The sequence below is a fragment of the Macadamia integrifolia genome, unplaced genomic scaffold (assembly GCF_013358625.1).
Source record: "Macadamia integrifolia cultivar HAES 741 unplaced genomic scaffold, SCU_Mint_v3 scaffold213, whole genome shotgun sequence".
Classification (NCBI taxonomy): Eukaryota; Viridiplantae; Streptophyta; class Magnoliopsida; order Proteales; family Proteaceae; genus Macadamia; species Macadamia integrifolia.
In genome coordinates this window covers 205,715-277,803 of record NW_024868531.1, presented here as the reverse complement: position 1 = coordinate 277,803, position 72,089 = coordinate 205,715, and the positions used below count along the sequence as shown (strand labels likewise).

Here is a 72,089-nt window from a genome sequence, read left to right as displayed (position 1 = left end):
GGATGCGCAGCAGCAGCAAAGGCTGAAGAGGAAAGAGAAGAAGGGGCCCTCCTCCTCCGAAGCTCCCCCATTGAAGAAAAGGTCCAGGGCCGAAGGACCTAGTACCGAAGCGGTCCAGATCCTCGTTGCTCCGGGCCATAGGTTGTCTACCAGAGACTCTTCCCCAGTGGCAGACTTCAGAACCCCGAGGGTTGGGAATGTGAGGGCCGAGGTTGGCTTTGTCCCTCGGTGGTCGGTCAAAGAAGACAACACTTTGTCTGTCGGGCGTGTCGCTCATGATCTGGTACTGAAGGGTAGTCTCCCCCGAGATGTTGTCGAAGCACAACGAAAAGGGACGGCGGCCATGATAACTAGCGTCTGCATCTTCATGGCAGGGGTAAGCTTCAGTCCTCCAAACCTTGATTTATTATCATTGTAACATTCTGACCATTGGTGTCTTATTCAGGCCTAAAACCAAGTGGGTCAGCTGGCGATCCAAGCCGAAGCCATGGCCCAAGACCTCGAGGCTTCCGAATGTGAGAAGTCAGCCCTGGAGAATGAGCGTTTGGTTCTCCTCGAGAAGGTGGAGCTCCTGGAAGTGGACCTTCTTCGTACTTGTCAGAAATGCGATAGGAAGCTTACGGAGCTGAAGGCGCAGATAATGGCAAGGGTTCAAGAGGCCGAGGCCCGAGGGGCCGAGAAGTATAGGCCCTCTGAGGGCTTTCAGGAGGAGATCAAGCATGCCATCGCCCCTGGGTTCACAATGGGTGCTACTGAGGTCCGAGACTGGGTCCTCAAGCATTACCAAGAGGTCTCTTTCGAGGACAGTGGGCTCATCTTTGAAGAGGAGTGTGTTGAGGCAGCCCCAACAGCCACCAAGGTTACCAAAGCCGACGCCGACGTCGATGCCAAAGGATGTAGACAGGAAGGTGAGGTTCAACTACAAAGTGAGGTGCCTTTGACTCCTGGTCACGAAGGCTCCGATCAGGAGACCCTCCACCATGCCGAGGACGAGGTCGTGAACCCGATGGATGCCCCCTGAAGCCACCCTGCATCTTACCTCAGCCTTCGAGCTCTCTCTTTTTTTGTGATATGATCCTTTGGGCCTTTTCATATAATCTCGGCCTTCGGGCCTTTTCAATGAATGAATATTTTCGTTTCTTCGGATACCTTAGCCTTTTGTTTTTTCGTGTTTTCTTTCTGATAAGGGATCTTTAGCCCGTAAGTAGGTGCAAGAAGGTCGAAACCCCTTGTTGGCAGCCCAAATATTAATACGCCTCTACTCTAGTACGAGGCTTGGTTCTGCTCCATTGGCTTATCCGAGAGGTTTCCCAAGTCTGAGGGCCGTGGACTTTAAGGGATCCTGAACAAGTAGGACTTTCACCAAGTGTTGTGTTTCCCCTCAGCTCCAGCCGAGGGGTCTTTTAACCTCTGGTCCTAGGCCGAACATCTAGCCGAGAGTAGTTCCCTCGGCCATCGTCACATAGGTGAGGACCTTCGGCTGTATCCCTTCGGCAAATTTCCTTCCGCTCTGCCTTGATCAACAATCGAGGTAATGACCTTTGGCAGTATCCCTTTGGCAAAGCTAAAGCCACCAAACAGGAGAATTCCTATCAATTGCCGTAAACCAGCTTACATATTTTTCATAAATAAAATCCTCCGGAGAGCTTAGGATGAGGAGTTACAACTTGAAAGTGCTTAGGAGCAAAAAATTACAAAATGTGTGTGCTTGCTACTTCACTACTGGTAGAATTTTCTACTACACTACTGGTAAAATTTTCTTAAGTTCTTCGAGTTCCACGATTGGGGTACCTTTTCTCCCCCCATAGTCTCCAGGTGATAGGACCCTGGTTGTATTACCCTTGAGACTCTGTAAGGACCTTCCCAATTTGGCGCTAGTTTTCCTTGATGCCTCGGGTCTGATACTTCTGCCCTTCTGAGGACAAGGTCACCCATTTTGAACTCTTTCTTTTGGACTTTGGAGTTGTAGTGCCTCGCAACCCTCTGCTGGTAGGCGGTGATCCTTTCTTGCGAGGTGTCCCTGACTTTGGTCAAGAGGTCTAAATTCGCTCGGAGTCCTTTATTGTTTTCTTCTTCATTGTAGTACTGAATCCAGTGGGTTACGGCCCCTACCTCCACCGAAAGTATAGCTTCGATGCCGTAAGTTAAAATGAAGGGTGTTTCTCCGATGGCCGATCTCTCAGTTGTGCGGTAAGCACAGAGGATGTTGTACAACTCATCTACCCATAACCCTTTGGCATCATCCAGACTCTTCTTTATTCCTTGGAGCAGGGTATGGTTGGTTACCTCTGTCAGCCCATTGGTCGATGGATAACTGACAGATGTTTTCCTGTGGTCAATACCGAGGGCATCACAAAACAAGCCGAAAGTTGGGTTGGCGAACTGAGTTCCATTGTCCGTTACCACCACCCGAGGGATTCCAAATCGATAGACTACCACCCTCTGGAAGAAGTTCCTTGCATTCTTTTTAGATATCGTCACCAGTGCTTCGGCCTCTGCCCATTTCGTGAAGTAGTCTACCACCACCACTACAAACTTCCTTTGTCTCGTGGCCAGGGGGAATGGGCCCAGGATGTCCATTCCCCACATGGCGAATGGTATTGGGATTGATAGGGATGAGAGCTCAGTAGAGTTCTACTTGGCAACGGCGGCGAACATCTGACACTTGACGCACTTCCTGACTAACGATTCTACGTCCTTCCTCATTGTCAGCCAGAACAGGCCTTGCCTCAGCACTTTATGTGCCAAAGCCCGGGCTCCCAGGTGTTGGCCGCATATCCCTTCATGCACTTCTCGGAGTGCGTACTCACCATCAATGGGATTCAGGCACTTAAGGTATGGCACGGTGAACCCTATTTTGTACAGTGTCTCATCCTTCAGAAGGAAGCGTGCTGACCTCATTCGTACCTTCTTGCCTTGTCCCTATTCTCAGGGAGTGTTCCTTCTTTCAGATATTCGGTTATGGTATCCATCCAGCTATGGCCGTGTTCACCTACAGGTAATACCTCTTGGGGTCTTTCGGTACTTGGTTGTGGTAGCATTTCAAAATATATCGATCGTCCAAGGTCTGTGAAGTCAGAGGTGGCCAACTGCGACAGTGCGTCTGCACTAGAATTCTCTTCTCGTGGCACCTGCCTTACCTCGAACTCCTTGAATGCTTTTATTCTTTCTTGCACTATCTTCAAGTACTCAGCCATCCTTTGTTCTTTGGCTTCATAGTCTCCATTCACCTGTCGTACCACGAGCTGTGAATCACTATGCACCACCAGCTCCTGTACCATCAAAGCCCACGCCAGATTAATTCTGGCTATTAACACTTCGTACTCTGCTTCATTATTGGAGGCATCGAAGTCGAACCGTATGGCATACTTAATCTTAAAACCTCCAGGGCTGACCAATATGATCCCTGCACCGCTCCCCACACTGTTGGAAGCACCATCCATGTACAATGTCCAAGCCTTTTCTCCTCGGTCCTCAAAAAACTCCTGGGGATCATCAGGGAGCATTGTCTCTACTATGAAGTCTGCGAAGGCCTGTGCTTTTATTACGATTCTCGATTTATACTGGATGTCGAATTCTCCCAACTCTATGGCCCAGTTTACCAGGCGATCGGACATATCCGACCGTTGCAGTATCTTCTTCAGGGGCTGGTCTATGAGTATGCATATCGTATATGATTGAAAATAGGGCCTCAGCTTTTTTTCCGCTGTTACCAGGGCGTACGCCACTTTCTCCATCTTTTTGTATCTTGTTTCGGCATCTAGCAGTGTTTGACTGACGTAGTATATTGGCCGTTGTTGCCTTCCTTCTTCCTTCGTCAGTACTGCGCTTACCGCCACTGCTGATACAGTAAGGTACAACTGCAAGGTATCCCCGACGTCTGGCTTCATCAGCAGTGGGGGTGTGGCTAGGTACTCCTTCAGTTGTTCATAGGACTTTTCACATTCCTCCGTCCATTCGAGCTTTTTGGATCCCTTCAAGGCTTTGAAGAAGGGGAGGCACCTGTCAGCTGACCGAGACATGAATCGCCCTAAGGCGGTGAATCTACCTGTTAGCTCCTAGACTTGCTTCACATTCTGGGGTGACCTCATATCTCGAATGGCTTGTATTTTCGCCGGATTGGCTTCAATTCCGCTCTCCGAGACAATAAAGCCAAGGAACTTTCCCGATGCTACTCTGAATGTGCACTTTGTTGGGTTCAGCTTCATGCCATACTGCCTCAGTACCTGGAACACCTTTTCTAAGTCTCGAATGTGTTGTTCTGCCTTCAGGCTTTTTACAAGCATATCGTCCACGTATACCTCCATGGTTTTGCCGATCATCCCCTTAAAGATTTTATTCACCAACCTTTGATAGGTGCCCCCTGCATTTTTTAGCCCAAAGGGCATGACTTCATAGCAGTACAATCCCCCCTTGGTCACAAAGGATGTCTTCGGGACATCACCCTCAGACATCTTGATCTGATTGTACCCTAAGTACGCATCCATGAAGCTCAGTGCCTCGTGTCCTGTCGTGGCATCGATGAGGAGGTCTATTTTTGACAGGGGGTATCCATCCTTTAGGCAGGACTTATTCAGATCGGTGAATTTGATGCAGATCCTCCACTTTCCATTTGCCTTCGGGACCATCACCACGTTGGATATCCACTCCGGGTATTGGATCTCACGGATGAACTGGGCCTTCAGTAACTTCTCTACTTCTTCATCTATCTTCTGCTACCTTTCGGGGGTGAAGGTCCTCTTCTTCTACTGTACTGGCTTCTTTGCCCGGTTAACACTCAGATGATGCTCTATTACCTCTCGATCTATTCAAGGCATGTCTAAGGCCGACCAGGCGAAGACGTCAGAGTTGTTTCAGAGGAATGATATGAGTTTTTTTCGTTGTTGCCCCGACCTGGAATTGACGAGTGTTATCCCCCTCTTCGGCCTCAACTTGTATCAGATCCTCAGCCGGTTCCCCCCTTTGATAACTGGTGTCGTCGCATAGATCTTCTATCGGAAGCGGCTCACCCGCCCTTTCTCTTCCCCATAAGGTAGTGGCGTAGCACCTCCGGGATGCCTCCTGATCTCCTCGGCATTCACCGACACCGTTCTTGGTTGGGAATTTCATCTTGAGATGTGGTGTGGAGATGACAGCCTTTAGCTGGTTCAAACCAACTCTCCCTAGTATGGCGTTGTATGCCGAAGTAATGCCTACTACCAGGAAGTTGATCATGACTGTTACTTGGCGATCTCTAGTGCCGGCTCTTACGGGTAACTCAATCGATCCCTCCCTTTTACTGGGATGCCAGAGAATCCCTGCAATTGGTGTTCGACTTTCTTCATCTTTTCCTCATCCAGGCCCATCTTCTGGAAAGCTTCAAGGAACAGGATATCAGCTGAACTGCCGTTATCCACCAAGATCCTCTTCACTCTGCATTCGGCTATGGTTATGGTGATTACCAAGGCATCATCGTGCGGAGTGTGCACCCCTTCTAGATCATCATCTAAGAAGGAAATAATTGTCCCTGTCCTCGCCTCTTTGTTCGACCATTCAGCCACATGTATGCTTCTCGCATAGGCTTTTGCTTTCCTAGCTGAAACTGGACTTTCTCCAGTGGCTAGGCCTCCATAGATTGTCACTATAACCCTAGTTGGGCTTTTATTCTCGTCCCGGAGGTGATGGTCAGCTTCCTTGGGTGTCCCGTCCCTTTGTCATTCCTGATTACCTCTGCAGGCTGGCCCCCTTCTTTCATGGCAGCCTTTGCCATCTCTACGACGGTTGTTCCTGTGGTCATTACTGTCTTGGGTATCCTCCTTTTTGCTGTCCATGAATTGACCTAGATATCCTCTTCGGGTCATTCCTACTATTTCCCCCTTGAGGTGCCAACAATCTTCGATGTCGTGGTCGTGGTCTCTGTGGAAGTGGTAATATTTGTCCATATTGCGTCTCTCGGGGTGTCGTCCCATCTTGCCTGGCCACTTCATGGCTCTGGCATCCTGGGAGTCCTTTATCTGCATCAGCACATCTGTTCGTTTCTAGTTCAGGGGCATGTATTTCTTGAACTTCCTTGGTGGACTGGGTGCCCGACCACACTCGAACTTTCATCTTTTGCTTTCTTTGGAAGGTTTGTCGTCGCCTCTTGAGATCCTTTTCCTTCCTGTCTTCTCTTCAGCTTCTTCATCGGCTTGAAGGGTTTCTTCCATCTGGATGTACTGATCGCATCGAGCTCTCAACTCGGCTAGGTTCCTCAGTGTATGCTTTGCCAAAGACTTTTTTAACTCCTTATCCTTGACGCCTCCCAACAGGGCTGTGAACTCTTCTTTCGGGTCCAGACCTCTGATCGTGATCTTCTCTTGTTGGAAACGCTTCATGTAGTTTCGCAGTGATTCTCCTTCTTGTTGTTTGACGTTGTCAAGTTCAATGTGGTCTTCTGAAGGGGTTGGCTATTGGAGAATCCCTTCATGAAGAAGTAACTTAAATCGTTGAAACTGTGGATTGACTTCGTCGGCAAACGGTTGTACCATAGCCTTGCCGCTCCTCTAACATCAATGGCAAGGCATGACACATGATGTTTTTCAAGACTTGATGGAACTGCATAGCAACCTTGAAGCCTTCCGGATGATCGACGGGGTCCCCTGACCTGCCGTAGGTGTTATACTTTGGCAAGCAAAATCCGACCGAGAGCGAGTCCCTCATGACCTCATCAGCCAGAGCCGTGTCATTAGTGAGGTCTGGCTTGTGAGCTCCCATTTGGTTTTCTGCCACCTTCCTGATCTCATCTTTTAGGTCCAGGATCATCTGCTTCAACCCCGAGTCCTCATGTCTCTATTCGTCTCCTTGGAGTGGTTCCCCATACCTGGCCCTGGTGGCACGCCACTTCCTTTTCCTGGGTGCAGGACTTTCCCTCATTGCTTGATTTTGAGGATTATGACCGGACCTTATCAATCCTGTACTGCTCCGGTCCTCATCTCTAGCTCACTCAGGCAGGATATGGGGGCCTCACGGTGCTCTGCCAGTCTTCTGAGAGACATCTTTGGAGACCTCCTTCATTGCCTCGGTCATTCGGTCATATTTCTCCTGGAGGGCTTCAAATTGCTCCCTTATCTCATATTCCTGCGCTCTAGGAGGGGGTGGAGGATTACTATCTCTGCGCACCGAATATCTGGCCAAACGTTGGTCCCTCGTGGAACCTTCCCGATCATCGTTTTCCCGTTCTTCTTCGATTTTCATCGAGGGAGGGAGCCCTCCTGAAGGTTCCTCCTCCCCCATGTTTATGTTCGATGCTACTCTAGTCTTCTTACTATTGTAGGTTCTCCCCACCATTACTGTCGTTCCCACAGACTGCGCCAATCTATTGCTGCCAAAAATCCGTATGAACTGATCTTGCACAAGCACAGAAGGCAGAGGCCCGAAGGTTTATCCGGGATTAGTCCTCTAACACCTAAGCAAAAAAAGACCCACACCATTACCCTTGTGAAAAACTATGCGGCCAATATCTAACTTGGGCATCGGAGGACTAATCTCAGATAAACCTCTGGGCCTCTGCCTTCTGTGCTTGTGCAGGATCAGCTCATACGGATTTTTGGTAGCAACACCTATGTTACTCAGAAATCTATCAAGGGGCAAGCCATAGCCGATCATTTGGCTGTTCACCCCACAAAAGATGGAAGATCCTTGGATGATGCCTTTCCCGATGAACAAATCACCGTAAAAGAGGAAGAAGATATAGATAATGAATGGCAGTTATTCTTTGATGGAGCAGCCAATCAGAAGGGATGTGGTGCGGAGTATTGCTTGTCACTCTTGGTGGCCTTTATTTTCCTTCATCATTTCGCCCCGACTTCCTATGTAACAACAACATTGCTGAGTATGAAGTTTGTGCTTTAAGACTCAAAACTGATTTAACCATTGGGGTGAAAAGGATCAAGGTTTATGGAGATTCATCCATTGTCATCTGTCAGATACAGGGGAAAGTTGAGGACTAGAGATGAGAAGTTGAAGCCATATCAAGAGCATCTGGAGGAGGTGATTAAACACTTTGAAAAAATTTCATTTGAATACTTCCAGAGGGATAATAACAGGTTTGCCGATGCCCTTGCAACCTTGGCTTCTATGGTAGAGTGCAACCCTATGGCTAGAGTCCGACCCTTCTTGGTAGAACAAAGAAGCAGGCCCGTTTATCAGAATTCGGTGAACTCTCTCACTGTAGATGGTCGGTCTTGGTTCGCTCATATAGTGGATTTCATCAAGGAAAAGAAGTATCTAGTTGAAGTAACTGAGAGAGAGAAGAAGATTCTAAGAAGATATACCACCCAGTTTATTCTCCAAAAGGAGCTGTTATACAAACGGTCCTATGACGGAATATAGTTGTTGTGTGTAGATGAGGAACAAGCTACAACCATCATGGAAGAAATTCATCAAGGTCTTTGTCGACCCCATATGAATGCCAAGATGTTATCTAAGAAGATCCTCAAGCTGGGATATTACTGAAACACAATAGAAGCAGATTGCGTGGACATTATCAAGAAATACCACAAGTGTCAGATATTTACTAACATCATACATATCCTGCCAACAGAGTTGCATTCGCTCAGTTCACCTTGGCCATTCTCCACTTGGGGCATTGATATCATTGGAAAGGTCAACCCTAAAGCATCCAATGGCCACAAATTCATCTTGGTAGCCATTGATTATTTCACCAAGTGGATAGAAGCTCAATCCTATACAGTCCTCACAACTGCTAAGGTGGCCAAGTTCATCCAGGAAAACATCATTTCCTGATATAGAGTACCTCAAGAATTGATATCAGATCAGGGATTCCATCTTTGGGGCTAGACCAACAAAATCTGCACTAAATTTGGTATTAGAAGGCATTACTCTACCACTTATAGGCCACAAACCTATGGGGCAGTAGAAGTAGCTAATAAGAATATCAAAGTCATTCCGTAAAAAATGACGAAAACACATAAGGATTGGGCTGATAAGTTACCCCTTTCTCTTTGGTATAGGGGGTTGAGGCTGTTCTACCCGTGAAAATCCTAGTACCATCCCTAAGTGTACTCCTTGATAGTCAGCTACCTGAAGGAGAGTGGGTGAAGGCCAAACATGACGAGCTCAACTTTCTTGATGAAAGGCACATGAAAGCCATGGATAATCTGAAGAAATATCAATTGAGAATGGCTAGGGCCTTTAACAAGAAAGTAAAGCCCCGTCACATAGATGAAGATGAACTTGTTCTTCGAAAACAAAGAGCCCTAATTCATGACTGAAGAGGAAAATTCAGACCCAATTGGAGTAGTCCATTCACTGTCAAAGAAATTCTACCAAGAAAAGCTGTGAAACTCGTAGACCACAATGGCGAAGAAATACCCGAACTGGTTAACATAGATCAACTCAATAAATATTATGTCTGAAAGGGTGAATAGCCTGAACTATGTCAGACCTAATTCCTTTTGAGGGACACATAGGCAACTTAACATGTGCAAGTGTGGTCTCAACCATCTAGAGACAATAAATCGGTTCCTTGATTAATAATCAAATTACCTTAAAAAGATCATCATAGTTTGTGTCCCCCAAGAATCGTCATTTGGCATGAAAGGCCATTAGGTATCTATCATCCACCCATTGATCTATCACTTCTTACCTAGGATTCTATCCCCTAAGAATTACCATTTAGCATGAAAGGCCATTAGGTATCTGTTATTCACCTATGGTCCATCCATTCTTATCCAGGATTCTTGCTCCTAAAAGAAAATCACCACTTGGCACTAGTCTATCAAGGCCAGTTTATTCTCCACCGTTGATCAGTCAAAGTCAAAAGAAAAAAAGAAGAGCTTGATGCAACAGTGGCAAAGGCTTGTTTGAATCATTAGCCAATGAGTAATGCTTTGATAAGTTATCATATCTCGTTGTTTGTATTGGTTTTAGAAAAATTCATGGGCTTGTGGATAAGACATAGAGGAAATGGACCTTAGACATAAATGTGAGGGCATCAGGATTGCTGGAATCCATGAATGTGTCATTTCTTGGCCAAGTTGGATATATGAAGCTACATCACTAATTACTCCGACAAGTGCCTCAACACTGGGATGCTGACCTGTATGTATTTTGGTTTGGATTAATGGAGATTTTCCCAACTCTTGAAGAATTTTGGGTTTGTATGCTATCTCCACCCAAAGGCAGTTTGTTCCAACCCTCTTTGAAGAAGGATTGCTTAGAGGAAATTCAGGATTTCTTTAGATGGAAAGAAGAAGAAGTAAAGCAATTTGTCAGGTATGGGAAGATTGACATTTTGAAGGTGGCTCAGATATTCATCCAATATCTACCAATGGGAGGAATCCATTAGTAGCGATTCCTAGATGCTTATTTACTTTGTATGATAGCTCATTATGTTCTCCGCACTCTCGGGCATGGTGCACTATCTATTCTGATTAAGGTAGTAAAATGGTTGAAGAAGGGAGGTGACATCGTCCCTACTGTTCTTGTAGAAACATTCAAGGGATTTGATGAAATAAGCTATGGCCATAGATTCAGACTAGACCATTATCAAGGGAGTCTTACTACAGATTTGGCTCCTCGAGAAACTGAAGCTCACCATACCATTAAGGGGAAGCCCACTCGGAGTTTTTTTATTACCGGGATAAGAGAGAAGTTCTAGAATTTGACCTTATCACCAATTGGAAGTACTTGCAGGAAAGGACTGTGCAAGATATCGCATGGAGGTGCCCAGAGAAGCCACAAGAAGATTTTCTGATGAAAACCTCGGGCCACAATTATGTCAAACTGATGGGATTGACACACAAGTCCTTTTATTTTCCTATGTACATCAGCCAACAATACGGGCTCGAGGAGACAGACCCAGAAGAGTTAGTGAACTTTCACCCACCTCAAGAATTGTCTCCCCACCTTGTTATTCACTTATCCCATTTGTGGTAGGAAAGTGGCCCCCTTTTTCATATAATTCACTTGGTAATGGAATGAGGAAGTGTGTGGATTTTCGTGTTATCCCGATTATTCTAATTATGACTTGAGTTATGAAATTGATTGTGCCTAAGCAAAAAAAACAGAAAAAAAAAAGGAAGAAAGATTTTCTTTTGTGCCAAAAGTAAGTTTTCATAAAGATACTGAAATAAAATAATGAACAAACAAGGGGAGGGAAAAAGAAAAAAGAAAGAAAATATCCATATGTTTATGTTTTGCAGAAACAATAGAAACAGATCTCTAGGGATCACTATCCTCATCTGTGTCATATTCGGACCCACTTATGGAAGTCATCAAGTTACTAGACGTAACAGTATCATGTGCTGACCACGAACTTGCAAGTTGTGCTGTGAGGTCCTCAATCTGGGTGGCTTGGTCAGCATTCTGTTCCCTCAGAGAAGCAACCTACCCATCCTAGAAGGCACAAAAGATGGTCAAAGCAAGGAGTAATAATAAAAGGAAATCAAAGAAAAAAAAATCTATTAAAATCCCCACCCACATTACAAAATTCAAAAAAATAAATGAAATCAAAATTCAAAAAAATAAAAAAATAAAATGAATTTTTTTTTTTAATCAAGAATCAAAATCCAAAATTCAAATCAAGATGCAAAAATCAAAATCCAAAATCAAACTTCAAAGTTCAAAATCAAAACTCAAAATCCAAAAAAAAAATATTAATATTCCAGATCAAGCATCAAGAATCAAAAGATTCCAAATCAAGATGCAAAAATCCAAATCCAAAATCAAACTTCAAAGTTCAAAATCAAAACCCAAAATCCAAAAAAAAAAAAAATTAGATTCCAGATCAAGCATCAAGAATCAAAAGATTCCAAATCAACATCAAGATTCAAAATCAAAAATCAAAAGAATCAAGGAAAAATCAAGAAAATACATGATTGACCCGGCCCTAGGCGGCCCAATTACATTGACTAGGTCCCAAAAAGCCTAGCCCGGTTTGAAAGAACCTGCCTAGAAGACCAGATAGCCTAACCCAGTTCGAAAGAACCCACCTGGAAGACGAGATAGCCTAGCCCGGTTCGAAAGAACCAGCCCTGGAAGACCAGATAGCCCGGCCCGATTCGAAAGAACTTACCTAAAAGACCAGATAGCCCAGCCCAATTAGAAAGAACCCACCTAGAAGACTAGATAGACCAGCCCAGTTTGAAAGAACCCACCTAAAAGACCAAATTCCCTGACATGGCACATGTGAAGCCCAGCTAAGGAAAATCAAAAAAATCAAATGTTTTTTATTTATTGCAAGATTGGAAGAACAGAGAATTTCTCTCTTGTAACCATCGATCCCAGATAGTCCAAATTGGCTCGAAAGACCCAGCCTGGAGACCATATTTCCTTAAACTGGCACATGTGAAGCCCAGCTAAGGAAGAATTAGGATCAAAGTACTACCCTTTTTGCAGAATTGGAAGAGTAGTGAATTCCTTTCCACAATTGGCAGCCCCAAGTAATTCCTCAACTTCAAAGTAGGTAGGAGATATTATCTGTTGCATTTTTTAACTCCATCATAATAGAGCAAGATGACGGTTGTACATGCTCTGGGTGACAAAATGTGGTCGTTCTTTTCCTTACCCTTCGGCCATTGGCACAGGCCTCGGCCAAAGAGGGGCATTCTGAAAACACCCAGTTTTGTCACCCTCCTCTGGCTATGATGAAATATGGTTCTTGGATGCAACTTCTGACTTTCGATCAATAGAGATGCTGATGAAAACATTCCCCTACCCAAAACCCTGTAAATCCCCACATGAGAGAGAGGAAGTTCTAATTTTGACTTTTTATATATGAAGGAATCTGGTCAAGATGACCATATAGATGATAGTGCTTGAAAATATGATTCTGACGATATATGATAAGCCAAAATCGGACCGACTGATCTTCAACAATCATTCCTGGAAAATCACATTTTTCTGCTCGCATGTCGCGCCTTCCCTCCCATATGCTGCACGCACAGACAGTCCCGCTGGAAACCTAGAAAAATCCCTCACCTGACCCAAACACCCTAAAATTCATCCCCTACCTACCCAAATAACCCCAAAACACTCCCGGGCCTGAAACCCTAGAAATCCCCACGCGGGAGGGAAGGGGTCAAATTTTGACTTTTCATATATAAAGAAATCTAGTTAAGATGACCGTATAGATGGATAGTGCTCAAAAATACAATTCTGACGATATATGATACACCAAAATCAGACCAACAGATCTCCAACAATCATTCTTGAAAAATCACATTTTTCTCCAAGCATGTCGTGCACACCGGCCTAGCCTGGCCACCCAATCGGCCCGCCCAACCACGCCAACCAGCCCAGCCAAGCCCAGCATGGCCACACACTTGTGTACGGGCCTACCGCACACTATACGTGGCCCTGCCTCACGCTATGCACGGGTCTACTACACGCTGTGCACGAGCCTGCTCCACACTATGCATGGGCACGCTGTGCTCTGGCCCACTGGACCCTGTGCAGGCCCCAACTGCACACCGTTCACACCGTGCCCGCACACCATGCACACCGTGCACATGGCCCACACACCATGCACACTGTGCCCACACACCATACACACATGGCCCTCACACCATGCACACTATGCCCGCACACCGTGCACATTGCCCACACACTAATGCATTCGTGCACCCATGACATCACCTGCACCCCTAGTAAAATTTTCTCTCTCCTCTCACTTTTTCAAAAACTACATTTTCTAGAAATAATTTCTCTCTCCTCTCGCTTTTTCAAAAATTGCCTTTTTTGATAAAATTTTCTCTCTCCTCTCGCTTTCCCAAAAATTACCTTTCTTGGCAAAATTTTCTCTCTCTTCTTACTTTTTTAAAAATTTCCTTTTCTGACAAAATCGTCTCTCTCCTCTCGCTTTTTCAAAAATTACCTTTTCTGGCAAAACTTTCTCTCTCCTCTCGCTTTTCAAAAAACTACCATTTTTAGACTTTCTCTCTCCTCTCACTTTTCTGAAAATCACCTTTTTCCAAGCTAAAATTTCTCTCTCCTCCCATTTTTTTTTGAAAACCCCCTTTTACCCACTGGACAAAAGCCCACCCCACCCATTTTGCATTCAACCCCCCTTTTTACCCATTAGACAAAAATCCTATTTCTTCACTTTAGGCAAGAGCCCCCTTTTCGTCCACTGGATAAAGGGATTCCCCCTCTCCTACTTGGTTGAAAAAAAACTATAAATACCCCCCACTCCCTTAGAAAAAAGACACCAACAAACACCTGAATCCCCTTTCAGAGTGAAATTTTCCTCCCCTACCCCCTCTTGATTTTCTTCTGATCTTCGGAGCGATCATCGTCAAGATCCGAAAACTCATTCGGATCTTTAAAGTGATCTTTGGGATCTTGAAGATATTCAATCCAAATTCCTAGTTAGATCCAGTTTTTAGCCAAAAATAGTATGTTTTTCAGCCACCTCCCATGAGTGTTCTTGAGCATTCTTGAGATAGAAACCCCCCCTTTTTTTGAGGGTCTTCGGGTCTATGAAGAGATCTTTGTTAAGATCTGAAACTCTGTTCGAATCTTCAAAGTGTTCTTTGGGACTTTGGAGTTCTTCAATCCATTTTTAGGTCAGCCCGTTTCATTTTCAAAAATAGTCTTTCCTAGTCAAACCTCTATCTGAGTGTCCCTGGAATCTTTTCAGGATTAGCCATTCCTAGCGGAAGCTCTGCTGAAGTGCCACCTCAGCCTAGCCCTCTCTTAGCCTATTCCCAGCAGAAGCTCTGTCGGAGTGCCACCTTATCCCAAGCCTAGAAATAGTCATTCCCAACGGAAGCTCTGCCAAAGTGCCACCTCATCCCAAGTCCAAAAATAGCCTTTCCTAGCCAAACCTCTATCCGAGTGTCCCTAGAATCTTTTCAGAAATAGCCATTCCCAGTGGAAGCTCTGTTAAAGTGCCACCTTAGCCTAGCCCTCCCTTAGCCTATCCCCAGTGGAAGCTCTGCTAGAGTGCCACCTCATCCCAAGCCTAGAAATAGATTTTTCTAGCCGAAGCTCTGTCTGAATCCAAATCCAAAAGCTATCGTTCCTAGCCAAAACTCTGTCCAGATACCATCATAATCAGTATCTCTTGAGAAAGGAAGTTGGAGATCAAGACCATCTTCCCCTGAGCCAGGAGAATCCAAAAAATAGTCCGAGCCGATACCAATCAAGGGCCCAACCCTCTTGACCCGAAATAGGGGTCAAATTCAGGTATAATCTCTCTCCTCATTCAAGCATAATGTAGACATCTAATAAGCCTTGTTTTAGTGTATATAATAGTTTGAATTCAATTAATGTATATATGTGTGATAACTTAGCCATACATATGGAATAGTAATAATTATGGAAAATGTTCGTTCTCAAGCATCTAGTAAGAAGACCGATTAAATCGGGCAAATTGGGTGTTTAACACCTTCCAACTCTATAACCTGACACTTACCCCAAATCTCTAGACCATACCAAATTTCGGGCCCTTTTCTCAGGAATTCATCCCACCCCCAGGTCCTAGGCCCATAACCCTAGGTGGTGACTCCAAACCCCATTTGCATGATCCTGATCCCCGAATTGGACTATCATCAAAACCCCCGTCTCAAATGATGAATTTCACACCCTTACAAAATAGGCCTCCATGTATCTCCGAGCGGCGATACGGTGGTGTGGGGTCCGTAAGCGAAGCACACACGACTAGAGCCACCTTCCCCCTCACCACGAAGGTGAAGGGAGAGAGAGGAGAGAGGATAGGGATCCATCTTCGGCCGCTACCCTCACACCCAAACCGTAAGGAACCCCTCTTTTGATCCTACGAACTACAATGAGAGCTTGTTCCATAGTACTGAGGCAGCTGTTGCCTGGTCTACATTTTCAAAGCTACCGGTTATGATGGAAAAGGCCATAGTGGTAGACGACTTTAGTGCCTATCAGATGGTGGAGAGGTTTACACAGCCTTGGATTGGGAACCCATGCTCCACCCTGACAGCCCATGCCACGAGAACCTTGTCCAATACTTCTATTGTAAGCTGGAAGCTTCCTTTAGCGATGGGTAGTACTCTCTTACCAGTCTGGTGAAGGGAGTAGATATTGTTCTAATGGTGGATTTATTGGCAGCTATCTTAGGTATATCAACTGAAGGTGCCCATTTTTATAATCCTCCAAGGATCAAGGCTATGGGTCTGAGTTTGAGCGTTAAGATGCAGGAAGTCATCTTTGAGACCATATATGGACATAAGGAGCGTCCATTGTCTGAGACTGCCTATAATACAGTCGCCCAAGTTTTTGTACGCCTGGCCCATTTCAATCTGCTTCCTAAAGCAAGTCACAGGAACCAGGTAAGCTTCATGATAGCTTACCTTGCATATTGCATCTCTATGGCCTTAGAAGAGGGTGCTTCCCACCAGTTCCTCCCCTATATCATGATAAAGACGATGGAGTACCATATGGCTCATCCTAATGACTCCAGTTTTCCCTATAGGAGGTCACTCATTGAGATCTTTGAGTACTTTTAAGTGGATTTGGTGGGAGAAGATGGGAAGTAACCTGGGGATAAGTTTACTAGAGAGAATTTGAAGAGGATGGGCATGCCAATGCCAATGGGGGCACCACAGGAGACTGATAAGCATGGGTCATAAGACATGAAGGGAGAGTACGTGAGTGAAGAGGATGAGGATTATTTTCCTCATCCAGACGAGGAGGAGATAGATGAGGATGAGATCCTCGAGGAGGAGCCCTTAGAGTCTAGGGCTGCTGATCCACATTTTATAGCTCCACCACCTTCAGGTGGGGCTTTTGATTTTCAAAAGTTGATGGCCAATATTGGTGCCCTGAAGGAAGGGTAGGATAGGATTTTTGAGCAGGTAAAGGAGTGTGTCACCCCAGAGTTGGCTATATAGCATAGACTAGGGAGAATGGAGACTGATTTCTAGAACCTCACAAAGGATTTGGATAAAGTTTCCAAGGGCATCACTGCAAAGGGAGGTGGTCTTAATAAACAACTGATTAGACTTTTTCGACTACCAATTCCATTGCAAGTCACGGCCTAAGTGAGGAAGTTCATCAACCACGACCAAGATTAATGAAGTGGCAAATCCTCCTTTACATTTCTTCCTTCTAGTTGATGATGGTGGTTTTGATACCTTGGTAGCTATGTATATTCTAATACACTTTTATGGTTTGGAACTTGGATAGTATCTATGTGTTGGTTTATGAATTTTGGATTGTTTTACTTGTTTTATTTATTCTGTTGTGGTTCGATGGTGACAATGGTTGTCACCCTAGCTTGTAATTATGTTTAAGTATGTGACTATTAGGTGCACTTTGTAAAAATTTTGGGAATTTAATATGGCACCATTATGCTGCCAAAAGTTTTATTAAATTTAACCTAATGGTTTATAGAATAGACCCATTGGTCCTCTATTAATCTATCTAAGTTCTACTCCCATGCATGCCATAGAATACAAGTATTTAGACTTTTTCATCTTATTACCGATTTTATTCCTTTAAAACTTTTATGTTTATCTAACCCCGGGTCCTATTATAAGACTCTATGGAATCTAACTTGTATGTTGTGTGGTGGTAGAGTATCGTGCTCTGATACCACCGATTGTCACACCCCTTTCCATACAAAACCGAACCAGTGACCGAGTTAACACCTGTTAACCCAAAATCCACTAGGATCATCTCATACAGTAACCATAGTACAACATACACACACACTAAATCAAGTGAATCCTATATTACAGCGAAAGTCTTACATGTACATACCTGTAAATACCCCAATACTCTTGATGTATTACATAATACATTTACATATGGGCCTATAGGTATGATATATACGCTAGAAATACAATTTACACATCCAAAGCACAAAAGGGGTAACATTTCAAAATATAATCAAAAGAATCCAGTGTAGGTTTCAGTGTTGTTGTCTCGTAACATAACTCTCACAGAGACCCACCAGTCCTCGACTAGAAACTCCACGATGGGTCTTGGCTCTAGCTCTTTGACTGGATAACCTGCAAGATCATCTAAAAAAATGGTGTGCATGTGGGATGAGCTCACTAGCCCAGTAAGTGAAAAAAAAGACCAAACAAGTATGCGCAGTACAAATGAACCTATATGCGTGCAATTCACCTTAATATCTTAGTCCACCTAGGCAACAATTCTAAGTCATAGGTCATATGTTACTCGCAACCGCAATGCACGTATGCTCCAGGTATGAGCCGCAAACCCCATCCCACAATACGCCTATAGGGTTACTGGAGAAGGCCAGTCGTAGGTACCAGAAAAGTAAAATGCCAACCCACAGCGACATTATAGTAAAATGCTGACCCACAACCACATTAAAGTAAATTTTTGACCCACAGTGACATTAAAGTAAAATGGACCTTGCCCTGTATTAAATTAAAAGCAGTACGGTTGGCCTTCTTGATATATCACCAAAGTTACCGACAGTCCTAATAATCAGTTGGGCGTTCTTCTAACAGCCACAGTTGGTTAACAACCTTGGGCTTCCCCCCATTGATATACCCAACACCTAAACCCTTACTGGGAAGGGTCGTAGCACAAGGATACATCATTCTTAACCGCATGCTTCTATATGAGATAGTACAACTGCATAGTACCACCACGTCCCATTCCACAGGCCACCAATGCATTCGTGTCCAAGCCGACTATGGTATCTAGTCTAGTAAAGCATCATATTCAATAATTTAAAATCATCCATCTCATATCACAAAGCAAGAATAAGCATTTAACAATTACAGATATCAGCATGTCAAGTCATAAGTGAATTTCATAATGCACACATCAATGCATACAAATGGCACATGTGGATGACTAGTCTACAAAAATAATGAAATGATACCATGGTTAGTGTACAACTAAAATGACATGATGCAATGTTCTCTTCCCACTTACTTAGTTGTGTACAAAGATCACCCTTGGTACGAGGAAGATCTGGCGCACGATGACGTAAGTTTTGAGTATAACCTATCATAAATGAAGTTAAGTATAACTCTATTTTAGGCTCATAACCAATGAGGTATGATGATCCCAATGTGTTTAGAATCACCAGAGAAGGTTACTCGACAAATTTGGGCCCAATTAGGACCCAAGAAGTCGGATTGGTGGGTCAACCGGGGGCAAGGAACCCACCAGTTCTTGCTCACTGCTTGACCCAAGGACTCTGCCTGGATCGGTGGGCCAGGAGCGGTAGGCTAGGTCACCCACTAGTCTTGCTCACTTATTGATCCAGTAGCTTTGATTAGAGCGGCAGGCCAGGTCACACATCGATCTTACTCACCGATCAAGCCCGCAGTCTACCTAAGATAGGTAGGCATTGGATTGGTGGGTCCGATCATTCCCAGGCACCCACCAATCAAAATTGGGATTTTTTATGCTCTCTTTCATTCTTTATCCCACCTTGGGGAAATCACCACAGATCGATTTGACCACATTTTTCACAAATCTAAGGCTCTAAATCATGATTCCAACCTAGATTTAAGGTCGATCCAAAGTCTTAAGTGTGAATCTTACCTCTTTGCTCAAGAATCATCTCAAAACACCAAATCTTTCCTTTAGCTCAAGAGATCAAAAAATTCTTCACAAATCTTGCAAGTCTTCCTCTAAATCTTTCATAAACAACATGTAGAACCTTTATTAAACCTTAGATTCACATTCTCAAGAGATCATAACAAGATCCAAAGGATTGCTACCCAAATCGAAGGGTTTCACTTAGGGTTTCATAAGGGTTTAAGGAATATGGACTTTACTCACCTCAAATCATAGATCTTGAGATGAGGGTCACTAATCCAATGTCGGATTCAAGAGATCTAACCGCGACGACGCACAATGATCATCTTCTTCCCCATTTTCTTCCTCCTTCCTCTCTCCTCTTTCTTCTTTTTCTCTCTTCTTTACTTTTCTCACCTATCGTGTAAAACAATAAATGAGGTAAAAAAAATTAATTAATGCTATTTATAGTGGGGTCAAAATATCTAATGACCAGAGTGGTAGGTCATAGTGGTGGGTCCGACCCACCTATGACCACCCACTAGTTGGCCAATACTTAGCCCAAACATTGGGATTTTTGACATATACGTATTTCACTCAGTAATCGATCAACACATGTACTTGACATAAAATATGGTTACGTACCTTATTATGCGTACATGGCCCCGTGATATATGCAAGTGCACAGCTTAGGTACATAGACTTCACTAGGCACTGACTCCAACACATCTAGCCAATCCGAGTTCAGAGTCACTCTTGCATCATATTCCATAAGGCACTCGAATTGGCTCGCTCGGTTTTAGGTCCTGCAAGACCAAACTGAACCAACCAAAAAATTAGATCGGGTTTAGAAAGTAGGGTATCACAAGAGCCCTACCCCTGCATCCTCTGGTCATTTCATCAGAGGATGCACTAATCCCCAGTGAGCCGCAAGTATAACCTTTGAGTGTCACTTTGCCCCTAACATATGGGATCGAGGTTGGAGACGTCTAAGAGAAATCTAGCTTGCAAAGAGGGGAACCTGTGGAGGAGCTGATACAAGTATCACTATTCGAGGAGGAACATAGTCGAACTATGTAGCTTAGAGTCCAATTGAATGAAGGACAAGTCTAGGAAATTCTTCACTTCCTTCGAAATAACGCAGATGTTTTCACTTGGTCAGCATAGGACATGCCTGACATCCTCAGAGCCATCGCCGAACATGCCCTTAATGCCAAACCAGGGTGAAGGCCAGGCAGGCAAAAGAGAATAAATTTCTCTCCCGAACGAAAAAAAATTTCAATGAAGAGGTAGAGAAATTGAAAGCCTCACACTTGATCAGGGAAGTACAATTCCCCATATGGCTTTCCATAATTGTAATGTCCCAAATTCAAAATAGAAGTGACGAATTTGATTCGATTACACTGACCTGAACAAAGCTTTCCCAAACAATTGCTATCTGCTTCTAAAGATCGTCCAATTGATTAATGCGACGGCAGACCATGAGGTGTTGACTTTCATGGATGACTTTTTGGGATATAATCAAATCAAGATGAAGGAGGAAGGTAAAGAGAAGGCAAAGTTTCTAATTGAATGAGACAACTACTGTTACAAGCTAATGCCGTTTGACTTAAAGAACATTGGGGCTACATATCAGAGGATGGTGAACGTCATGTTTGCAAAACACATCAGAATGAATAACATGGAGGTACCTCATTCTACTTGCCCAGTAGAATTATACATCAATACCATCTCATGTAACTCATGCCTTAGGATTTGAAGGAGCTTCACCTTCGTAAAATCGTGCAATGGGGTCTCATATAGCAAGGCTTGGCACAACCATGGGCTGCTAACTGATGGTGAGTTCATATATGTTATCTATACCATTGATGAGCACATTTATGTGTGAAATCTATGATAGTAGAACATGTATTTTACATATTTAAAATGGAGCTACCTTGGGTTTTACTCTCTTTTTGCAGATTTTATATTTTCAAGGCCTTAAGGACTATCAGGCACTATATCTCCAATATTACACATAAAGAGGTCCTGTTTCTTTTCATGGTTGTGAAGAGGATGAAATTCTGAGTAAGATGAATTTATTCAATTAAAAGTACACATCTGTTTGGTCACCCGTACAAGTGATTATTCTTTTTGGCCAGAGAAAGAATAATGGATCAGAACTAAATCGAGATGTAGAACTAGCCCGTCTGTAGTTGTTCTAGGGGTATAAGGAATATTCTAAATGCCAACAAGGATCGATGGACCACACCCTTAAGTGATTGAAGATTCGTTTTTGGTAACAACAACTACCTAGCATAGTTCGTGATTTGTGGTGTGCAAAATCCCTTCCTTCTTAGGAGGTCTCAAGTTTGAACCTCTTGGCTACCATTTTATTGGAGATTTTTTTTGAAAGATTTTCTCTCTCCTACTCATCACTTAAAGCAAGGAGGTCGGCCAAGAGGTTTCTTGTGCAAGAAGAGAGAAAAATAGAAAAATAGAAAAAAAATGGAGAAAAAATAGGAAATTATAAAAAGAAAAAAAATAAAAGAAGGAAAAATCATTCAAGAGGTTGCCCACGTTTTGAAGAAAAGAGAGAAAAAAAAATAGGAAAGAAAATAAAATAAAAAAAGAAGAAAAATCATTGGAGATTCCCTACTTCTAACTTGGACATCCTCCTCTACTCTCTCTCCTATTCCCTATAAAAGGGAGTCCACAAAACCCTAAAGGGTGGTCCCTCTTTTCTTCTCTACTTCATTCTTCTTCTAGGTTTTTTTTTAGTTGCTCTCTCTCCCTCTCTCACTCTCTTTAGTTTTAGTTCTTCATTGTTTGCGTTTTAATCACTTTTGTAATAGCTTTTTTATTTCAATTAATGCAAGCACTCTTTTATTTTTATTCAGCCTTTTATGTTTATGATATATGCAATTGAGTTGTAATTTTTAAGTTACAGTTCTAGGCTTAGATCTAGGTGACAAGATCACAAGACGTGGAGCATCTCTTTTTCAAGTTTAGTTTTTTTTTAAAGATTTGTTTTCTCCAGGCCTAGAAATTTCATATTTGGTTCATTCCAGATCTGGTTTTTAGGGTTGGCAGTATCTCAAATCACCCAAGCTTCCAAGTTCAAGCATTGATTCAGGTAGGGAGGCTTCTTCAATAGTCTTCTCTCCCCCCCCCCTCTTATTCCCTCTTCTGATTACCCTTTCTTTCTCAATTTAAGATTTTAATTTCAGTCGTTACATTATTGCTTTCCCTTTCCCCCAAGGTTCATGGCTAGTTTATGTGTTGGTTATGCCCCTCCTAGCCATAGAACTATCATTTTATTATTTTTATTTTAATTGCCTTCCTTTCCCTAAAGCCAAGTAGAGTAACCCTTGTAAGAGTAACTCTCTGGTCAAGTAGGGAAGCTCATATTATGATGCATCCCTTGATCTAAGTAGAGAAACCTACTTGTGAGTCTCTCTCAAGCTTTATCCGCTTTCTTTTACTTTATTTTTATTTCAGCATTTTTTCCTTCATTGCTTTTTAATTGCGTGGGTTTTTTATTTTCAGTTATTTATTTATTTAATTTTAATTGCATGGCTTACGTATTTAAATTTTTATATGACGAATGGTTAGGACATTATTTTAGATACATATATTTAGGACAGTAGTTAGAATTAGATCATAACCATTAATCGGTTCACTTTCGCATTATTAAAAGAAGCCAAAAATAAAGTGGCTGCTCTCCCTGTGTTTGACCCGTAGCTACACTGATCCGTACACTTGCGATTACATTTTAAATCCTAACAACCATCATGAGTGTCCAGAGTGGTTCCTCGCTTATAAAAGATCATACGTGGAGATGCCTCACCCAATGGACACTACATAGAATGGGAAGAGCATTTAGAAGAGAAGGTCGGATGGAGAACCTAATTCTAAAAAGCAAAAGAGTGACGAAGATGAGGTGGATGACAATGTAAACAAGAGTAGGGAAGCTGATGAGGCTGAGCTAAAGTATCTTTGAGAGCGTATTGAGAAGTTGCAAGAACGCCTTGGGAAGGCCGAGTAGGAGTTGGATAAGACCATAATATTTCCTTTTTTATTACTTTAGACTTTAGAGACTTTAAATGCATTGATGTTGCTTTTTGTTTTTTAATAAAGGTATGGACCATAACTTTGGTAACTTTGTTGTTCCTTGATTATTATGGTACCATGGTTTTTTCCTTTTACCGAACCTTATTTCCATTCTCAGAATGTCTACATAGCCCTCTCTGTTCAAGGAGATCAAGTTGAACGCAATTATTATCTTTTATTGTTTCTTTAGACATAGTATTTCTTTAGTTGATCCATGTTTTTGAGATGTGGGAGTTCTACTCTATCTCTATCGACTAGTCTCACTGCTTTACCAAGAAGAATCTTGACAATAGTGTAGGGACCATACCAGTTTAGTTTAAACTTCTCTTTTGAATTGCACTAAGTCACCTATTTGTATTTATGGGGGGCTACCTTCTTGTTGAAGTCTCTAGCCATGCGTTGTCAATACGTTTTCATATTGTATATAGATGTAGCATCGTTTCATCAATCAAGTTGAATCCTTCGTATCTTGACTTTGTCTATTCTGCTTCAGGGAGTCATGAAAACTCTTAGGGAGGGGATTTCCAGTTCCACTAAAAGAATGAGCTCCATACCAAAGACTAATGAGTACAGGGTTCCCTGGTACATATTCGAATAGAAGTCCTATAAGCCTATAATGCATATGGTATCTTGTCTGCCCAATCACTGTTTTTCGTGGCCATATTTTATATGATTCTCTTGAGGTTCTTATTATCGTTAGTTTAGTCCATAACGTGAGGGTCTGTGCCTTTGGATCTTTTGATGGTCATATAAATTTTGGCTTCTCCTCAGAAGTAGTTTCCTTGGTCAAAGATTATCTTTTGTGGTAATCCATGCTTGCAAATGTTTCTGTAATGAACTTGGCTATTTTACTTGCCGTGAATTTAGAATATGATTGTGCCTCTACCCATTTGATGAATTAGTCTATTAAAATGAGAATGTACTTGTGTCCATTAGAAGACTTAGGGATGACCGGACTAACGTCAATGCCCCAGGTTATGAATTGTCACAGCGAACTTAGTGTGTGTAACTATGATGGTGGTTTGTGAATGAGATTTGAGTATATCTAACACTTGTGACATTTCTTCACGTACTCGCACAATTGTCCTCTATGGTGTTCCAATACTAACCCAATATTAGGATCTTCTTAGCCAACTTCTTGGGTTTCATGTGGGCTCTGCATATGTCTTGTTGGATGTAGTTTATGATTTCTTGTGCTTTTTCTTCATCTATGCACACAAATTGAACTTCATCGTATGATATTTTGTTTAGGATGCCTTTGTGGAGTGTGAATTGGGTGGCATATCTCCTTAGGAATCGTTTTTCCTTGTTAGCTGCATCTTCAGAGTATTTTTTGTCTCTGATAAAATCAATGATCTTAGCATACCATGGTCGTCCATCAGTGGTTAGTATACAAAGCATATCATAGGCTGGCACTTCCTTTTCTCGCATTGTAAAGGGTTGGGTTTTCACCTCTTTTTGGACATTAATCATGGATGCTAGAGTAACCAAGGCATCAGCAAACTGGTTGTTACCTCTTTGAAGGTAGTCAAATGATAATTTCTTAAGTGGTGTCAACCTTTCAATATATTCTTGATATCGTATGAGCTTCTCATCTTTAGTTCTCCATTTTCCCAGCATTTGACATATTACTTGCAAAGAGTCACTGAAAACTCTGAGCTTTCTTATGCCTATGGCTATGGAGATTTCCAAGCCCATTGCACATGCTTCATATTCCTTCATGTTGTTGGTTCATTCGAATTTTAGCTTGAATGTGAATGGGACGTGTGACCCATTAGGGGATATTAGTAATATTCCTTCACCATATCCTTTAGAGTTGGTTTCTCCGTCGAAGAAGGGTCGGCATGGTGCATTTTTTGCAGTGCAACTCATCACGACCTCATTGGGAAATATATCTTCGAGAGGCATTGCTTCGACCATAGGATGGGCTGATAAATGAATTGCAATTGCCCTTCCTTTTTATAGACTTTTGTGCTATATATTTGTTTGAATTTTAAAAAAAAAAAAACCACAAGTGTACGGATCAGTGTAGCTAATAGGTCGAACTCAAGGAGAGTATCCACTTTATCTTTAGCTTCTTTTAGTAATGCGAAAGGGTAATGATTGATTGTATTGATCTACTTCTAACTACCATCCTAACATAAATGCATCTAAAAACATCTTAACCAACACATCTAAGGAAATTAGAATTAAAATTTGGAATTAAATGACCTAACAATTCACATCTAACCCTCACCATTCATCATCTAGGAATTTAAATACTCAAACCACACAATTAAAAAGCAAATAACTGAGATAAAAAATGCTAAAAGTAAATAAATAAAATAAAAAGGCGAATAAAGCTAGAGAGAGGCACACAAGTAAGTATCTCTGCTTAGCCTGAGGGATGCATCATAAATAATATGAGCTTCCCTACTTGACCAGAGAGTACTCTTACAAGGGTTTTTCTACTTGGCTTTAGGGAAAGGATGCAATTTAAATAAGAAAGTAAAATGATGGTTCCACAGCTAGAAAGGGGCAAAGCCAACACATAATCTAGCAATGAACCTTGGGGGAAAAAGAGAGCAATAATGTAAAACTAAAATTTAAAACCTAATTTAAGAATGAAAGGGTAGTAAGAAGAGGGAATGAGAGGGGGTGAGAAGACTACTGTAGAAGCCTACTTACTTGAACTTTAATACTTGAACTTGAAAACTTGATTGAGATTTGAAATACTACCAGTACCAAAAACCAGATCTAGAATAAATCGAATCTAAAATTGCTAGTACTAGAGAAAACAAATCTGAAAGAAAAACTTGAACTTGAACAGAGATGCTTCAAAGTTTGGATCTTGTCACCTAGATCTAAAGCTTGAACTAGAGAATTAAAATTACAATACCATAAACCATAAACATGAAAGAAAACTTGCATTCATTAATTAAAACTCTATTAGCAAAATGTTTAACCAAAAAGTAAGAAGAACTAAAAAGAGCCTAAACCTAGAGAAGAGAACTAGAGAAAGAGCTAAAACCCTAAAATAGAATTGTGCCTAAGGAGAGAGAAAAATAGAGCATAAAAAATAATAACTAGCCATCCTCTCCCCTTGGATGTTTTTTATTTATAGAGAAATAGGGAGAGAGACCAACGATTAGGGTTTGGGGGGCCCACAATTGTGAGGTGGAGGAGAGAGTGTAGCCCACAATTTTCCTATATTTTTTTCTATTTTTTCTCTTTACTTCCTATTTTTTCTCTCTTATTTCCTTCTTTTTCTCTCTCTCTTCAAACTTGCACACAAACCTTGGATTTTGCACACCACAACTCACCAACTACCCTAGGTAGTTGTTGTTACCAAAAATGAATCTTCAATCATTAAGGGTGTGGTCCATCAATCATTGTTGATATTTAGAATATTCCTTATACCCCTGGGATAACTGCAGATGGGTTGATTCTGCATCTCGGTCCTGAAAAGAGTAATCACTTGTACGGGTGATCAAACAGATGAGTACTTTAAATTGAACATGTCGATCTTGCTTAGAATTTCATCATCTTGGAAAATATAAAAAGAAATAAGACCTCTTTATATGTGAAATTGGAGATATGGCGTCTGATAACCCTTAAGGCCTTAAAAATATAAAACCGGCAAAAAGAGAGTAAAACCTAAGGTAGCTCCATTCTAAATATGTAAAATGCATGTTTTAATACCCTAGATTTCACAAATAAATGTGCTCATCGGAATTCCTCCACACATAAACTTTGCTAGTCCTTGAGCAAAACAAAAAGAAAAAAAAAAAAAAAAAAACCTAACTCACTTTCGTAGGAATCACGATTGCACTTAGCATGTGCAACAAGCCTTTAAACTCCTAGGTTATCCTAGTGGACGAGTTGTGTCTCGTAGATGTTTGTAGTGAATATACACCCAAAATTTAGAAAAGAAAAGTAAATCCAACCTTGGCTAAAGGTAAAGGCCATACCGATCTGGAGCAAAGATAATTCTTCTTACACTTGATCTAGGGACCCCACACTTGAATTTTTATTACCCCATATCAATTTCAGACACAAGCACATTTCTTATTTTGGAACTCACCTTGCCTCTTCCAAAACATCTTTATCTTAAGGCAAGACCACTTGTGAAGTAATAGGGAACCTAGGACTAAGGCGTTGAGTGTTTTTTACCAAACATATTACCAAGGCATTTATGACATTTACACATACTTTCCTTCTGTGCGGTTTTCTTTCTTTTTTTTCTTTTTTTTTTATTTATAATAACTCTATCGTACTCCACTACTGTTGGCCTGAATGACATGGTGGAGCAAACACCAGACACCCAAGTTACTATATAGCTTTGCTTTTTTGCATATGCCCACATAGACAGTGATGCTAAAGTTCTTTCAGAAGTTTCTTCCCTAGGAATTTCGATCAAGACACCACGCTTCCTGAGGCGCAATGCCCTGTCTAATTCTAAGGAAATCAACTCTTACTTTTCATTTATACATTTTTCCACACGTCATTTAAAATTGTATAATTGTCAACACATACCAAATTAAAAAGAATGTCTCAACTCCAAATCAAGAATACAGGGAACCCACACACTTACATATGGTCGAACATCATAAAACAAGGGTTTCTTATTTTTTAAAAGAGAGTCTCATCTCAAGACACAAGCTTATTTCTTTTTCTCAATAGGTTTTTTTTTGTGTTCAAGATGGGTACCTTAATAAAAAATTCTTACATTCATATATCAAGCAACCGAATAGTATGATCATTAACCAAAAGATAAAGTAGGATTTCATCCTTAGCAAGCTCAAAAATAAAAGAAAACCAAACAAAGAAAAAAAAACAAAAAAAAAAAAAAAAGAAATTGAACCCCTCCCCCACACATAAGTCATGCAACGTCCTCAATGCATGGAAAGAATTAAAAGCAAAGACAATACAAGGGGGTCATACCTGGTTAAAAGTTAGTCATTAGTGTAAGAGGTTTATAGAGATCCATGACCTCTTCACTAGTAGCAGTAGGAAACTCGAGGAATAGTTTTAAATATTGACCATTAACCTTTGAAATTATCCCTATTCTTGGATTCAGAATCTCTATAGCCCCATGGGGATATACATTATGGACAATAAACAGGCCATCCCATCGGGATTTAAGCTTACTAGGGAAAAGATGCAATTGAGAGTTGTACAATAAGACCTTATCACCAATTGCAAAAGATTTACGCAGAATGTGCTTATCATGAAAAGCTTTGGTCTTTTCTTTGTAAATCCTAGAACTTTCATAGGCACCAGTCCTAAGTTCCTCCAACTCAGATAGTTGAAGACTACGATGAATACCAGCATCAGACAAATCAAAGTTGAGCTTCTTAATGGCTCAAAAGGCCTTATGCTCCAACTCAACTGGTAAGTGACATGCTTTCCCATATACCAGATGGTAGGGAGACTGACCAAGGTCGATCTTGAATGCAGTTTGATGGGCCCACAAGGCATCAATAAGCCTAAGGAACCAATCCTTACGGTTGGGATTAACAGTTTTCTCTAAGATTTGTTTGATCTACCTATTAGACACCTCCATTAAGCCACTAGTTTGGGGTGATAAGGGGTAGATAACTTATGTATGATCCCATAATTTTTCATCAAGGCCTTACAAGGTCGACTACAAAAATGGGTACCCCCTATCACTAATTATAGCACATGGTGTACCAAAGCGGGAAAAACTGTTTTCTTTGAGAAACTAAACCACCACTTTGTGATCATTAGATTTACAAGGCATCTCCTCTATCTATTTCGGAACATAATCAATGTCCAAAAGTATGCATAAGTTTTCAAAGGAATTAGGGAATGGTCCCATGAAATCAATGCCCCACACATAAAAAATCTCAACTACCAAAATATGGTTGAGGGGCATCATGTTCCTCTTATTGATAAGGCCAAAAGACTGATAGACAGAACAAGCCTTGTAAAAATCAAAAGCATTTCTAAAAAGAGTGGGCTAAAAAAATCTACATTGGAGAACATTTATGGTAGTCTTCTTAAGTCCAAAGTGTCCACCACGTGCATGATCATGGAAAAAAGATAAAATTGAGTGTTGCTCATGAACAGGAACACAACGTCTGATAATTTGGTCAGGAAAAACTTTAAAAAGATAAGGGTCATCCCAACAGAAATGCTTAACTTGGAAAAGGAATCGATACATATCTTGGGTGGACCAATGATCCAGAGTCACACCTGAAACTAAGAAGTTGACAATGTCAGCAAACCATGGTTCACTAGACACTGTAAATAATTGTTCATCTGGAAAGTTCTCGTTGACTAGAGAATCGACAGTTAAGAAATTGGGAAGCCGTGATAACTGGTCTACAACAAGGTTTTCAATGCCTTTCTTATCTCTAATTTTCAAATCAAACTCTTACAAAAGTAAAACCCACCTAATGAGACGGCTTTGGCATCCTTCTTCTAAACTAGGTATCTAAAAGCGGAATGATCAGTGTACACCACCACATGTGACCCAACTAAATAAGACTGAAACTTTTATACTGCAAACACAATAGCTAAAAATTCTTTTTCAGTGGTTGTATAATTGAGTTGTGCATCATTTAGGGTCCTACTAGCAACTTATTAATCCTTTGACTCAATACCGCTCCTATGGCAAAATCATAAGCATCACACATCAGTTCAAAAGGTTCAGTCCAAATAGGTGGTTGAACAATGGGTGCATTAGTTAACTCCTTCTTAAGTTACTCAAAGGATTCTAAGCATTCTGTAGAAAACTCAAAGGTTTGATCTTTAGCAAGTAGTGAGGTGAGAGGCCAAGCTAACTGACTAAAGTTCTTAAGAAACCTTTTGTAGAAGCCAGCATGACCAAGAAAAGACCGAACATCCTTAACAGATTGGGGAGGTGGTAAATTAACAATTAAATCCACTTTGGCTCTATCTACCTTAATTCCCTCCTTGGATACTACATGGCCTAAAACAATACCTGATTTAACCATAAAATTGCATTTCTCCAAATTCAAAATCAAATTCTTAGATATGCACATTTTCAAAACTATGCAAAGATGGTGAAGACACTCAGAATAAGAATTCCCATGAATTGAAAAGTCATCCATAAATATTTCTAACAATTTTTCAACTATTTCAAAAAATATGCTCAACATGCATCGTTGGAACATAGCAGGGGCATTGCAAAGCCCAAAGGGCATACGCCTGTAAGCAAATGTTCCATATGGCTATGTAAAAGTGATCTTATATTGGTCCTCCAAAGCAATTGGAATTTGGTTATAGCCAGAATATCCATCAAGAAAATAATAGTATTCATGTCCAGCTAACCTCTCTAATATCTAGTCAATGAATAGCAATGGGAAGTGGTCCTCCTAGGTTTTCGCATTAAGTTTCATGTAGTCTATGCACACTCTCCACCTTGATTGGACACAGGTTGGAATCAATTCGTTATTGGCATTGAGTGTCACACCCCACTCCCAGTAGACCCTATATACCATTAAGAATACCGACAGTGTGAGTAAGACACTTACCTGTCTTACAACCTACCAGGATCTCTGATAACAGTAATTTAACATTTTCATAATCTCACATCACAAACCAATATAAGCAACGGAATCAGAGTAAAGGAGCGGAATTATAAGAAAAATGGTAAAACATCTAATGGTAATATAATAGCAATAACCAAGTTATTCTGTTACATTCATCCATGACATAATATAATCTCAAGAAAATATACAATTCACAACTATATCCAAAAGTACAAAGCATGATGTACAATCTCACGGTGCTGCGTAAGCACAATGATCACAAGCATAGTCCTGATCGTGCTCCTCCACTTCTGGCATCCACCAGTCGCTCACACCATACTCCGACCTAGAAGATAATGGGTCACCCGCCATTGGCACCACGATATCTGCATCATCATCTAAAAAGGGATGTATACATGGGGTGAGCTTTCCAACTCGCTCAGTGAGGGGTGAGGTCAAACACATCTAAACAAGATGATAGCAGTAATAATTTATGATGCATGATTGTAAAAATTAAACACATAGTCCATGATGCTCATGATGCAGTTCATTTATTTATTATCTACTTAACAATACAAACTAAGTCTGGTAAATGCTACTATGGTGCATTAGGTTGTATCCCTCGTCTCGAAAATGACATCGACTACATAGCGATACAAACCCTAGCCATGATTAGAAGCCTACCGATCCCTGTATGCATCCATGGGTCACCCAGCAGACCCCTGATAACCTCCTCCTGGCAGTCACGGTATAGGTAACACATTGGCCACATCGGCCAGGTTCCTGCCTCTGATAACAATCACATCGTACCACAGGAGTGGCACTTCGGAAAGACACATCAAACATACCATAATGGGTTATCCAACGCCTCAACCCCTGTTGGCAAGGGTGCATAGCATAGGGAGTGATACCTAACCATATGTATACGATATACCTTTATAATGATACAGTTAGTATGGATTACACGATACCGAAGAGACCTCGGCCACAAAGTGTAATCCATCTCCAAATATAGTTTCGGATACACGATACCAGAGAGATCTTAGCCACAAAGTGTAACCTGAGACCGTTTACCTAATCTAGAATACATATCACAGTTGAGTATGGACTACGCAACACCGGCAAGACCTCAGCCATAAAGCATATCCATTTCCAAATGTAGTCCCTAGATATACGATAATAGTAAGACCTTTGCCACAAAGTGTAACCCGCAACTACAACTAACTCTAATGCACATAATCAATGCATGAATGCAACATACATACGGTAATCATGGCACCAGTACCACCTCAACCATGTCGGATTCTGTCTCACACACACACACACATCCTAACACACGGCGATCATGGTACCGGTACCACTCGACCACACCAGATCCCGTCATACATTTCCATACAATTCATATCAAAATCATAAATTGATAATGTAGGATATCATAATCGTATTTGAATAATTACAATTAACCATATAATTCTAAACATGTGAGTAATTTAATGATAATAAATATTTTCAAAATAAACACAGTCCATCCCTCACCTGCTTTATGATCTAGTGTGTTCAGGCTCAAGTACGGCCATCGATCGATCGATTCAATTCTGGCTTTGGGGCACGTGCACATCACTATCCTAGACACAAGGGAATCATACATTAGTACGCGTCAAAAACATCAGGAGGGACCAACATAGGTCACCCCCAAAGGGTACAAATACTATTCCTAAGTGACAATACTGTCACCAAAAATAGGGCATTTTCACCAGAAATATCAGTCCTATTTCTGGTGGAGGTGATAGAGAGCACATAAGGCTCATATGTCCACCATAAAAAACCCACTGAAAATAGCTACAGTGTTTCCTGTGCCATATTGCCTGTGGATACAGAAAGGTCCAACTCGAATTAGGGCTTTCCGGCTCGGGCCTGATTGCTGGGATTTGTTCTGTGAAGTTTGTAGGAGCTGTTCCTAGCATCATTCTAAGCCAAGAAAATTCTAATTCCACTGAGCCATTTGGGAGAGACATCGATCGAACGATCGAAACCCTAGTTGGTCTTTTGGCATTACATGTTGTCGGAGCTCACCAGGCTTGGTTCGAGCTCGGTAACAACACCGGGAGGGTAGAACATGCATCCTACAACCTTAACATGGTGTGTACACCAAGATTCTATCCATGCCTAGCTTTGTTTAGGTCAAAATGAAGAGAGAGAGTGGCATAAGAGGTTGTACTTACCTCCGATAGCGATTCTGGCAATAAGGCGATAGCCGGCACTAAGGTAGGTTCCAACCTTTTCCTTCTTCCTCTTCTTATTCCTTCCTCTCCTCTTTCTCTCCTCTCCAACATTGGGCACAAGGGAAATGAGGAAATGAATTCTCATTTCCCAACTTATAACTTAAGTGGGCCTTAAGGGTCTATTTGGTTTGGACCTCTTTTGAACCAATCGGGTTAAATCAAAATACAAGGCATGAGAACCCACACATTTAGGTCCATAAGGTGCCCATATCAAGAGGAAGGTGTGGAGGATGATTTGGGATCATCCAAAACCATTTATGATGTGAGTGATGAAGACCACTGGCATCGGAACCTCGACAGTAGCCTGTCAACCCACTGGAAATAGGCACCGGATTCAGGCCCAGGCTACTTCTGGTGGCTTGTTTCTAGTGGCCAAGACAGCTTTTTGTCCCATAGTTGGCCTTAGACATGCTCAAGGCCTTTCGACGATTATGATGCGTGCCGAAAATCAAGTGTGGGGAGTCAGGTCACTTACCGTCTGGGATCAAAAGGTATGAATCCCTTCTAGTTAGATAGGCATGCAATGCACGAACATGTGGGCTCATCTATACCCCTTTGCCAATACACATCCATGAGCCAAAATCTGATCGTACTTCTGATCACCGATCCGAGGTTGGTCACAACAATTTTTGTTTGAATTTTAAAAATATTCGCAACTGTATGGTTCAGTGTAGCTAACAGGTCGAACTTAGAGCAGCCCCTTTATCTTTAGCATCTTTTAGTAATGCAAAATTGTAATGATTGATTTTAGTGATCTACTTTTAACTACCGTCCTAACACAAATGCATCTAAAAACATCCTAACCAACACATCTAAGGAAATTGCAATTGAAATTTAGAATTAAAGTTAAAAATTAAACGACCTAACCATTCACATCTAACCCTAACCATTCATCATCTAGGGATTTAAATACTCAAACCACGCAATTAAAAAGCAAATAGCTGAAATAAAAAGTGCTGAAAAGTAAATAAATAAAATAAAATTAAAGGAATAAAGCTAGAGAGAGGCACACAAGTAGGTATCTCTACTTAGCCCAAGGGATGCACCATAAATAATATGAGCTTCCCTACTTAACCAGAGAGTACTCTTACAAGTGCTTTTCTACTTGGCTTTAGGGGAAGGGATGCAATTTAAATAAGAAAGTAAAAAGATGGTTCCATAGCTAGAGAGGGGCAAAGCCAACACATAATCTAGCCATGAACCTTAGGAGAAAAAGAGAGCAATAATATAAAACTAAAATTTAAAACCTAATTTAAGAATGAAAGAGTATTAAGAAGAGGGAATGATAGGGGCGTGAAAAGATTACTGTAGAAGCCTACTTATTTGAACTTCACTGCTTGAACTTGAAAACTTGATTGAGATTTGAAATACTACCAGTACTAAAATCCAGATCTAAAATAAACCAAATCTGAAATTACTAGTACTAGAGAAAACAAATCTAAGCGAAAAACTTGAACTTGAACAGAGATGCTTCAAAGCTTGGATCTTGTCACCTAGATCTAAACCTTGAACTAGAGAATTAAAATTACAATACCATAAACCATAAACATGAAAGAAAACTTGCATTTACTAATTAAAACTCGATTAGCAAAATGTTAAACCAAAAAGTAAAAAGAACTAAAAAGTGACTAAACCTAGAGAACATAACTAGAGAAAGAGATAAAACCCTAAAATAAAATTGGGCCTAAGGAGAGAGAAAAAGAGAGCACAAAAAATAATAACTAGCCATCCTCTCCCCTTGGACGTTTTTTATTTATAGAGAAATAGGGAGAGAGACCAACGATTACGGTTACAAAAAAATGGCAGCTAAGAGATTCGAACTTGAGACCTCCTAATAAGCAAGGGATTTTGCACACCACAACTCACCAACTATGCTAGGTAGTTATTGTTACCAAAAATGAATCTTCAATCACTTAAGGGTGTAGTCCATCGACCCTTGTTGGTATTTGGAATATTCCTTGTACCCCTGGAACAACTGCAGATGGGTTGGTTCTGCGTCTCAGTCCCGAAAAGAAAAATCACTTGTACAAGTGACCAAACGGATGTGTACTTTTAATTGAACACATCCATCTTGCTCAAAATTTTGTCTTCTTCACAACCATAAAAATAAATAGGACCTCTTTATATGTAAAATTGGAGATATGGCGCCCAATAATCCTTAAGGCCTGAAAATATAAAACTTATAAAAAGAGAGTAAACCCAAGGTAGCTCCATTCTAAATATGTAAAATGCATGTTTTACTACCCTAGATTTCACACATAAATGTGCTCAACAATATTAAATGTCAAATTCAGACAAAAGCAGAATCTATCTTACAAGTCATCCACTATGGTAGGTTCGATTAGATTTTTTGTGATGCCGCTTCTACAGTACGATGTCATTATTGTCGGAGGTGAAAACTAGCCTAATATATGATGAGATTATCAAAGGTTTGTTGGGTGACCGATGGCACATTCCGAGACCGATAGACTCTTAACTGCAACCAGGGTTTATATCGCTATTTGATCGATGTACGATTTTTGGGACGCGAGATATAATTTTTGCGGTAGCATGAACTTGAGACTTAGGCTTTGTTTGGTATCGTCTCTATTCCAGAAAAGATGTTTCGTGTCAAAAACTAACATTTCAGTTTCTGTGTCAACATTTTTTTAAACAAAAAAAGTATGTTTCAAAATTTCAAATATTTATCGGGAACGATAGTTCCTTTTTATGTAAAATGGAACAAAACTGGGAAGAAGGATCTCGTTTTTTTTGTTTTTTTTTTCACTTTTTGTTTCAAAAAAACAGAAACAGACCATAAGTGCACCAAACACTTTATTCCATTTTTTCATTCCAATAGAACAAAAAAACTCCAAAAACGTTTTTTTAGAACTATACCAAACGGAGCCTTAGTTGTATGATAGGGGGTTAATAATAAAATGAATTGCATCATTTCACATCATGGCTTATATGTGTTTGCTTGCATGAACCCCATCCCTCACTGAGCTAGTTGGAGCTTACACCACATGTGTACTTTTTAGATGATGATGTAGGTACTGTGGTGCCTATGCGCAATGATACTTCTTCCTCTATGGCTAAGTGTGGCGATGACTGGTGGACACCAGAGACCATGGAGCACGGAATGGATTGTGTATGTGATTGACACTGTCGTCATCACTTCCTTTTTCGTTATTTTTTTATATAGTTATTGATGGTCTTATATATCATTATGTCTTGGGAATTGTAATTGGGTAAACTTGTTATGATTATATTATTACTATAGATTCTCTAGTAATTGAGACTTGTGCTTATACTATTCTGCTATGGTTTTGTTTGATGGTTGTGATAGTAAAGGTACTACTAGAGATTTAGGACGGGTAAGCGTCTTAATCACACCGTATGTATTCTAGCAGGAGTGTGGTGTGAGATTATGTCATTGCCAATCAAGAATTCCTATTAATTAGAGTCAACAACTAAACTTAAGCAAATTGTTTTTTTTTTTTTTGGAATTCACAAATCTTATCATTATTGATAAGATCAAATAAAGTAAGAAAAAGTTAAATAATTAAAATATTATTTTTCCTAACCAAAAAAAAAAAAAAAAGAGGGATTCAAAAATCATATAACAATTTTTTAATCTTAAAAGTATCCACAAGATTAGAAAAGAAAGAGGTACAATTTACAGCACTTTTGTAACTGCGTCAGTTACAAAACAGAGCCAATAAATGCTATCTAAATTTGTACAAGTTAGAGAACAATATAAATCAGAGAACTTACGTTTTCATGGGAAAGAAAGGGAAAATTGAAAAGGCCTTTGGTGAGGAGTGATTCTTTGAAATGGCAACCACCTTCGGGAAATTTTTCTCTGTGATACTCCTCTTGCTCCTACTTGCAAAAAGTGAGCTTTCTCCTTCGATGTAAACATCTCCTTAATTGGGTTCTTTGTTTTAAGTCTTGAATGTTTTGTTTAATTTTTGTGTTTTTAATCAAAATTGCAGGTTCTTTTCAGCAGTGTTCATTGGATAACATCACAATTTCTCAAGTTAAACAACCAGGACAAGTGGTGGAAGGGAAACCAGAGTACTTGGTGATTGTGAATAACAACTGCATATGTACACAGTACAATCTGCAACTCAACTGCGCAGGATTCAAAACCGTGGTGAAGGTTGACCCTTCGATCTTAAGCATAAATGGGAACTCCTGCCTATTTAACAATGGTCAGCCATTCTATGGTTTCACCTCAAAGAATTTCACCTATGCATGGGATACCCCTTCTTCCTTTACTCCAAGCAGCTCTGATATTGCATGTTCCTGAGAAGGAAGATTGGTTATGAAGTTTGGAAATGGCGAAAATGCTTAAGTTGTCTATTGTGGTAGTGTTACTTTTGTTCAATAAGTTTGGTTTGTGTTTATAAACCTGAAAAGAAAACTGAAGATTAATGGACAACAGTTATTATTATATGCCTTATATAGTGTTAGTCTTGTGTGATAAGAGTCTTACCCCACGAGTCTATTATGCCCCCTTTGTGTAGAGGTTGGTGGCTTCTTTTATTGGTTGGTTGGTTGCTTTCTCCATTGACGTGGACCTGCTTATCATTGGTGGATTGGTCACTATCTAGGCTGAGGTGATTGATCTTGTAACGGTTAACCTAACTATGGTCGGCTTATGGTAAAATAACCGGCTAACCTGGTCATGGTTAGGTCAGGTGTCCATGGTCAAATCTAAAAACAGTTACGGGCACCACTATCCCATGATCAAGTATAGGGTCTAGATCCTACATGGAAGACTCGAGCCTGCACATGGGATATGGATGATGGATGTGGTCTACTAAAGCTATGACCCCTGCGATTAGCAATGTGGAGTCGGTTCAGTAGAAGATGATCACGTGTGGTCTGAATGCTCTCGGTTATGTATGAGAGTACAGTTGAGGTCAGTGAGGATAATGTCGATCAATCTTGGACTGTGGTCCAGGGTTGTCCTGGAACCGGCCAGTGTTGTCCTTTCTCAGAGGTATAATGGTATATCACGAAACAAGATTAATTGATATAGGGATGTGAACAGATCAGATAAGGATCGAATTCGGATTAGATGTGTTCGGATCCTGATATGGATATCCTTAAACAAGTAACTATGCGGATCGAATTCAGATTTTCAACTATCTATTTACTCTCTGACTTGTGTAATCCGGACCTTCCTCCCCCCAATGAATATAATTTTCTTTTAATCCATCTTTCTAAGTTGTTTTAACTCTTTTCCTCATTCTCTAGAACCTGTTCAAACTTCTAGAACCCTCAAAATCATTAATTGATTATTTAATCGGATCGGATAATTATTTTTCAGATAATTTAGATTTTAGTCCGAATACCCTTTAACTGGATACGGATACTCCTAAACGAATACGAATGCAAATTCGAATTCGATTTCGAGTATCCATTTACATCCCTAAATTGATACAAACATCTTACCTTTATAAGGTGTAGATAAGAAATGTTATTTTATCGGAAAAAAAAAAAAGAAAGAAAGAAAAAAAGAAAGAAATGTTATTTATATTTGGGAAAATTAAAGGATTTCACAATTATGTGCTTCGTTTACATAACTACTTTTCTACCAAAAAAAAAAATTCACAAAACTTCCCAGCCCATGTTTACATCAACAAATTTACTCAAAACAAAGGTATGTATTATAAAGCTACCCATTCAAAGAATCTCTTAAGTTTCTTTGACATTTTTTACCCAAGTTTCTCTTCATTGGTCCCTATCCTCTCATGATGTTGCACTTAATGCACTCACTAGAATTGATCGTTCTAGAATGATTGGAATGGAGGAGATCAGTCACCAAGGATTTTGATCCGAATCAACTGATTTGACCAAGAATTTTAAACTTGATATCAACCCTTTTCGATCCCAATCCAATCTAGATCAATATCGATTTGAAATCAGCTCTAAAATCCTTGAGGCTTTATTTGATTGCAATCATGCTTGAGTTTAAATTTTATGTGGAATTGAATTCTCATGATTTCACTCTGCTAGATTTAAAAGATGTCATATATATATATATATATATATAGGGTTGGGGTTTTCTGGTCGGACACCCCATATGGGTATCTTTTGAGGGGTTTATTTTGCATCGTAGGATCTGAAATATATAAAGATAATGTATTGATTTGGAATAAAACCCTATATGGTAATATGAAAGACAAGAACGTAGACCCTATTTGTATATACGTATATGGATGAAACAATCGAAACATCTGAATATGTTGTTAGAGTTCTTCCATAACCCATATCACTGATATTAACAAGAAATCTTCTGTTCTCTCCCAAGATCGAAGGAACCGATCTATTCCTACCAAACTCCTCACTTGAAGCTAAGATTTCAAAATCACCACGGTGAGAATTTCTTCTCTGAAATTGCAGGTTCTCAAACCCTGCTTCCTCTCCTTCTCTCTCTCTCCCTCACTCTCTCTCTCTTTCAAATCTCCAACTCGAAGGAAACTGAGAAAAACCCCTTATTCAACTTATGTTGCAACAGCTACTTGGCTAAGCGCGCTTAGCTTCTGAGGCTTTCAACTAGAGGTTGCGGGCTGCTCGTTTTGGGCTCTGCTCGAGGTGCGACATCTATCTCCTGAAAATCTAACCTCAGAAAAAATGAAAAACACATCCTGTGAGTGTGTCCCCTTTCTGGCCAGCGAACTCCCTCTCTGAAAAATGAAATCCTCTAACCTGTGATTTCTGAAACTGAAACCTTTCTCTGTCTCTACCGAAACCCTTCTATCACAGCCAATTACTCTCTGTGAAATCCTTTCTCACAAACCAGAGATTTCTCTCCTAAAATCTCTCCCTTTCCCAGCGTTTCTTCTCCTAAAGTTTCTCTTTTTTAGCCGAAATCCCTTCCAGCAACTTTCTTCCCAAAACCCCATTTCCTCCTTGACCCTTCACACAGGGTTTTCTTCCCTCGCTTCGGCAGATCTCGGCATTGGTCGGTGAATCATCCTCTTCCTTGAGACTTGAAGTATTGGGACTGAGTCACTTAGAGCAAACTGAGCAGAGAGAGAAAGAGAGAGAGAGAGAGAGAGAGAGAAGGAAAGACACTGAATAATATTTTTGCCGTCACCGTTGCTGTCCACGAGCCACCAATGGTCGCTGCTTGCAAGTATTCTCTTCCTTTTTCCATCCAGGGTTTACGATTTTTGGTTATCCCTTCTGTTTTCTTTCCTGCTAGTTATTGATTTTCCTTTCTACTTTATACCTGTAGTGGTGAGAAAGGGTGAGCTGAACAAGACGGCCGTCGGAGCTCTAACTTATTGTCTTTTTTCAAGTGAATGGAGCTCTGATTTGCTCTTGCTTTTTCATCAGTGCCTGGTGGACAAACGGTAAATTCCCAAAGATACAAACGTGCTCTTAGTTTCTTCAATGCTTGTGCTTTTTTCAGCTTATTTGCTTAACTTTTGTATGAATTTTTGGCTTTATTGGTTCTCAGTGATGGGTTTAGGGTTTTGATTCATGAGTTGCCCCGTTCATACACTTTAGTTTTAATTCAAATTTTAAGCTTCAAATCTTTGAGATCGACATATGCTTTTTGCCTTTAATTTTTTAGTTTTCTTGATTTTTTCGGATTAAAGCTGAAAATTATTGAGTTTCGATTTATAATAAAAGAACGTTTCTGAGTTCTGAAGTCCATGTTTGAGAACTCCCAACCCTTTTAAACAGATGTCCTACTTGAAACTAGTTAGTAACCATGCTAATGAAAGGCCAGTTCTCAACAAGACAACTAAGAACTACTCTAACAGTTGGATCACTCGATATCATTATCAGTTGGTTACAGCATGTAAAGTAGCAGCTAAAAACAACAGCAACACCTAACAGCATGGTGTTTCAAATCATAGCAACCATGCTTTGGAATGAAACCTAACCCTGGAGACACAAACAGTACCAGTATCTTGTCCATCGCAAAACAGAAAAAATAGGCAGAATACCGAAAAAAATAAGTAACAACAAAAATAACAAGTTACTCTGATGGTACTGGTATCTCAATCGAAGGTAGGCCTCTTAGATTTGAATAACCCTTCTGTTCCTAATTTCATAAGCACCAATCCAGACAAGAACTAAAGATTTGAATTTGGAAAGAAAACATAGAAGAACCCAACAGGTCTAGGTTTTCCTCTGTTATGTTTCTATTTTCTCTGAGTAACAGATATTTAAAAGCTACAAATGAGTCCATTAATTGGTGTCAATTTGTGAATCGAGTCAAATCAAATTAGGGAAGTGGAAATCCCAATATTTTCTCAGGCTGGTTGATTAGTTTTGGGGTCCTTCTGATCTCAAATATTTAGTTGATGCAATGCGATCCTTCATTTCAAATGCTGCCATGGTTCACACTCACAGCTCTAGAGCTGCACCTAGTGCTGATGGAACTGCCTTGGCTGATCTTGCAAAGTTTGTAGAACCCATTGTTCTTCTTAATAATGAGGTTGTCAAAATATCGACAATTCTTCTACAGCCAGGTTGCTCAGAAGTGCATCAACAAATGAAGGAAGACTCTTCCGTGTTGAATGTAGAAGAGAAAAAGGATCAGACTTTGAAATTCCCAGTATTAAATTCACAAGATCCAAATGGGAAAGCTCCACCTGTGCTAAAGCTTGGTGATATATCTGTGGTTTATGTTTGTGAATTGCCTAAAATTAAGGGAAAGTTTGATCCTGCAAAAGTTGTTGCCCTTGGATTGAAAGTTGGTCCCAAATATCATGAACTACAATTTGGGCACTCAGTCATGTTAGATCGTCAAAATATAATGGTTGGTTGAATGAAAAATCTTGATTTTTCCTACTTGTAATCTATTTATTTATGTATGTTCCTAAAATGTACATATGCAGACTCTGAGGAAGGACATGATTTACAAATAAGTGGTTATTTGATCCATCTTTCTTATTTAGTACCCACTTTATTCTTTGTTCTTATTTGCTTGGTTATGCAGGTTCATCCAAGCGATGTACTTGGTCCTTCAGTTCTTGGTTCTATTGTACTCCTTGTCGACTCCCCTATACTGTCTCATTTGCAGGAGTTGTTGTCTACGCAGTCTCTCGATACCTATTATGTAGACTCCGTGGACCAAAACTTGAATACGGTTAAGTCTGTGAATTGTATAATTCATTTGAGTCCTTCATTTATCACAATGACTCCTGAATACCAAAATTGGATGAAAAGATTTGGTGGAGCACAGCATATCATGGCTGGACATGAAATGTGACGTTTAATTCTTATTTCAAATATCAAATGACCCCTTAGGATTTCTAACCTTGGAGGTTTCTTATTTGGTACTAATATTATTAGTATTTTTTTAATTGCCTTTTGTTCACAGAAAGAACTTGGAAATTCCAGTTCTAAAATCCAATGCAAGAATCACAGCACGACTTAATTACTTGTGTCCTCAATTCTTCCCAGCTCCAGGATTTTAGTCTCTTCAGGACCTAAAGAACTCCACGCCTGAGTACATCACCTCATGTGAGGTTTGTCAATATTTCATAATTTCCTCTTAGAAGAGATGCTGAATTGATTACAGGATTGAACTATGTTATGTTGATAAGTTGGTAGTTACTATAGAAAAACAGGGGAATTAAGCAAAATCAGTTTCTTCTTTCTAGGGTTCTGTTCAAAAGTGTTGTGAAATTTTTTCTGCTGAAAATCTACTAAAGGTCTGTAGGCAATTGACTGTAGACACTTCTTGTGAGGAGTAAGACTTAGTTCCTTGGTTGTTTGATCTTTTAAAGAATATAAACAATGTGATAATGTTGTTGCTCCAAATTCAGTGCTCCTTGCCCCTGCTTCCCATTCACTCTACCCTTCCAAGAAAAAGGAGCCTTTTCCAAATCCTTACTGAAGATAATCGCCATTTTTTTCATATAAATTGTAAGATCCATAGTTTTATTGTTCAAGATGTATTGCAAGCCAAAAACTCTTCTTGACCTAATTTATTAGTTCAAGATGTTTTTGATTACTTTTTATGTTCTATTGATATATATTCACTATTTGTTCTTGACACTTTTTGTCCACTAGTTTCCTGTTACCTTGTTTCCGAACTCTTATTTGTAACCATTATGATGACTAGAAATCTGACAGTAGTAGGGGAACTTGCTAATAGCCTTAGCTTTCCTTAGGGTTATGTCACTCATTAGTAGGAGTCATTATTCTTTAGCGAAAAATGATTTTCTTCTTATATTCTGGTGGAGTTCATCCATCTTTCATCCATCCTCATTTGTTTCAAATTGTAGCATGGCCTTTACTGTCATTATTAGTTAATGTTCAATAACTTTTCGTTTTTTAAAACTTCTAATATCCCCTTTATGTGTTACAGTTCCATTTGTGTCCTTATGCACAGCTTGGATTGGATAGATCTGGGATCCCAAGCTTGTTGACTCCAATAGAAGTTGTCAATGAACTTCTATCAGAGATTCTAGAGGTTGAGATTGCTGCTGAACAAGTTAGGCAATTCTGGGTGGAGTACCAGAGACATGAAATTGTAATACTATTTGAAGTACATTCACAATTAAGGTGGTGGTACACTACTGTAGAAGTACATCCATGAAGCTTGTAACATTGTAACCCCATTACTTTGACCGAATGTTGTATTTTGTGGATAAAACTGAATGGCATGTCAAAAGAGTGCTGCCAATTACTGTTCATGGCATGTCAAACCTGAATGGCTTCCTACCCCTCTAGCTGCGCAAAGCATAGGTGTCAACTATTTGAGGTTCAAGTCCATTCTTGTAGCAATTTATCTAGATACCATATTTTCTTCCATGGAAATGAGTCCATTAATTGGTGTCAATTTGTGAACTGAGTCAAATGTAAATTAAGGAAGTGGAAATCCATCTATTTTCTCAGGCTGGTTGATCAGTTTTAATTAAAGTTGTATTGAACTCTATTCCCTCCTAATAAAGTGTGTAATGTTTTAAACTATTAATTTATCCTTTTGGAAAAATGTTGAGCATGGCAACCCTTTAATGCAGCTTTTATGTACACTCATTCAAGTGTCCTGACTGTTTACCTCTGCTTTCCCCATCTATATAGTGTACCCATCTTAACCAAAAGAAAAGAAAAAAGCCCAAAATCTTTCTTCCAAAAATGGAAAAGGAAGAGAGAGGGAGGGAGGGAGGGGACGAGAGGGGGGGAGGGAGAGAAGTGGAGAACTTCCATTAAGCTTTAGGCTTTCTTGCGACAGATCTCGACTAGTTCACATCCATATCTAAACAACAGAAACCAAAAAACTATTGCACTCGACTTAGAAACCTTGACATGATCATACCATTTATTCATTTCTTTGCTGCATCTGTACATTCTTTTTTTTTTACAAACTGGTTGTTTCTGCACTATATATTTATGAAAATCTTATTCAATAATTTACAGAATTTTGACCATCTGAGATTTCCACAAAGGGTCGGGCACTTTTAAACCCATGATTCTGTAGAATTGGTGCATTTCCTGGGCGACAGAAATCATCACTTCCAAACCTGAAAAATGGATCAGTAATTCATGTAAGTGCATAACCTTAACTTGTTTTAAATCTTCACTATAGTAGTGTAAATATATCTAGGGGAAGGGGAAAGGGAAATGCAATCGACAATCAATTCCAGTAATTTGCTATTGGCTTCAAGGGACAAGCAAGAAACTGCCACACTGCCCCCCCCCCCCCGGGTACAAGGGAAGGTAAAAGTGACCAACTTTAAACCCCACCCCCAAAAAAATAAAAAATTGGCATTTCATTTTGGGGCACTCCAATTGCCTATTTCAAACTTGTATTACTCGGCTCAAGTGGAAACTGATGTGTGTGAATACATATCCCAGATGCAAGAAACTGTAAAATACCAAACACATGGTAGTACCTTAACATATCAAAACTCTAAACAAGAATGGGTGAGAAATCCTAGAAATATTAGTAGAAATTACCTGCTGCACTAGCAGCCACTGCTACCTGAATGACATCTGTCACAAATAAGATATCTAGGCAATGCTACCTAGGCAATGCTAGGTTGATTATTACCTTCATTGCTGCTAATTACCATCTACATTTCATCCGTGAAGAACACTCCTAAGTCAGGATAAGTAATTCAGTTTATCAGTCTTGTTCTCTAAAGATCATTTAGCTGTTTCAGTTGATCATTCAAAAATTTATCTTGGTTTCTACTTGGAAGTTCTATTTAACCTATGGCCTGCACTCTGCAAAAACCTTGTTTAATCATATTCATGAATCTGCTTTAAGAACTTCAATATAGTGACTGGTTAACGTAAAGTTCATGAAATCTTGTTTAACCTATGGCCTGCACTCTTCAAACAGAACCTGTTCAAGGATCATCTGGATTCAAAGCAAGCAACTATTCCAATAATTGACCAAGCAAATCAAGCAGTGGATAAGTTCCTATATTTTATCTAGTCCATGAAGAATAGAACTCTAAAGTATCCAACCAACCACCTCATAAACATTTTAACAAGAGGCCATTGAAACATTTTATAATAAGTTGTCAATATATAATGCAGAAGTAGTCCTGATAGTGTGTAGCTCAATGCATAAAATTTAAATTTTTGCATAGAAGAGTCATTTAAATATCATAGTCCGTGGTCTGTATCAGAAAACACACTTCTTAGGGAAATGCCTTCATCCTTTAGTATATTCTGATCATGGTTTATTGTCCAAGTATCTGAATTCTGAACCATTACTTCTCATGTCTTGTGAGAACTTGTAAGAACCCTCAATGCAGTATCCCATCAAGGGCACCTGCATTAGATTTTAAAGAATACAGTCACAGATAATAATCAATAAAAACTAAATAATTGCTCCCATTTACTTCTATTGTTTCAATTTACTATTAAAGAAACTGTGACCAGGCACAAGATACAGACCTATAGATGCAACCAAAAACAACTGTTGGCCATGGGAAACATGCACTCTAATGCATATTAAAGAAACAACAATACCCCAAAATACTGATTGTTGTGGATAAAAAATTAGTGTTGATTGCTTTTCCTTTAAATCTAAGCTAATGAGCTAAACCAAGAGCATTACAAGGTTACCGGTTTCCCTTAAGATTTGATTAAACCAAGGATACTAAACTGACCCAGTAAGACAGGCTGGTCACTAAATTAAATTCATAATTCACTAAGAAAGTAAATGGAAGCAATTGCAATTGCTTAGGTCCTTGACATGCGTCCTTAAACCTGTCCCTGCAAAATCGCAACAAATTTTCAATTTGAAATAAAGTCATAGTAGATGTATCATTCCGGGAGAGAAAACGAACATGTTAAACAAGACAAACAATCTGCATACCTGAAGTAGGGTGAGAACATTAGCAAGCCACTTGGCAGATCTAAAAAACAGACCTCATCCATCATCTTTCCAAAGAACATAAGCACCTCCTATTTGCGAGAACCTGCACCTCCCATGATATAATAACGTATAACAATATAGCCATTGTAACACAAGAATAGTACTAGAAGTATCCAGTCCTGTTGTAGTTCTGGATCTTCTTCCCTTTCTGGCTACGAATGAACCAAAACCATCAGGTGGAACCCATTTCACACAAAAAAATAAAAATGAGACGAGACCTGGAAATAAGGCGCTAGGGTTGACGAGATGAGAATGAAGGAGAGAAGGATGGAGGAGCTGGTTGAAGAGAATCGACGAGTCGATGTATGGATTTAGATAACAGGGGTTTGTGGTCCGGAAGAAAATTGATGAGCTCAGAAGGTGTTAGATTTTGACGAGATGGGAAGGGAGAGGGAGGGAGAAAGATAATGGAGGATGACTGAAAGGGAGATACCATACACTCACTTTCTATCTCCCACTATTCCTTCTCTCCCATTCACAATGTTCTCTCTCCCTACCTTCGTCTCTTTGCCTCACTCCTTCTCTGCTCCCACTCACTCTCCATGTTTCTGCAAACCTTTTCTGCCTCCCAGGCCCTCTCTCTTTCCTTGCTCCTATGCACACAATCTCCCCCACTCTTTCTATTCTCTCCCATTTTTTTCTCGTCTATACTCTAACGGGGGATTGGAAATTTCTCCATTCCCGCCTACAGAGACATTTACAAAATCCATTCCCGCCTAAGAGTCATGCATATGATTGAAAAAAATTCATTCAATAAAGTATAGTGAGCCGTACTGAAAGACATTAGTCGCACATGATCGATGACACATTGCTTCTCTAAGCGGTGTCAATTTTGGACCGGTTTTGGTTCGATTTCATTGGTTTCTATGTGAGAATGAGTGAAATCAAACAAAAATCAATAAGGATACATCAGTTTTGGTTGGGTTTGGTTTGATTTTGGTTTTTTATCAGTTTACTATCGGTTTGATTATTTGGTTTGGTCTACCTTTTGATTTTCATTTTTCCATGTAAATATATTCAAAAGTAAGGGGGGGTGAATTTATTTTTAATGAATTTCAAGTCGTTATCAGTTTTGATCCGAATTCTAAAGTTCAATTTGATGTCTTATCGATTTCAATGTGTACCAATTTGTTTTCAGTCTCACAAACCCCCAACCCAAAACACAATCCAATAAACTCATATCAATTTTGGGGTGAACCTAGCTCGATTCGTTCGGAGGGTTGATGTGGGCAAGCCAAATGGTTAAACTATAAATGAATCTCTACATTTTACTGGCAAGCTAATGACTTGTCCGTTCTCTGCCCTTTATTATATCTCTTTTATGAGTCACCTTGGAATATTAATTTGAGTGGCCCATTACCCTATATCCGATACATAATATTCCATATCCCATGCCCTATACCTTATACCCTTACACATTTACACTCTAAACCCTTACCTTATACCCACGTACACTTATACCCATAGTTAGTAAATTCACGAATAATACGTGGATTTTTTGTCGTGCCCAAACGTTTCAATAAAAAAGTCATAATCAACCCAAAAAATTTGTAATATACACATATTCAATAGGTACCCATATTATATGCGTATAATACGTTTTATTCTTATTAATACGTTTAGTTTGGGATTAAAAAAAAAAAAACTTAACCTCAAAATTCAAAATGGCACTTTCCCTTTTCATATGTTTCTTGATTTTGAGATAAAGATAGATGACACGCGTCTCTCTTTCTTATTTTATTAATTTCAACCCTTCTTTTCATATTCTCCCTCACTCTCTCCTTTATTACCTTATATCATTTATTAACTTCATTTCAAGCTTGTCCTAAATCTATTAACCAAATACCTTATGTGTTCACCCTCTTGTTCCTATCCATTAGTCTTTTTAAATATATTTAGTTATAATTTTGCAACCCAATTTAAAATCTTACATTAATTACAAATCTACCGTTGATTATTACGATTGAATTATTGAATATCTGAATGGACCTATATGTGATCTGATTATAGTTTTAGAATACAGATCCACATCAATAGAGGTTGCTGTGGATTTTCTTGTTTGATAAGATAATATCAACGATGATATTTAATTTGTTAAATGATTATCAATGTTGGCAAAAGAACACCCTTTTTATGTTTATCTTGGCTCTATTCATGACAAAATACAACAATGAATCTAGGATCCTACAACTATTTATCTTATAGTTATTTGGGTCATAAGGTGAAAGCTTTAAGTACTGGTCCTTGAGCTTGCAACATGCCATGTAAAGATGTGAATTTGAAACTGAAACCGAAACCGAAACCGAATCTAGCCGTTTAAGTCGAAATTGCAAAACCATTTAGTAAATGGTTCGGTTTTGGTCTCAAGTTTTAGGCCGATTAGCTAAACGGGTCAAATTAGTTTTAATCGTTTAACCCGATGGTTTCAAACCGAATTGAACTCGTGAAAAACATAACCGTTTAAACTGTCAAACCGATCCGATTAACCCGTATAATGATTAAGTAAACAACTTTTGGAGATAATATTTTTTCTTTTAACCTCATATGAAATTCTTTGGACATTAGTATCATATTCTAAGTAATTATTTTCTTCCTTTATATAGCTGAGATGGATGGAGAGGAATTATTTGAAGCCTTGGAAGATGTGTTTTCAGAGCCTTCTACTTTTACTTTAGCATCATCCGCCACTACTACCGGTGTTCATTAGTAGTTTTGTTTGCATATCACTTTATCAACATAATATTTTATTTTGCTTAGTTGTTTGGTTGTTTTAACAAAACATAATGGTTTGCAGTTCACATTCTCAAGATTGAATCGTTTATCACCAAAAGCAAATTTTAGTAAACAAGCAAATAAACTAGCAAATCTATTGCTAACTATTTAAAAACCGTATGGAATAAAACGAAATCGAAACCGTTTAAAACCGTGAAACCAAAACCGTTTAAAAATCATGGAACCGAAACCGTTTACTAAACAGTTGCGGTTTCAGAAAGTGCAACCGTTTAGTAAATGGTGTGTTTTGATATCAATCAAATAAATGTGAACCGAACCGAACCGCACTGTTTAAACCAAAACTGAATTGATTAACACCCTTATTGCCATGGGAGAGGGTAATGATCACCAAAAAACAATGAGTTTAAAGTGTAACATACATGATAATTGTTATTTGCACGACTATTAAAATTCAATGAGTCTTGATGGATTTGAACCACCATCTCTTGGGTAATCCCCAAGTGCTCTACCAGTTTGAGCTAAAGACTCTCATACAAGAAGAATGAGAGTAATCACAAAGCCCACTCTAAAATCATCAAACAAGGCTATCACAAATATAAAAGGTAATTGTGAAATAGGTTTCATGAATTGAAATATGTCCATCAAGTCCAATTCTAAACACTTATGACCCAAGAGAAGTTTCACAAAACCAAGGATTACGCAAATAGAAGCACATTCAAGAATCACATCATATGCTCCAAGTACCATTTTATTGTTGTTCAGCTATTGATTTAAAAATTCTACAACACCTTCAGCATAGTCAATTTAACCCAAGGGTATACCCCACCTCTTTGTAGACTGAATGAATCATACTCAGACAATTTATATACAGCAGTCATCTTTACCTTCAGCTTTTGAAGATCTGCTTGAATAACTTCTCAACACCACCTTCTTGAAGAACTCTGGCACCCAACCTCAATTTTCCCTTCACAGTTACAGATACCTTGGGCCCCAATCTAACTGTAACATCCAACAATTTGGAACAACATTCAAATACTGTTCACTATTCTAACCAATGGCAATACTAGTTTTGAGAAGAAAGAAAAAGGAACAAAAAATAGATAATTCAACACTAACAATAAGACGATTACCATGCTCACAAACTCCATGTGTGAATCTACCAGTTTTTTTCCCCAGCTTGCTGATCCATTCTTTCAGTGTGTCAACTCTGTCTGCATTGTCAAAGCTAAACCATTAATGCATAGCTTAAAGATTTAAAATATTTTGTTATAGGTAATAGTATAGCAAATTAGTTTTTGAATATTCGCAATATATAACCATGACAGAAACAGAGACAGAGAGATTACATTGTTTGGATCTGGGAGACTCCTTTGAAGGAGTGGAAATAACGTATGGGCACCTTGATTGCTTGCCACTGAGTCAGCTTTATCCATCTCCATAAGATACGATCATCAATAAAAATAGAGAAAAATGGTCCTCACTCCATGAAGACAAGCCAATACAAGTCTCAGGGATATTGGGTTGCTGAATTTACTGAGCATTGCAATTGTAATCATCAAATACAACAAGCTTGTAAACTATCAAGATTCAGAATAGTTTGTTAGATTGAAGCATACATTGCTTAGTGATAGTATTGCTTAGAAGTAATGTTCACACATCACTATAAAAGATTGCATTAATCAATCAAAAAGCCCAACCACCATTTCTCTAGAAAAAAATTTCTTAAGAAAAAAATTTCTTACAGCAGCAAACAGTGAAGTCAAAACCTGCTTAGAAAGGAATGACAATTAAAAAAGCCTTCTGTTAAGGACAATGCAATGCATGTGCATGCATATGTGTAAAGCATGGTTTTTGGCTTTCTTAACTAGTCATCTTGAGGTGAAAGGGAGTGGTTAGTAACAAACAAAAGAACCTCAAGGCTTCTTTGATAAAAAAGAATGTGGAAGGGGGAGATAGGGCAGCAACTCATATTTTATGATTTGGCAAGTAGGGAAATGGCTTCACCACATCAGACCTAGTACTTCTCATAGGCCATAATCACACATCAAAAATTATGAAAATGAAACCCCCCAAAAAAAGAGGGGGATACTAACTGATCAAATCACAAGTCCAGCATCATCATCAAACCTAGATAAGAAGTAATAGAAGAAAAGGAAAAGGAACTTACAGGAAAAAGTAGGGAAAGCTTTGGACTTTCCTGGGCTGCAATCACTTGACTCACTTGACTAACAGAGATGCCTCTAGCCTACGTTGTTTGCAATTGACTGCTTGGTTGCATTTTCAAGTGGTTGACATGCATGCATTGCATAATTCCATAGTATCTACACAAATTAAAGAGTCCTACCAACCAAGGTTTTGGTTATGAAACAAAAATGGTAGAATTATTATTAAAAACTGGAGAGACTGAATGGTGAATTTCTTTTTCCTCCATGAAAACAAATTTTAAAGAAGAATAAAAACAAACAATTGGTGGGTGAGAAAGTAAAAGCATATCTCATCAATCACGAATTGGGCACATAGAGTAAGGATTGAGGGCAATACTCTTGTTCTTGACGGGAAATTAAAAGGGGGTCTTCCTTCTTGATCTCATGAGGGAACCACTGAGCAACTTCTAGCCAATGAGCTTCTTATGGAGAACCTTGTGAGGTGATCTTTGGATTGTTGGGTTCAAAACGTGACCGAATATCCTTATCCTCGCCTTTGTCGCACCTCTTATGACCGCTGCCACCAACATACTCCTCGAGATGTTGCCGCTAAGGCTCATTATTCCAATTTAGTTCGTCTTTTACTCTAGCCTCTAGGTCCTCCAATCAATACTCTCTGCTACAACCCACCGCAACACAATTGAATGTAGGAGACATGGCTGTTTTCCGTATATCTTCAGCAATGTTAGGGTTAAGCACTTACTGAGTGAGGTAAGTTGAATACAGATCTGTCTGCAATACGAGTTGGGAATCTCCACTTCAGATATGTCTGCAACTTGCCGCTGAGAGCGTTCTGTGCTTTACCACCGTCGCGTAGAGCTCGGAGACTGAACCCGCCACTCTCGTTTCTCCGTCTCCTGCAACCATCGATATCTTCTCTCAAAACAAAGCACTCTGATGATAGAGAACAGGAGTGTTATTTGGGAATTGGAATCGTATTGTCTTAAAAATTGATGTGTATATCGTATAAGGTTATGTAATTAAATCAACGAACCAGATTTTATTATGCCAATTCGAGGAATGAGATTGAACCCAACCATGGATTCCCTTATCTGGTCGGCAGACCAGAAAAACTTTTGCCTATATATATATATATATAGGTGGTTTGGGGGATTCCTAAACTAGGTGAGGAACCTGAGGTTTTGAACTCGAAACCTCCTGGAGGCTAGGCTCTACTACACTAGCCACAAGTCAGCTATTGTCATCAAATATACCATTATATTATATCTTACTTTCAAAATCCAAAAATACAAATAATAGCATTCTTGTTGTGTAGTCAGATTTCTTATACGTGGAGACATTTTTGTCCATCAATTCATTTTTCTGGTGTTATTTACATAACAATTGTCATTTGTACTTACTATTCTACGATTGTTCAACTGATTTTGGTATGACCAATTTAATCAAAAGGGTCTTCATGAATTCTAGCCATCATCCTCTTGGAACATGCTTGAGACATGTTCATGTTACAAGTGCCCTACCTAAAATAGGTAAAGACCTATAAAATAGAGTTTGGAATTTACAAGTAACTAATTAATAAGAACTTACCCATAAAACTTGCTTCAAAAGGAGTGCCAAATGGTGACCCTTTTTTCTCTCTCTCTCTTTTAGGCTTGCATTCTTAGAAAACAACTCAATAATTGTTTACTAAGTGATAAGTAAATTTTTTTTATTTTATTAAACTATACATACCCACCAACACTCCATTTCCAACATTACTTGTCTTAAGTTTCACAACATAATTTACCATGACCCAAGATCATGTTCAAAACATTAGCCAGCAATATTATTTACGATATGTCATTCAAAAGAGACTAAAATAAAAGCACTTTAAGATACGTTCTTCAAACACTGAAGTCACGATAAGAGATCCTCATCCATGCTAACCAAAGGATTTCAATTCATATCATAATTAGTTTCAAAAAAACTTGTGACACAAAACATGAAATGAGTTGTGACATGATTAAAATGAAAAAAAAAAAAGGCAGAGAGCGAGAGACAGAACAAACTTAGATGCAAAATTAGATTAAAACCTAAACATTGAATTGAGTGACTGGAACAACAATGGTCAAGAAATATTCCATAGAGAGTTCAACAGAGTTATGGCAAAATGTGCACATGTTGTAAACATTCGTAGAAAATCAATCAAACAAGTAACCAAGGAATGGAACTGTGCACAACCCATTCACACTACTAGTGGGGAGTTCTTGGGTTTCCTTTGTAGGAATGGGTTCTCAAGGTGTGAAATCTGCAACTGCTACACCGGTGTAATGAGTATCGGGTGGTTGAGAGCCTCTGGGAGCGCATGCCTAAATGCTCTCAACCGCTCAATACTCACCACACCTCATCGCTCGTTGTAGAGGATGTGGACTCGTTCTCGAGACTACCAATGAAAAAAATCAAGATTGAATTTCTCCTCTGAAAAAAAATAGAAACACTCAAAAATATTATAGCATGCACTTAACTATAAAATAAATAAAGGCAGTGGGTTAGCTGCCATGCTTCGTGGCTCCTACACCAATGTGGGCGCCAATGAGAGCATGCACAGGGCATCCAAGGGGATATGAATGAGGTGGTCATTTTATTGCCCTATGTGAGAGGCTTTTTCCCATAAATAAATCTTAACAAGAGTGAAACATCCTTTCAACTACCTTAAGCTACATGAAAATTTTGAAAACTAACCCATGGGAGAATCTGGATTAAAACTTCAAAGAGAAGACAACAACAATGGAATTGAACAAAAATGGAAAAAAAAAAATGCCTAAACGTCAAATACAAATGCAAAGCACGAGTTAGTTTGCAGAACATATGACTCCTATATGGCTATGGCTACATGTGGTAGTTATTCGGAAAAAAAAATTCTGGCATTTTTTTGTTTTACGAGAACAAAAAAACTGAATCTTCCTTTTGGTGTTCACAGTTCATTTTTCCTTTTTATTTTTTTTTTATTAATGAACCGGGTAAAAAAAACGCCAGAAACAAGAAATGTTGGAACTTGGTAACCATGTTCCAACATTAGAGTTTCGTTCCAAAATAAAATTTTGACATAGAAACGGAAAATTCTGATTTTAACACGAAATGTCATTTCTAGAATAGAATCAAACGCTAACTATATCTGATATTTTAAGAGTAAGAGAAAGGGTGGTATTGGACTTTGTCCTATCATAGTACCTATTTCGATATCTCATAGTTTTAAACCACAGAACTTGAGGAGAGATTGAATAACGCTATAATTAGATTAACCATTCAGTTGTCTGAACATTGAAAAGCAACATAGCAATCGTGGTTCCAAGCTAGTTGTACATAAATTGGTGTGGTTCATGATCCATTAGGAGTACAAGGAATGAAAACAACATGTTTAACATTATACATTAATATTGCATGTTACACTAGACTTTATTACTATTGTGGAAAAAATATGCAACTGACAAGGACATATCAAATAAACCGAGCGGCCAGCAGTCCTAGAACATACGAGGCTAGCCGAACGGCCTAAGCCTTACAAGGCCATCCATCCATCTTGAAGCAGACGCCCAGACCAAAAGCAAACTGACCGACCAATTTTACCAAAGGGACTTTGACAGCCGAATGGCTAAGCAAGCGCCAGCATAGGGAGGACATTATATGAATGTCCTACCATATAGCTATCTGAATCATTGAACAAAGCCCAACTACACTAGTTCCTTGACCGAACAGACGGCCAAAGTATACACCATCTGAATGGATTTTTGGCATGAATAGTCTGTCACTCGGAGTAAGTAGCTCAGTAATCGAACCACTCAACTTAGGTCATTCAGCCTGAGACTCCAACAGTTTTCTTCATCAAGATACGCCTAAAAGGACTTACCAAGTCTAGCACAGAATTATAATATCCGAAGTAACCCTGGTCCAGAAGGGACTTTTGACAGAATATTGAATCTTCCCTAGAATGAAGGATATCTCATCATATCCTCCGGGATATGGCCAATACGTGGAGTTCCCATAGCTAGGATATCCTTTATTTTGAATTTTTGGTTACAACTCTTGCTATATTCAGACTCCTACCAGCATTAGCAAAGCGGGACTCACCTGATGGCTGCCATCATCAGTTATGAATACCCCAATAAATCTCTTTTCAGAGGATGGATCTTTTTCTATTCTTACTAGAATTATTACAAATACCCAGGTAAACCTCTTTTTAGATTACGGATCTTTTTCTATTCTTACTGGAATTATGTGTTTGCTGATAGTACTGATTTAGGCATCAGAGAGACTCCCGCCAAATCTGCCCAATGCTCACTCTCTTGTGCGTGTTTCCCTATGCAAGTTGTGGAGACCCCCTAAGACGATTTCTCGTGACAACAATTACTAATTACATCATAACTAATACAAGTGTCTAATGGTCTCTTGACTTCATGCACTATTTTATCTTGAATTTGAGAAGAACTGTCAAATCTAAGACAAAAACTTCTAAATTATTCTTTTTAATTCCTTGATAAGTAAGAAAAAGGCATCAAGATGAACCAAGCAGGTCAAAATGCAGGGGTGAAGGAGATTAAAGCTGCAGAAGTGGCATACTCAATGACGAGGAAAAGACTTAACAATTGCTTTGGAAAAAGTGATTACTGATTAATGGCAACCACCCTCAGGGCCTTTTTCTGTCCAATTCTCCTTCTCTTACTCCAACTTGCTAAGGTTGTGTTTTCTCCATGGTTTTAAGTATCGGTGCGTATCATGCCATATCAGTCGATACGTATTCATATCGGTCAATACGTATACATATCAGTAGATATCAGTACGATACATACTTATACGCTACGGGGAATTTTGGGCTCTCTTTTGTGTATCGACGTATCGTATGTATCGTATCGTGCCATACTGTGTCGATACCAATACGTACGATACTCTGCGATACGAACTTTTGAAAATATGAAAATTCCTGAGAGTATCGATACGTATCAGTACGTATCGAATGTATCGTGTAGTATCGAGCCGTATCATACCTTATCGGTACGATACGGCTACTTAAGTGTGAATGTGCCTTTTGTTATTTGAAACAAACACTTCAAACTCTCACCAACAGTTTTCTATATTTTTCTTCTTTCTTCCCCTTTGATTCACATACCTTTTTGGAGACTCAAATGGTAGATTGAAAGAAACATTGTGGAAGTGAATGATTCAAAGAAGGAGAAAAACATAGTCCAAGAAGAACCTTGAAGGCTTGAACTTGAAAATTGAAACATTTGAATAGTAAATTCTTGAATCTTTACTCACTTTTTTCAACTTTAACCTTAGATTTTCAAGTTTTTTTATAAATCTAAGGTTCATCATACTTAAAATCACATTTTGTGCATCATTATTACATGAAATCATTGGATTTATAAGGATTTACAAACTTTTTTCAAGAGAAAATGAGGGTTTCAATTTTTTTCAAATTTCTTAGATCTACTCATGCTCAATGATTAAAAATGTTTAGATTTTTTATATGTTATGTAAAAAACAAGTGTTCTACAACTTCCATGAAAATTTTTTATTTTTCTCAAAAAAATATATTTTTTTAATTTTTTTATTTCCGAAATTAATTTTAAAAAAAATCCCCAAATTTTTTTTTTTTTAGAAAATTTAGTTCATTCAACTCTTAAAAGTAATGTCATAACTTATAATTACTAAATACATGATTTCAAATAAAACCCACATTTTTTCCCCAAAAAAGTGAGGGTTTCAATTTTTTTTTTTTTTTATTTCTTAGATCTATTCAAATATATTGGTCCACACTTTGTTGATTTTTTATATGTTCTTTAAAAACATTTAATCTACAACTTTTATAAAAAAAATTTAATTTTTCTAAATAGTTTGAACCAAGGATTTGAACCACCACGACACTCTTCACGACACTCATCACAGTAGCAATGCAATGGAGAAAGAAAAAACTGTAGAAACTCAAACCTCATCATTTTGAACATTTTCAACTCAATATATTTGTCTATCAATACGATACCCTCTACTTAAGTATTTATGCATTCTACATGTTATATATAGTTTTTTTTTAACTGTTTTTTTATGCAAAAGTGTATAAAAATGTGTTCCCTATCCATTTATGTGCATATCTTTAGCGTATCTTAGCGTATCTCCGATACGATACGATATCCTCCGATACGTATCTTAATTTTGACCGACCGATACGGTGACCAATACCGATACTTTAATCCTTGGTTTTCTCCTTTGATAGATCATGTCTTTAATTGGGATCTTTATTTTAATTCTTGTATGTTTTGTTTAATTTTGTGTTTTAGATCAAAATTACATATTCTACCCAGCAGTGTTTATTGCATGGCATCAGAATTTCTCAAGCTGAACAACTAGGACAAATGGTGGAAGAAAAACCACAGTACTTAGTGAATGTGACCAACGACTGCATATGTACACAATACAATCTGAAACTCAACTGCCCATGTTCAATACAGTGGGGAAAGTTGACTCTTTGATCTTAAGCATAGATGGAACTCCTACCCAATTAAAAATGTCAATCTTAATGGTTTCACCTCAATTAATTTCACTTATGCATGGGATACCCCTTCTTTCTTTACTCCAAACAGTATAGCATTTCCTTGAGAAGGAAGTTTGGTTAGGGACTTTGGAAATGGCGGAAATGCTCCAGTTTATGTTGTAGTGTAAGTTTGGTTTCTGTTCATAAATCAGAAAAGAAAACCGAAGATTGAAGACACTTGTTATTATATGCTTCAAACGATTAACAGAAAACACCATTAATCCTCTGAAAATAAAAATGTAGAGATGTTTAATTCCTAAAATGTTTATAATTAGGGGTGTGAATTTGGCCCTGACGGCTCGAACCCGCCCTGAGCCTAAACTGGGCCTAGGTTAAGATTTCTGATCAAAGGGTGGGTTAGGGTTGAAAAACATTGACCCTATGTCATAATTGGGCCAGGCCTAGGTTGAGGCCTAAATCCAGCATGGTCGGCCAAACTCCAGTCCCGATTTTACTTTGATTTATATAATATAATTTAGGGTTGTCATCCTATCCTTTTATTATGAATAATGAAATTTGAGTTCGCTGATTCTTATGGTCAGCTGTCTTAAACATCTATTATTATGTTGCACATCATAATTTTAATTATGTATTGATCAATCAATCTATTGGTGTTTTTTTTTTATTTTTTTATTTTTCTTCTCAGTCAATGGGTTAGCCAAACCCTAGAAAAATAAGAGCCAATTAGGGTTGGCCCAGCCCAATCCGGGTCTATTAGGGCCAGATTGAGATGACATGAGCTCGACAGGGTTGGGTTGGGCCTGGGTTGAGTTTTGGTAACTCAAGGTTGGTTGGGCTGGGGTTTAAGAAACCCCGGGTTGGACCCAGCCCAACCCGGACTTATTTCACCCCTTCTTATAATGAAGGAAAAACAGAGGAAAACCCTGAAAACATAGGACCGGAACAAGATTGATCTAAGATTCAAGAGGTTTATAGAGTGCACTCTCAACATGTGTAGAGAAGAAGAAAGGTGATGTATTTTAAAAGAAAGAAAACATCATAGATCCATAGCATGCAGTAGGGAAGAACTACATAGACATGATGAAACATGGATACCAACATCATTAAATAAGTGTATGACCACTACCCAAAGAGGTAGGATCACACCCCCTAATACATACAAAGTCTAGCTAGAATACCCACAAAAAAGTAATGAAAAGTAAAAGGGGTATTAATGAAGAAAGCTCAACAACGATAATGAGAAAAAGGTGCAAAATGGTTGGAGGGCTCTAGACTCAGTTGATAAGCTTCAACACGGACTCTAGCTTTCACAAAGACTTAATGCTTTAAAACTTGCTCTCCATATGCTGAAACATGAACCAAAAAACGAAGAGAATGCCTAAAGAATCAAATATGGAGCCAAAGGATCCCTCCCAACCTGGAGAAGTCTATATTCATAGACTTCGGAGGAATTACAACCCCCTCCACACGTTTTAGGGTTTGGGTAAACCATCTAAACCACTCGCGGAGCATCTATGAGATAATCATCTCACCAATGGTGTAAAATAAAGCCAACACTTGACCAAACTCTATCCAACTTTTGGGAGGTGTCTCATGTCCATAAGACACCTTAACCTCATAGGAATCAAATTATCTAGAGTGCATCGGTGTCAAAATGGGCCATGTCTTTGTATAAAAGAAGCTTCTACGAGTCACGGGGGAAAGGATCTTAGTCGACATCCCTAAGGCATTGTTTGACGCATCCATTGAAGGGAATTGATGTCAATGGACCTACTCCTCGATGTCGACACTGTCCCTTTCTAATGTTGATTCATATAAGGTGTGTTGTTATGCACTTTTGGATTCCCTTTTGAACCAGGCTAGTTCTAACGAGAACTGGGATAGGGCTATCTTACCTAGTGTAGGAACTATAAACTAGAAATTCCTGTAATTTAGGCTACATGTGTTCGAATTGGATGATTCAAAAATTATTGTTACATGTATTTTTCATACCTTAACTTGGGATAGGAATTGGGGATTGTACTGGCCAACCGGGATTGCCGCCAAAGAAACATCCTAATCATTGAAACAAAATCTCTTCTCAAATAAGGATCTAATGAGCTCAATTCCCTCCCAAAGTGAGGGTGCGGCAAAATAATCCAATATTAGAGCAGCTCGGCACTTCCGTATTGAAAACCACATTACGGATAAGATCTTTCCTCCAGATATATTTTTGTCATTTCTCATGGATAGTTCTTGAACATGTCAAGTCTATAGATATAGAATCCTTATGCCTCAAGGGGTAGTTCTCATCTTCTGAGCAACCTCTAAGGGTGACAAAATAAGGTGTCTACAATGGGGCTCTGTGAGAACAATGGCTGTTGGATAACCCTAGCCTGAAGAGGAATGACACACATGCTTGTCCTTCATCTCATCTCTTAGGGAAAGAGAGAGATGGCCAAATAAGATTTGTCTCTTAGAATCAGGGTCTATGCCCATACAAAAAAATGACTTTATGACCACCCAACGGGGGGAATCTCAAACCAATAGTCTGAGTAAGGGTCTAGTTGTGGTCCAAGGAAGGTGTTAAGCACCCAGTCCATCTAATACGAATCAGTTTTCCTATTACTTAGAAAAAATAGATCTAATATATGCTATATAATATACAAAAAAGAACAACCAAAATTAAAGAGATAAAGTTTAGGAACACAAACGCAGAGGTCGACTACAAAACAAGGGTTAGTATGCTGAATATAAATAGGATGAACATAATATGCAAGATGTGTACATAGGACAAGGATAAATAAATAACAACATCATGAGGATAAGGATTCAAAACCCTCAGTAGGCAAACCCTTAATGAACGAATACATAAAATAACCAAAGAAAAAAACATTAAAATGATGCAACCTCAACTTTCATGAAAAAATATAACAAAATAAGCATAAAATCGTGCACAATAAAATAAGTGAAAATTACCTAAATGTCTCTAAGGTTAAAACAAAAACCTAGAAAATTTTGGAAAAATCCCTAAAAATAGGAAAACTATCCCAAGGAGAAATCAATGATGAAAACATGATAAACACATCATAAGACGGACACATTACATATTTCTATAATATGAAATAGAATAAGAAAGATTATGTATTTTACAAGTACACACCATGAATTCAAAGTATGAAACATAAACAAACTACATGGAGATCATAAAACATAGATGCTAAATCACTAAGCATCCAAAAATATCATCCTATTATGGAAATTCGTGAATAATAAAATATAACAAAATTACAAAAAATGCCTCTGAGGCCTATCTCTATCTAACAAAAGCTTTTGAACGCCGTTAGGGAAGAGGATCTTAATCAACATCCATATTGAACTGTTCGACACATCTATTGAGAGGAGTCAACATCGACTGGACCTTGATGTCAACACGACCCCTTTCCCAAGTCGATTCATATAGGAAGGCATTTTATAATATTTTTCTATTGTGGCTGGTTCACTTCTGAACCAGGCTAGTTCTAAAGAGAAATGGGTAGGGCTATCCTATCCAGCATAAGGACTATGAACTTGGAATGGCTATAACTTGGGCAATAGACGTCCGAATCGGATACTTCAAAAACCATATTCTTTCACGTATTTTGGATACCTCGACTAGGCATAGGAATTGAGGATCGTATTGTCCAGCAAGGACTGCAGCCAAAGAAACATCCTAGTCATTAAAATGAAATCTTTTTTAAATAAGGAGTAAATGAGCTCAACTTCTTCCCAAAATGGAAGTATGAAAAAGTTGTTCGACACAGGCACATCTCAGCAACTTCTGGACTGAAAACCACATAGCGGATAAGAATTCCTCTATAGGAGTATTTTGGTCATTTCACATGGATGGTTCGTGAATAAATCAAGTTTATAAATATAGGATCTTTACGCCTCAAAGGATACTAATCATCATCCGAACAGCCTCCGGGGGTGACAAAATGAAGTGTCTACACCACCTAGCATTCTATGGTTGACAAACCATTAACAATTAGTAATTTTTTGGCACCCCATTAATAATTATGTCACAACCATATAGTTCTTATATATAAAAATGGAAAATCTAAATTAATAATTATCAACAATTTGTGGATAATTAATGCTCCAAACTATACTAATTTAGGTACTTTGTTTTTTTTTTTTTTTTAAGATTTAATTACTACGTTTTATTAGAGTAATAACTACTCCCTGAATTTGGAATAGATAGAAATTCTTTAAAAATTAAAAATCTTCAACCAAAGAGAAGGTAAAGACTTCAAAGGCCTTTGGTCGGTAGAGAGATTCACTGAAATGGCAACCGCTCTCAGGGCTATACTCTCTGAAACTCTTAATCTCCTGCTCGCTAAGGGGAAGTTTTCTTCTTTGATCTCCTAATGAGGTTTTGAAACTGTATTTTGCGTTCCTTGTTTTCTCTCGTTATGATTATATCATCAAATGATGAATTGCACAAGTTCTGTCCAATATACCTTAGATAATATTGATATTTCTCAATCTCAAACAGGAAAAGTGGTGGAAGGGAAACCTGAGTACGGTGTGACTGTGAGTGACCAATGCGGATGTGTACAATGGAATTTAACACTTACCTGTCCGGGATTTAATACAGTTGAGAAGGTTATTAATCCTTTGATCTTACTGGACTCCATCTTGGAAGCCGAAATTTCTATAATTAATGCAAATAGTCGACCAACCTTTTTACCTTAAGCCACTAGATTTTCATCCTTTCTTATCAGAATGTCACATCCATCTGCATTGAAGGCAAATTTATAGCCTTGATCTACTAGCTGTCCCATAGATATAAGATTTTTATACAGTTTTGGAAAATATAAAACATTAAATAAATATTTGATGGTCCATTTGACTCGTGTAAAATAATACTGCCTCGGCCTTTGATTTCTAGAGATGTATTACCTCCAGTAATAACCCCAAATGCATTTATGAATGGTTCTTTGGAGGCGAATATATCTTCCCTCATAATCATATGGTTTGAACATGCTGAATCAATAAATCACTGATTTCTGTCAATGTTTATGTCACACCCCATTTCCAATAATCCCAATTTATCATTAGAAGTACCTGTGGTGTGAGTAAGACATTTACCCGTCTTATCAGCCTATCAAAATCTCTAATAGTAGTACCTTAATATACATAATCTCAGAACACGAACCAACCATTAGCAGCGGAATCAGAGTATAATAGCGGATCATAAATTAAAATGGGAAATTATCTAATGATATTACAAAATCATAACCATGTTATCACATTTACAAATGTCCATGACTTATACATAATAAGCCCAAAAGAATACCAACGTGTTCGGTATCAAAATCAATCAAAGTCCATCGTGCAACTCAAGGTGTCGCATATGCACAGTGGTCACAGGCACAATTCTGATCATGCTCTTCGGCTTCTGGCATCCACCAGTTTCTTACTCCATAGTTAGGTCCCGAAGAGGTTGAGTTACCACCTAACGGCACTACTGTACCTACATCATCATCTAAAAAGTAGCATATACGTGGGGTGAGCTTCCAATTTGCTCAGTGAGGGGTGGGGTTCATGCACAATCGAGCACAAGTAGTCATATATACAATAATTCATTATGACATGTATACAGGAATTAAACACATAGTCCATTATGCGAATGATGCAATCCATTTGATTATTGAACCACCTAACAATACAACTAAGTCTGGTAAATGCTACTATGATACATTAGGTTGTATCCTTAGACCCAGCACTCGCACATTGGTCACTCAGCGGTATAAACCCTAGTCGTGATTAGGAGCCCACTGGTCTCAGTATTCGACCATCGGTCATCCAGCAAATCTTTAATAACCCCCTCCCGGTAGTCATAGCACCAAAATTACCACCGGTCACGCCAGATTAGTTCCCATCTTCGGCAACAATCACATCGTATTGCGGGTGTGACATTCTAGAAGGGTTCATTGAACATACCACCATTGGGTTATCCAACACTTTACCCCCTGTTGGCAAGGGGACGTAGCATAGGGAATATCACATAACCAAAAATATTCTCATGTCTTCCATAACGATACAGTTAGTATGGACCACGCAACACCGGAATCACCATCGGCCATAAAGCAAGTCCATTTCCATGTATAAACCCGGGGTACATGATACTAGAATTACCATCGGCCACAAAGTGTAACCCACGACTATATACCTATTATAGCATACAAGTAGTTGAGTATGGACTATGCAATACCGGAATTACCATCGGTCATAAAGCGTATCCATTTTCAAATGCAGTCTTAGAGTACACAATATCGGAATTACCATCGGCCACGAAGTGTAATCCGTGACTACATCTAATCTAATGCACATAATCAATGCATGAATGCAACATCTACATGCAATCACAGTACCGAAGCCACCTCGGCCACACTAGATCCCATCACACACATCATCATACATCACATATTCAAATTCCAATTTCATGACATAACAATTCAATAAATAGCACATCATGATATCCACATATGAATTTAAAAATTTAAATGCATTTATAATTCTAACACATGTGAGCATTTACAAAATACGAAACACTCCCAAAATAAAATCAACCATCTCTCACCTTGGTTGTTCTTAGTTGGATCAAGCTCTGAGTATGTCAACCAGGTATCAACTCACGATCGATCTCATTGTACGTGTTTCTCTCTGTCCTAGGTACACAAGTAATCGGGTGTTAACAAGTGTCAAAAACACCGAAGGGGGACTCAAAAGGCTACCCCAAGAAGTAGCTAGAACCATTGTCAATTTTGACAGTACTGGGTAGGTCACCAAAAATATGCCACCGAAAATAGACTGATTCCATCAAAAATATCAGTTTTGTTTCCAGTGGACCAAATAGAGGGCTCCTAAGGGTCCAAACTTCACCGGAAATATGCCACTGGAAACAACCCAAGAGGTTGTTCTAGTGGGTGTTTCCGGTTGACTCCCAGAAATGAACCCACGAATTTGCATTTTTCTGGCTCGAACCTGATCGTCAGGATTCGTTCCATGGAGTTTGTAGAGGGTCTTCCCACCTTTATTTTAGGCTAAAGAAATCCCGATTCTATTAGGCCATTTGGGAGATACGACGATCAAAAGATTGAAACCCTAGATGATCATTTGGTCAACCTTGTGACCGGAGCTCTCCCGGCTTGGTTTGAGCTCGACTACCATACCGGGATGGTAAAATGAACATTCCCCAAGCTCTGGGAGGTGTCAGGGTTAAGGCTCACCTCTTGCTCAACTATCCTAGGTCAAAATGAAGAGAGAGAGAGAGAGAGAGAGAGAGAGAGAGAGAGAGAGTGTCTAGTAGGGGATGTCAAAATTACCTCTGGCAAGATTATGGAAAGGAGTGGCGGAGCCGAGAGCTAAGGTGAGCTCCAATCTCCTCCGCCTTCCTCTTCTCCTTCCTTCTCTTCCATTTTCTCCTTTTCGTTCCCTCTCCCACATTTTGGACAAGTGAGAGGTGAGAAATGAACTCACTTCTCGTATTTATACTAAGTCACATACTTAGGGTTTGGTTGGCCCATATCTGATCAAATTAGGTTATTCCATGATTCGGGACACGTGGGTCCACCTCCTTAGACTCACATGGTGTGCAAGTCATGGGGGAGGAGTGGGAGAGTGTGTGTGGGGTCTTTCAAAGCTGTTCATGATGTGGGTGGTGGGGTCCACGGGCATCGGAAATCAACCAGCAACCTATTAGGCCACCAAAAATATGCCACCAGATTGTAGAACTACTGGTGCCGCCTTTGTTGGATGGGAGAGATTGATGCCAATACTGTGATCGACTTGTCCCACAAGATCTTCCCCGAGCATCAGGGAACAATGCTTCATTTTATTTATCCTTCTTTTAAGTATTGCTTGATTCTAGTTTTCTCCTTTCAAGCAATGCTTTTTTCTAAAGAAAAAGACTAACAATTTCTTCCATTGGTGGCTTAGTGAACAACTACCCTTATTGAATTCAGTCTTAAAATTTCCTAAAATGATAGCAATTTGGATGTTGTTCTCCATTTTAATGCCTATACCCTCCATTTGATCACAAAGATATTTAATTTTACAAGAAAATTCAGCAATAGTGGAAGTAACTTGTTTGCATTACCATAATTCCGCTTCCAATAATGCCTCTCTTATTCCACTTTCCTGTTCATGCATAGTGTCTAAAGGATCCCAAGCTTCTTTTTTCAAGTCTAGCTCCCTCACGTAGGAGAGCATGTCTAATCCATGGGAAATCTAAATTGCATGTAGTGCTTTCCCATTATTCCTTCTCCATGCAGTGATTCTAGCTTGATTCCCCACTAGTTTGGTATCTATTCCATCAACAATGCCCCAAAGACCTTGGCCTATAAGCAATTCTTAAGCCATAACTTACAGTTCCCATAAGTTAAGAACTTCTTGAACGATGGCATTCGTTGTTGTCATTTAAAATTGGAGCTTGCAATGAAGACAATCTAATCCCTTTTTCATCACTCTTTGAGCCAACCTAGCTCTAGTACCATTTAAATAAGAAAAACAGAGAAGCAAGATAATGGATAAGAACAAAATATAAAAGTGATTCTCTGTTTTCACTTAATCACATTCGAATACAAGAACTCCAATTTATAAGAAAAACAACATAAAGATTCAATGATAGACTTCTATATAAACTCAACAACCTTGACCGATTAATTCTCAACCACTTAACCGAGCAACACTCAAATAATTCTAATTGACTACGTACCCAATAGAATTAATAACATAAATACAAACGAATTATTCATGGATTCCTCCTACAAATAAGTAATAATAACTCAACATGAAGACAAATTAGGTTTGAAAAACATTGACTTTGCGTTAGGGTTGGGCAGGGCCTGGGTTTAGGCTTGGACCAAGGCCCAACCCAGCCCAACCCTGATTTTAACCTTGATTTATATCATATAATTTAAGGCTATCATCCTATCCTTTTATTCAAAATAAAGAAATTTGGGTCATTGATTCATATGGTCAGGTTTTCTAAACATCTATTATTGTGTTGCATTTCATAACTTTAGTTGTGTATTGATCATTTGATCTATTAGTGCTTTTTTTTTTTTTTTTTAGATATATGAGGCACAAATGGAAAAACCAAGGTCCTATTCAATGAAATTTAGGTTATTGATTCTTATGGTCAAGTCTCTTCAACATCTATTATTGTGTTGTATTTCATAATTTTAATTGTGTATTGATTATTTAATCTAGTATTGTTTCTTTTTAATATATATATATATATATATTTGTTTGTTTAATATATTTGACACGAATGGCAAAAACAGGTCAACATGTGTTAACCCAACCATTTCGAAAATAGGGCCAACCTAGCCTAATAAGGGTCAATTAGGGACTGAATTCGATTGGCATGAGGCCAGTATGGTTGGGTCTAGGGATGAGCTTGATAGGGTTCGGTTGGGCCTAGGTTGAGTTTTAGGAATCCATGGTTTTGCTGGGGTTTTAAGAAACCTTGGCCCCACCCGGCCTTGTTTCTCACGAATTAAGGTTTTTAAACCCTAAAGTTAATCTATAAAAAAAAAAAAAAGCCTAAAGTCATGAAAAGACTTATTTTTATCCTATTGTGGGTCAATTTAAACCTTATATGGACTATAAGGCTGAAGCCCATACTGTTTATAAAAGGTGGATTTGGGGCTTATACGTCAGTTGCGTTTTAACCCAGCTCAGCCCATGCGAACCCAACCTAGACCAAGCCTTCTTTTAAAAATTGTTTGGACCCATTGTTATTAAATGGAGGAAATTACAATGACCTCCCTTAGAGAATCTAACAATAACATTCCACCCCCAACAAAGAAAACTATTGCTCATTAGTTCACTCCGTTAGTGGTTAGCGGTTAAGTGCTGACATCCTTAGTTTGCCATTTTCGAAATGGCAAAATTACCTTTATGAATATTTAAGTTACTAAAGTACCCTTCTCCATATTATAGTCCCATAAATCGAAGACGATAAATCAAAGGTCGAAGAATCCTAAATCGAAGGAAATTACCCTTATGATTTCTCTCGCGATCTCTCTCGTTGTCAAAGAACCCTAAATCGAAGGCGATTCTCATCTAGGTTCAAACCTTGCGATTTCTCTCGTTGTCGAAGAACCCTAAATCGAAGGCAATTGTCTCCACTGAGGAAAAAGCTTCACCTACGATTGTTGTTGTGTTCAAGCTCGCCTTTCAAGCACAAGCCCCTTTTTTAAGAGACTATTTTTTGAGCTGAAGAAAAGAGCTACGATTACTGTTGTGTTCAAGACTTGACCAGAGCCATTGATTCATTGAGTCCCTTCCTTCCAAGCGGTTATTTTCTGTAAGTCTTTCCCTTCATCTCTCTTTCTTACTATCTAGTTAAAAAATTATGATTTCTAACATTAGGGTTTTCTTCAACTTGTAGGTGCAAGGAAGAACCAAACTGAAAACCCTAAATCTAAAGGAAGAGGTAATTCTTAGGACCTTTTGAAGGATCTTAATTCATTCTATATTTTCTGAAGGAGTAGGTTCTTCTTCCTTATTCCTAATGGAAATTATTGAATTCCTTTGGATTTTGTTTTATGAACCTCAATAAATCAGACCACTTATGCAATTTGTTCTCCTCATCTTTTGTACTTAATCTTCTAAATTTGAAATTAAATTATTTTATTATCAACTCTCCTTATGCAGTGCTGCCTACAAACATGGATGAGAGAGTCTTAGTGTTTTACAATTATGATGGGATAGTTGTTGAGAAATTAGTGGACCCAAATAAATATGGTACTTGAAAATGGTAAATGATATTTATAATACAATTGTCGTGGGTGTTCCCCCTGTAGGACACACAGTGAGATTCAATATCAAATGTCTATTACCATATGGGAAAACTAAGATTGAAATGAATAATGATAGAAGTGTTATGTAATTGTTTCTTTGAATGAAAAATTGAACTACATTGATTTGCGTGTATGGAACCTATTTGTGGATAAGAACCCAACCAATGACTATACCATAATGGCTACCTGAGTATAGTATTTACCAGGAAACTACAAACTAGTACAATTAATGTTGTTGGCATTGGTGAATACACCATTAATGTTGTGAATACTAGGACTAGTAGGCATGAAAAGGAACCTGTTATATTGAGTGGTGCTCCATGCAGGGATTTGAGTGGTTCATTTGGTACTGGTGGTACCACTATTGCGGTTACAAGGGCTAACAGTAGGTCTCTTCCTACTATTGGGGAATTTCGTAGATCACAAACTATTGGGGTTGCTAGTAACAATGCGTCCAATTGTAATGAAACTTTTTATGTGTGATTTTGAATTAAATGATGATGAGGAGGATAGTGATTTCGAATGTGAAGAAAACTAAAGTGAAAGTGATGAGGATGATGTAGAGAATGATTTAAGAGAAGGCTATGTTAATGATGACAAAGAGGATGATGGCCAATTGTCATATTACAACTCAGATGACTATCCTGCACCAGATTGCAAACAATATCACATGATCAAGATGGAAGAGTGTACTTGAAAGTAGGACAATTGTTTCATGATGTGGATCATTTTAGGAGCGTCCTATAGGATTATCTTATACAAGAGGGGTTTAAAGTTTTGAGCTAAGAAATGAGAAGGCTAGGGTGACAGCTATGTGTGCAGATGATGGATGCAAATGGGGATACATACCTCATCTATTGAGGATAAAAATACATATATGATCAAGTCATATACCCCTGAGCATTCATGCATCAAAGTTACTAAAAGTCCACTGTAACTTCAACTTGGATTGCAAAGAAACTTTCTGACAGGCTGAGGGTAGAGCCTGAAATGAATGCTAAAAGTATGGTAACATATTAAGGGAGACTTATGGTATTAAAGTAAATCGAATGCAATACTACAGGGCAACAGTGAGAGCTAAGGGAGAAACTGAAGGTAGCCATCTAAAGTCATATGCAAAATTTCCTAGGTATGGTGAGGTGTTGAGAGAGAGGAATCCGAGCACTGTTTTCAAGCTACCGTATCATGATAGATATGACTTGAGAAGAAATCCTATTTTTAAAATGGCATTTGTTTGCATTGAAGCATGTAAGAGAGGTTTTCTAGTTGGTTGCAAGCTTTGTTTAGGTATAGATGGTTGTCATTTGAAAGGAAGATATGATGGAGTATTGTTGGCTGCAGTTTTAATTAATCGGAACAATGGACTTTTTTCAGTTGCATTTAGTGAGGTGGAAATAGAAAGCAAAGAATATTGGTTGTGGCTTCTTTACAATTTTTATGTTTCCTTGCAATTGGATGGGAATGACATGGGCCTGACATTCATGTCAGACAAGCAAAACGTATTATGATTACAACTTCAACTCCTGCATTTATGTACAAATTTAATTAAAAAAGATAAGAGTTTAATCTATCATATGTTTGCGTTGATTTGTGTAGGGACTTCCAGATGCAATTGCTGATATCTTTCTAGGAGCACATCATAGGAATTGTAGTAGACATCTCTATTGCAATTTCAAAACATTATATCCTGGCCTACTATTGAAGAGTCATTTTTTGGACTACGGCTAGAGCTCATAATGTATTTATTTTTTAGAAAACCATGAAACAGATAAAGGATACCAACACCGGTGCATTTGACTGATTGTCCAAGAAATCCATCTACATATACACATTTGATTTCATATCCAAGAGTGATCATATCACCAAGAACATGACAGAGTGTTTCAACTAGTGGATAAGAATTTTGAGAACCAAGCCAATTTTAACTTTGATTGACCAACTCATATTTAAATTGATGAAAAGAATGCAGAAAAGATATGAGAATTCTTTCAGCTTTATGGGAAAAATAACTCCAAATATAATGAAGAAGTTGAGAATAATGAAGGAAGATTCAAGATTCTGTAATGTTATTGGTGATATGATCACTCTTAGATATGAAACCAAATGCGTGTATGTAGATGGATTTCTTGGACAATCAGTCAGGCCAGTTGTCAAGATGAAAATAATGAAGGAATTTTGAGAACCAAGCCATCTGGTCAGGATGAGTTTGAAGTAATAGAAGGTAGGTTAAGATTTGTTGTTAGTTTGAGAATTGGGACTTGTAGTTATCAAATATGGGATGCAATAGGGATACCTTGTAAGCATGTGGCATCAGCCATCACATTTAATCAGGGAAATCTTGAAGACTATTGTGACAGGGATACCTTATCAAATATACTACAGAGAAATATAGGCTTGAAAACAAGGAGGTAATTCATCCTATGCCAGATCTTGATCTATTGAAAACCGATATTGGCTAAGGTGTTGTACAACCTCCTCCATTGAAGAGGCTTCTAGGTTGATCCAAAAAAAAAAGGGGGAAACTTAGTGAGGAAGCTCCACCAGAATTTAAGAAGAAATCTTCTTCTGTTAGGTGTGATATATGCAGAAAAGAAGGACATAACAAAATAACTTGGCAAAAAGATTCATCTAACCAGCCAATTACTATATTGAAGGTATTATACTACCAAGCCACTCCCTCCACCCATAACTTCATAATGCAGGTTCTAATATATACTCTATTTGTTTCTTGTGCAGAAGAAGCAAAAAAAATATGGAGGTTGTAAAAGAAATCACTAGTTCTCAAAGATTCATAAGGTCTTAGGCATCTTCTATGGTCACCAATGGCCGTAGTCAAACAAAGAAAATAGCAAAAATGGCTGCTAAGAGGGCAAGGAGAAAGGCAAGAATGGATGGTGCTGGAGATGGTGCCAGTATTCATGGCTTATTTTAGGATAAGAGAATGGACTCATATTTTGGTATTTGAAAGTATCACTAGTTATAATATTTGATGGCTCATTAGTTTGACTGTTGACACATATTTTTCTTCGAATATCATTGTATCTCCTTTTAGGTTTGCTTGCTTATTTAAGAATGGTGAACTTCCTTATTTATGGAGTTAAGTATGCATGGTTATTTATGAAAATTTCTGTTT

At 38.9% G+C, this 72,089-nt stretch overlaps 2 protein-coding genes and 1 long non-coding RNA gene across 3 annotated transcripts; 2 read left to right on the top strand and 1 right to left on the bottom strand.

Moving 5' to 3' along the window:
• Positions 1 to 37,055: 37,055 nt before the first annotated feature.
• LOC122065844 lies at positions 37,056 to 37,784 on the top strand. Its single transcript, XM_042629692.1, has 2 exons — positions 37,056 to 37,214; positions 37,315 to 37,784. Exons 1-2 carry the CDS (start codon positions 37,154 to 37,156, stop codon positions 37,629 to 37,631), a joined length of 378 nt encoding a protein of 125 aa, XP_042485626.1. The 5' UTR covers positions 37,056 to 37,153; the 3' UTR covers positions 37,632 to 37,784.
• Positions 37,785 to 38,225: 441 nt separating this feature from the next.
• On the top strand, positions 38,226 to 44,196 carry LOC122065840 (tRNAse Z TRZ4, mitochondrial-like). The gene is made up of 6 exons (XM_042629686.1): positions 38,226 to 38,327; positions 41,619 to 42,110; positions 42,291 to 42,559; positions 42,675 to 42,770; positions 42,908 to 42,971; positions 43,668 to 44,196. The coding sequence occupies exons 1-6, from the start codon at positions 38,226 to 38,228 to the stop codon at positions 43,896 to 43,898; spliced, it is 1,254 nt and encodes a 417-aa protein (XP_042485620.1). The 3' UTR covers positions 43,899 to 44,196.
• A 398-nt stretch (positions 44,197 to 44,594) lies between these two features.
• On the bottom strand, positions 44,595 to 47,275 carry LOC122065839. The gene is made up of 2 exons (XR_006136124.1): positions 46,635 to 47,275; positions 44,595 to 44,823 (listed from the first exon to the last, which is right to left on the bottom strand). It is a non-coding gene; the product is annotated as an uncharacterized LOC122065839 (long non-coding RNA).
• Between the last annotated feature and the right edge of the window lie 24,814 nt (positions 47,276 to 72,089).

Coding starts and splice junctions, on each gene's coding strand:
- LOC122065840 (XM_042629686.1), top strand. CDS start 38,226: ATGTATGAGAGTACAGTTGAGGTCAGTGAGGATAATGTCGATCAATCT. Junction 42,771..42,907: donor TTCCCAGCTCCAGGATTTTA/GTCTCTTCAGGA, acceptor ATAAGTTGGTAG/TTACTATAGAAAAACAGGGG. Junction 42,972..43,667: donor TTCTAGGGTTCTGTTCAAAA/GTGTTGTGAAAT, acceptor TATGTGTTACAG/TTCCATTTGTGTCCTTATGC.
- LOC122065844 (XM_042629692.1), top strand. CDS start 37,154: ATGGCAACCACCTTCGGGAAATTTTTCTCTGTGATACTCCTCTTGCTC. Junction 37,215..37,314: donor CTTGCTCCTACTTGCAAAAA/GTGAGCTTTCTC, acceptor TCAAAATTGCAG/GTTCTTTTCAGCAGTGTTCA.